The sequence below is a fragment of the Erinaceus europaeus genome, chromosome 9, assembly GCF_950295315.1.
Source record: "Erinaceus europaeus chromosome 9, mEriEur2.1, whole genome shotgun sequence".
In the NCBI taxonomy this organism is placed as follows: Eukaryota; Metazoa; Chordata; class Mammalia; order Eulipotyphla; family Erinaceidae; genus Erinaceus; species Erinaceus europaeus.
This window is the reverse complement of record NC_080170.1, coordinates 77,824,303-77,885,250: the sequence shown is the minus strand read 5'-3', so window position 1 is coordinate 77,885,250 and position 60,948 is coordinate 77,824,303. Positions and strand designations below refer to the sequence as shown.

The window sequence follows — 60,948 nt, the reverse complement described above, 5'->3', positions numbered from 1 at the left end:
GATGGGGTGACCTGATAGTGTCTAAAAAGTCATCCTTAAAGTATGCAAGTCTATTAGCCTTATGCATCTTTTGCAGTCCTTGCTTTGATGAGGTTAGCTTTGGAGTGAGTGAGTGAACTGTAATAGGAAGTAGGTGAGGAGGGTATCTAAGTCTAAGTAGACACTATTTCATTAGGAACTTTATACTGACTCACTGCAGACTATTGTGTATTTTTGCTTTCAGGTATATATTTTTCCCTAATTTATGGATACATGTGAACATATGCTCTATCTCACGGGACCTGGTCTATATCTAGGTTTTGGGATTTTGTTAGGAAATGAACCTCCTGGAATGGAATTAGAGAATCCTATGAAAGGAAAGATCTCACCTAAGTCATGAGGGTGAAAGGTTGACATTCCATGCCTGACATCTCTGGACACAGTCTGAAGTGAAGCATGGTGAGGTGGTTGATTAGGTTGTGATCAGCAGATGCAATATCATTTGGTATGAATTGAGAGAAGCCTGCAGGAAAGTGAGCCCCACCCCAGAGGTTCCAGGACTGGGGGAAATATAGGCTGTATAGAGGAAGTGTGAGGTTCCTGCTGTCTTAGGGTTTAAGAAGACAATAGATAGTTATTGCTATAGTCACATTATTTGTCAATTGGGTTAACTTTGAAGAATTCCTTTGTTAGGATTTGCTGTATCATACACAACATCACCATAATTTATGTCCTTTGACATTATTGGTATATAGCTGTGCCACCTGTTGCTTCTGTTCTCTCTGGTCTAAGCTTTTAAGAGAGTCAACATGGGAGCTGGGTGGTAGCAGAGTGGGCTAAGAACACATGGTACAAAGTGCAAGGACCCGAGTAAGAATCCCGGTTCGAGCCCCCCGCTCCCCACCTGCAGGGGAGTCGCTTCACAGGCAGTGAAGCAGGTCTGCAGGTGTCTATCTTTCTCTCCCCCTCTGTCTTCCCTTCCTCTTTCCATTCCTCTCTGTCCTATCAAACAATGACAGCATCAATAACAACAACAATAATAACTACAACAATAAAACAAGGGCAACAAAAGGGGAAATAAATAATAAAAAAAGAGAGTCAACATATCAAAGTCAGCTTGTGTATTAAAAAGACTCAGTCTGTAATTTAAAGGGTTTGAGATATTCAAACAATTTTCCTCTCTCATTAATTAAATAGTGATTTATATGACTACAAATTGATAGGAGTGTACATAAACACCATCCCCACCACCAAAAAGACTGTGTCCCATCACACCCCTCCCACCTCCCCCCCAACTCGTGAAACCTCAACCCAGGGTTTTTATTTTGGTGCCCTACCTCAAATTCAGTCAAATGCTGCTTTGAATTTCTCTTTGTTATTTTTTCTCAACTTCTGTTTATGAGTGGGATTATTTGATACTCGTCTTTATCTTTCTGACTTAGCTGACTTAACATAATTCCTTCTAGCTCCATCCGAGATGGGTCAGAGAAGGTGGGTTCATTGTTCTTGATAGCTGCATCGTATTCCATTGTGTATATATACTACAACTTTCTCAGCCACTCATCTGTTGTTGGGCACCTGGATTGCATCCAGGTTTTAGCTATTATGAATTGTGCTGCTATGAACACAGGTGTACACATTTCTTTTTGGTTGGGTGTTATGGAGTCCTTGGGGTATATCCCTAGGAGAGGGATTACTGGGTCATATGGAAGGTCCATGTCCAAGGCTTTGTGAGAGTTCTCCAGACTGCTCTCCAAAGAGGCTGGACCAGTTTAGATTACCACTAGCAGTACAGAAGTTTCCTCTGTCCCCACAGCCTCTCCAGCATTTGTTGCTGCTGTCCTTTTTGATGTGTGCCATTCTCACAGGTGTGAGATGGTATCTCAATGTTGTCTTTATTTGCATTTCTCTGATAATAAGTGACCTGGACCAATTTTAAATGTGTTTGTTAGCCTTTTGGATCTCTTCTGTAGTGAATGTTCTCTTGTGTCTTATTGATTCTCTGCTTTGTTGATCTGCCTAAGTGTGAGAGTGGGGTATTAAAATTTCCCACTATTATTGTATTACTATTGATACATTTTGTAGTTATTACAGTAGGTGTCTGATGTATTTTGATGGGCCTTCATTGGGTGCATAGATGTTAATAATTGTTAAATTGAACTGGGTATTCTGTATTTTATTTGGCAATCTTAATGCTGAAGTATTGCTAGCTTCAATAAAAATTAGTGAATAAGTAGATGAATGAATAAATCAACATCATACCAACAAGTGGAGAAAAACTGCAAAAAAAAAAAAAAACAACTATGAGCTTTCCATGTAAAGTTATGGCTAACAATCATAAAACAATCACAATAACATTAAAACTATGTCCAATTAACTTTCTACCTTATAAAACCTTACATTCTGCATGTAACCTGTGAGATAGCTCACTTGGAGGGTCCCTGCTTTGCCAAGGACAAAACTCAAAATCAAAACCTCCCCCAATCATGCTGAGGGTAGCTTTGGTTCTGTGGTCTTTCTCTCTCTCCCTGTGTCCCTCTGTATCTGTTCTTCCATTTTTTTTCATTGTTGTTGTTATTGTTGTTGGATAGGACAGAAATAGGAAGGGAAGACAAGAGAGGGGAGAGAAAGATAGATACCTGCAGACCTGCTTCACCGCTTGTGAAGTGTCTGCTCCTCCCCCCGCAAGTGGGGATCCAGGGGCTCAAACCAGGATCCTTGTGCCATCCTTGCCCTTTGAATTATGTGCACTTAACCCAGTGGGCTACTGCTCCCCCCTTTTAATGAACCATTTTTTATTATCTTTTTATTTGCTTATTGGATAGAGACCACCATAAATTGAGAGGAAGGGGGAGACAGAGAGGGAGAGAGACAGAGAAACGCTTGCAACACTGCTCTACCACTTGTGAAGCTTTACCCCTGCAGGTGGGGGCCGGGGGCTCGAACTGGGATCCTTATGTCAGTCCTTGCACTTTGCGCCACGTGCGTTTAACCTGCTGCGCTACCACCTGACCCCTACAATTATATATCTTAATTTCACACATTTATGATTTCATATGTTTGCCTAATTGTTTATTAGTATGTACCAGTTGTACAAGAAAATTGACATCAGATGGCATGTGGGATTTAGTCATTCTGAAGCCCAATCATCTCTGTATCTTCCATTTAAAATTGCCAAAAGTGTGCTTTTACTCCAGCCGAACCCTGGGGTTTTGGGTAAAGTCATTCACTTTGATTAAACCATCAGGGCCAATTCTGTTTAAGGAAAAAAAATACACACATATATATTTAATACATTTAACAATGAATCTTATTGACAGTAGTATAAACAACTCATTCCACATTAATTTTATTGTGGTTCCTGCCCTTATCATCCTAGTTTAACTATTTTGACTTACCACCCTTTGTTGACTACCATAGCTTGTCACTCCCATCTCCCATCTTTTACTTTCTCCTGGTCAAACCTGAGCTCCAGGGCCACATGAAGGATTTGTTAAGATTTATACCTAGGTCCAACTCCAGAGCTTCACATTCCATAGGTTCATGGTGCAATTAAAGAAACTGCATTTCTAATATGCTCCAGGATGATTCAGCTGCTGCCGGTCTCTAAAGAAGTCACTGCCCTATACTGTTCTCCCTTTTTCCTTTCCTCACTTATTTCTGAATATTATTTCCTTTTATTTTTAGATGATAATATTGAGTAATATCTCAAAAACATAGATTAATGTCTCTCTTCTCGGAGCAATATAATGTAGTAACCTCACTATATCTTGGCCTGCTAGATTCGTTTTCTTTATTCTTTCCCCTCTGACTGGTAAAAGTTTACTTACACTTCCTGTTCAATGTAGTTCAGCATTCTGCTAACATGCGATGCAGAGATCTCCCCGTCCACTTCTGCAATATATGTGTAGAGAAACTGGAAGGTGCTAAAAGGAATCCGGGGAGGTCCACCATCATGATCAGAGGATAAAACTTCACATACGATCTTGAGAGTTTTGGCAATGGTCTATAAAGTCATAAAGTTAGATGAGTAGACAGTATTCCAGATTAGATTCCTAAAAGCAGTTTAGATACAAGAAAGTAAACAAAATAATATTCTAATGAAATAAAGTTGGAATGATAATAGTGTTCTGGAAATTTTATTTTGTTTTACTTATTTATTTTTGTCTCCAGGGTTATTGCTGGGGTTTGATGCCTACACTACGAATCCACTGCTCCTGAAGGCTATTTTCTTCCCCTTTTGTTGTCCTTGTTGTTTATCATTGCTCTTGTGATTGCTGATGCTGTTGTTGGAAATTTTATTTTTTAACCTTTATTATTTTTACTTTTTACTATCTTTATTTATTAATAGAGACAGCCAGAAATTGAAAGGGAAGGGGGAGATAGAGAAGAAGACAGACAAAGAGACATCTGCATCCCTGCTTCATCAGTTGCAAAGCTTTCCCCTTGCAAGTGGGGAACAGGGGCTCAAACCTAGGTCCCTGTACATTGTAACATGTGTGCTCAATCAGATGTGCCACCGCTTGGTCCCTGTTCTGGAAATTTTATGCCCAAATTCATATTATTTTCTGTCTTTGTGGCAGGAATGTTAAGGAATTGTTTCTAAATTGTCAAATAATTTAGAATATTTGTTACTTTAATCAGAATAACTTCACTAAAGGAGGACAGTTTGATTTTACATTCTATAAAAATTAGTATTATTACTTATGCTTATTGCTCTCCAATGTTCTTTCTATTAATTTATTTTTTATATAATTTTATTTTATCTTAGTGAGTTAGACAAAGAGAGACAGAGACAGAGTCACTGGAGTACTTCTCAGCTCTGGCTTATGGTGGTGTTGGGAATTTAATCTGGGACCTCAGAGTCTCAGGCATGAGAGTCTTCTGCATAACCATTAGGCTGTCTCCCCAGCCTCCAGTGTTCTTTCTACAGGGCTGCAATAATTACTTCAGTTTATAAACTCCAGCAAGATATTTAGAGCAATGCAAGAGAGTAAAGCAGAAGTTTTAAGAGAAGAGTAATGTCCCTGGGAAGATAAGAGTTCTAGATGCAGGAAAAGTGATACTGAACATCAAGGTAACTTAAAACCAGTTCCTTTATAACATGTGGATCTGTCTAACTAGAACCATATAGTACTTTATATGACATAACTCTATAATCTTATTGTTTCTAGGGAAAAATTAATAGATGAGCACCAAAAGTTTTAATGGGAAGACTGCTATAAAAATATTCCATATAAGGGAACTTGAAGATTAAAGGATCATGTTCAGAAGTGAGGTTTTGGCTATATGTGTTTTAAAAAAAAACTTAACCTTTGCATACATTTCACAAGTGAAAACAATGTGAAATGATAGGACAAAAGAAATAAATGATTCAAAGGAAGATTATTTAGCTCTGAATTAGCAAAGATCAGTGAAAAATTTGTATTGACTGGTGAAAGGGGTAAATAAACAAACATTTGCTATATCTACCCAAATGACTAGCCAGTATTAGTTTTCCTCTATAGTTGCTATTTTCCTTTCTACTTTCCTCCTCCTCCATTCTAATGGATAGCTAAATAATGTTTATTTATCTGTGGTGTGTTACACAGGACTGAAAGCTTTTACTTGATGACAAATGATGTAAATGTTAATTACATCCATTGATAGTTCATTTTAGTTGATTTACTACTTAATGTTGACTCCTGATTTTTACACCCACTAACATTTTATGAAACAGAAATTCCAATGTATGTACATTTTAAAATGACAAACCATATCACATCAAAGAAATTTTGGCTTTGCAGCATATTTTTTTAATATTTACTTATTTATTCCTTTTTGTTGCCCTTGTTGTTTTATTGTTATAGTTACTGATGTTGTTGTTGTTAGGACAGAGAGAAATGGAGAGAGGAGGGGAAGACAGAGAGGGGGAAAGAAAGATAGGTACCTGCAGACCTGCTTCACTGCCTGTGAAGCGACTCCCCTGCAGGTGGGGAGCCAGGGGCTCACTGGGATCCTGTGCTTTGCACCGTGTGCACTTAACTAGCTGCACTACAGTCCAACTCCCTCAGCAGACTTCTTTGATTTACTCTTTTCTGCCCTTGGGAGTCTTCTCCTAAAAATAATTGTGAAGCACTGTAGGAGGCAATATGCCAGGCACTTCCACAAAAGAAGGTAAGAGGAACATACAGGAGGCTGTCAGTGGGGTGAGCAGACATGCACAAGAGAGAAGGCAGAAAGACTGGTTTTGACTAGAGTTTAAAACAATCACTGAACTTCATAATTTCTGTGCATAGCTTATCCTCTCTGTTTCTCTCTTAAAAGGCAAATGAATGGGGACTAGTGATGGACACAACTGGTAGAGCACTCATACTCCATATGCAAAAACTTGGGTTCAAGCCCTCTGCCCCCACCTGCAGGGGGTAAGCTTCACAAATGGTAGGCCAGTGCTGAAGGTTTCTCTCTTTTCTCTCTTCATGTGTCTCTATTTTTCTCTACGTCTATCAGTAGAAAAAGAAAAAAAAATAGCTACATGGACAAGTGGTAGAATTGTTGTGGGGGCACTAAGCCCCAGCAATAATCCTGGTAGAAAAAAGGAAAATTTTTAATGAACAAACACCAAAATACAACTACTATATTCCCTTAGTGTTTTAATTCTATTCTCCTCTTCCTGTAGTCTCTTCTAAATTAGGGTGCTGTGAGGTGAGGAAATCCCTTATGTGGCTACTCTAAAGACTAGGGTTTCCCCTTTCCTTGGACATTAAACTGATATCTTGAAGAGTACAGAGGAGAAATCTGAGAAACTGAGTAATTTACCTTAAAGCTGTTTCAGTTATTGCATCAAACCACATATAATGTCTAGATTATTTTCTTACTCTACTACCCTTTGTGAATGGGACTGATTAAGAAGATAAGCATTTGCAGGTGGTGCAAAGCACAAGGACCGCATAAGGATCCCGGCTCCCCACCTGCAGGGTAGTCGCTTCACAAACAGTGAAACAGGTCTGGAGGTATCTTTCTTTCCCACCTCTCTGTCTTCCCCTCCTCTCTCCACTTCTTTCTCTCCTATCCAACAATGATGATATCAGTAACAACAATAATAACTATAACAATAAAACAACAAGGGCAACAAAAGAGAATAAATAAATATTTTAAAAAGATGAGTATCAACTACAAATAAAATACTTTCTTTTTTGTTTAAATACTTCTGAATGTGGTGTGAATAAATTTGACCCTGTGAAAATGTAATAAACTATATCAAGTTTTTCCCCAATACTTTTTTTGAAGTCACAGAAGTGTGACATTTGCTGGTTGGAAACTCATTTGCCTCTGATACATTTACCTCTTCCTTTTGAAAGAAAGTAAGTTATTCATTATATAATGTTAGTAAAAGACATTAATAAGGACAACAACAAAACCACAAAAGAAAAGATTCATCTCCAAAGAAATGATTGCTATAATGAAAGTCACAGGGGAAAGTCACAGGAAAAGTAGAATTATAGTATTCCTGGTGTTTTTCCCCAGAAACAAAAGTGTCAAAAATGCATTCCAGGCATATTTGAGAAGAACAAAATCATGTTTGGATATGCTGAATGATTCAAAACTACCTTTTCAAACTATCTGATTTTGGCAGAGGCAATAATTGTCTCATTAACTTTTAAACTGCATATATTCAAGGATTTAAAAAATAAGTTCCAGATTAATTTCATTTAAGTTATGATAACAGCTTTTAACAAGACTGAGTCCACATATAGGATGAGCTCATTATGATATAATTTTCTTTAACACAGGAAAGTGATTTTTCCAATTGTAAACCAAATCCAATTTGGAAATGCATGAATTTGTATGAACATCCTGCATCCATGATGATGTCACAACTATAAGTCTAGAAATAGCTTCATCTCTCCTTACTTGCTCTCTTACCTATGATTTTTATATTCAATTATGCTTATCAAATAGTTTTCTATAAGACTTCACTTCATCTTAAAAGTATTGGTATATCTTTTATGCATCCAAGAATAAGTGATTCTTATTCTATAGCTGGGTATTGGTTATCTCCAGGAATATAAATGAAGACATTGGAGTGATCACAGATATAAATGTGAGTGCAGTGATTGAAATTCATATAATATCCCAACGTGATATTTTAGTCCACCTCTCCCCAGAGATCAATGATATATTTTTCCCTTATCTCCCTTCTTAACCCCTACTTCTGGCTGATGAACAGATAAATGATCTTAACTCTGACAGAAGGTCAAGTAGACAAGAACAGGCATGCATGCTGATCATTAGTGCAGGAGAGCTTACTGTGGAAGTAGATGTGTTGTCTTTCAGGTCTAGAGAAAGATTTTCCCAAAAATGGCTGACATCATTAAAGCTAACTTACTACTCCAAGAGAGCTGCAAGCAAGGGCTAAAAACTTCAGCCACTCAATCTCCTCTGCGAAGCGGCCTACATTCATCACACTGTTAAAGAGATCTGTTGGGAGACTCAGCACCTTCCACATCTGGGCCAACTCATCTGCATGGATGATCAGTCGGCCACCAACCTGCAGTGCAGAAGACAGACACAAGAAAGAATGAGAAAATGCCCGAAGAAACACCTGCTCAGGCATGCCCCCCACACACATATTTCTCAGCACACAATAAGGGGTGGTGTAAACAAATGGAGGACTCAACTTGGCAATTCTCTTTGCAAGAAGAGATAAATTCTCACCTTAGTGAAAAGTATCCTGAAATAAAATTTAATCCTCTACTTCAAAATTACAGGGAAATAACATCTACATTGAATTTTAATTTGGGATATGCTTTTATTTTCTGTGGTTTTATTTCTATGCTAGCCCCTTCTATAAGACAGGCAGGATGGCCTGAAATGAAACCACTTCTCAGTAGTGAAACGTGGCCTAGGTGTTAAGTCTCTTCTAGTAAATCCCCTCATGTATCCCTTAGTATTTCTCAAAAACAAAACAAAACAAGACAGATGTGGGTCTGTGGTCTGAATGCCTATACTGTTTGGTCCTAGGTACCTTAAATCTCTGCCGTGTCCACCTTACAAGGTGTTTGGTGATTGAAAGGAAAAAGGAACAAATAACCAGTTATTAGTTATGTGCTAAGGGTATACAAAAACTAAGTGTTACTATATCATCCCTGACCCTCTGACTACTGAAATGCTAAGCCTCTGGGACTATCAAAGTTGACTAAATAACTCTTGAAATATCCCAGACCTTTCTATTCTGGATATTAAAGCCAGGTATGGTGGTGCTAAACCATTTGTCCTAGAAACTGGTAAAACTACAAGCTTCCTCAAGCCAAGTTCTCTTCATCCACTTACTGGGGAGCTTCCAGGATGATGTAGCTGTGAAGAGAGTTAAGAGTTCTCTCTCAAAACTAGGCTATGTCAGCACCTGGGTTAGCTCAAGAACTTATATAATATGTCATTCCCAAAAATGTTATTGGTATTATGTTATAATCTTGATTGGTCAGGGTGACATTGTAAAAGGATCCCTATTATGTGGAGAGAAGTGATTAAAAGTACAGTGAGCCCCTCGACATTCTGATAGCTTTAGGGAAATCTGGAATGACCATACTGACTGGATGAGAGATGGTGGGCTTTTGTCAGCACCCACCCATCCTTGACACTGTCCCAACATTCCTTCCATGCTTCAGTATAGCCCTTACCCGAGAATGCAGGATCTTTAACAGCTCAGGTGTAAGCTCTGCCCAGTTAGACAAAGTAACTCGCTCAGACCGCTCTCTCACTGGAGGGATCTCTCCACGGGACATGGCCCCAAAATACCTAAAAGAAAGTAAGTCAGGAGATTAGGTGAAGCATCTAGTACTTCAGTGCCTCTGGTTGATTTTGAAATAAAAAAAGGGAAGGGGATGGAGGGAAGAACATTGATTGACTAAGGGACTTTTTATATGACAGGTACTGCTCATAGTTCCATTATATACAGAAAAAGCCTGAAGGTGTTACTTTCCACTTGTCGTATAAAGGACACTTAGGGAATGCAAAGATCTGTTTATCTTTAAGGATGAAGAATAGCAAAAAAAAAAAAAGAGTGGTATGGAATGCTCTGAAATATATTGGATGTGAAGTAGTTTACTTGTTTAAAGCCACTCCCCCCTGTTTTATATATAGTCTTGTGAACACAAATATATGGACATTCCTAGTATGTGCTTGTGTATTTGTGTAATCCTAGTACCTACAGTACCTTTACCGCCCCCCCCCCTCCGCCACACACCTCAGTGTAAAGGTAGTACAAAGTAAAATAGCTATTAATATACTAAAAGTTGATACTAAGTAGTGGATGAGGGTATGTAGTCTTGGAAAAAGCAGTTGAAATAATGTAAAGAAACTTACAACAGACAGTGGAGTAGATGGAAGTACTGTAAGGATGAGACAGGAAGCTTTTGACTGGAGGCAGTGAAGCTCGAGGCTTCAAGGGGAAAGGGAAAGAACGTTGGCAGGGCACTAAGAGGAGGCTTAGTAGTAAAGTCAAAGGGTTTGAGACATTCTTCTATGTGGTGTGTGAAGTAGAATCCTCTCTATCTTTATTCAAAGACTTTGCTAAGTCTGCCTGCCCATGAATGCTTTGTGGCGTCAACTTAGCTTTGGTACAAGTCTTGTCACAGGACAGGAAGATGAAAGGATTTAAAAAAATTTTTTTATATTTACTTATTTATTCCCTTTTGTTGCCCTTGTTTTATCGTTGTTGTTATTGATGTCGTCGTTCGATAGAACAGAGAGAAATGGAGAGAGGAGGGGAAGACAGAGAGGGGGAGAGAAAGATAGACACCTGCAGACCTGCTTCACAGCTTGTGAAGCAACTCTCTTGCAGGTGGGAAGGGGGCCTCGAATCAGGATCCTTAAGCCGGTCCTTGCGCTTTGCACCACCTACGCTTAACCTGCTGCGCTACCGCCCCACTCCCAAGATGAAAGGATTTTTCGTTTGTTTGTTTTTCAGCTTGGTGTCTTTCTCAGTCAAGAACTTGACTATCTCTGGATCACAAATCTCTGCTCTAGTGTATTTATTTAAAATACTTATTCATTTATTCCCTTTTGTTGCCCTTGTTTTATTGTTGTACTTATTGATGTCGTCATTGTTGGATAGGACAGAGAGAAATGGAGAGAGGAGGGGAAGACAGAAAGGGGGAGAGAGACACCTGCAGACCTGCTTCACCGCCTGTGAAGCGACTCCCCTGCAGTTGGGGAGCCAGGGGCTGGAACTGGGATCCTTACGCTGGTCCTTGCACTTTGTGCCATGTGTGCTTAACCTGCTGCGATGCTGCCTGACTCCCTTTTATTTATTTATTTTATCACTTTCTCCAGATCCAGGCAATATGAAAAAAAAATACAAAAGAAGTTTTGTAAATATCCTTTTTTTTTTTTTTTTGGTAAAAGTTCAAAAGCAATATAATGATAAGACATACATTGCCTGTTTTTAAGACAGAGCATTACAGAGCTAAAATTACCAGGACTATAACATATTTCCCAGGCTTTTCTGGGAGGTGATAGTATGACAGGCAGAAGTTGTACTTCAGGACAACTTCAACAACATGCATAAGCAAACTCCACAGATAGGAAAATTCTGTTGGGGATAGAGTGACAATGGGACAGATGATTTCTCATTTGGCAGAAGTGATTGCTGAAAGAATGAAACTCAGTTGCAGTATCTTTGGACTTTTTCAATGGAATTGATTGGAGAATATGCAAACAAAACTATATGATGGATCAAGTGCTCTCTCGGTTATTTATCTCTGTCTTCAGTGTATAATTTCATGGTTATTCATATGTATTTCCAATTTGCACTGTACTACACATATATCAACCACAAGACAAATTAGTTTCTGACCTTATGATGCCTGGTAGGTGGTTTCTACATTGACAGCAGTAAGTGGGAAAATTTTTGCTTATGATAAATGCACACTTTGTCATGGAAATATTTTGTGAAGTTTTACCATCTAAAATGCTACAGGTTTGTATGTCACAAAACCATTTGAAAAGACTTTTTCTTGAGGCCAGGTGGTGGCATACCTGGTTGAATGCACACATTACAGTGCTCAAGGACCCAGGTTCAAGTTCCTGGTCCCCACCTGCAGGGGGAAAGCTTCACAAATGGTGAGGCAATGCTGCAGGTGTCTCTCTGCCCCTCTCCCTCTCTATTACCCCTTCCCTCTTGACTTCTGGCTGTTTCTATCAAACAAAAGAAAGATAATTTTTAAAAAAAAGAGCTTTTCTTGTCTGAAGAGGCTGGAGAGTTCTCTTAAGTCATGCTCTCCTTTATCATTATAGTTAAACTACTGATTCTTCACAGAAATCTAGAAAATTTATAGCACATGACACAATATGGGAACAGGTAGGTTATAACCATAGAATGTTTTCTCCTATAAATGTCAGGAGCAATACCAGGAAATGTCATTTTTCTTACTATAAAACAGCAGCACAATAACTAATAAAATGGGGTTTTAAACTACTGCATATTATAAAACAAAGTCTGTCTGAGTATTCCAAAAGAAATTAGTCTTCTGATGGTTAAAGTGCAATCTTAGAAGTGATATACAATCTAGAAAAAAAAGTATACAGGGCTCATTAGTAGCAAAGCAACCCCATTTATGTCTCTCCTTATGAACATACTGACAGCTTCTCCTTCTGTGTGTAAAGCTTACTCCCAGCCCACTCAGGAGCAGAGATTTAGTAAGGTTATTTTTATTTATATTTTGGCAGCTATAACAAAGGGTTTATCATTTTAAGATGAAATAAATTTATAATTTCACACTTCTAAGGGTGTAACAAGCTTTAAACATTTTTTTCCAGACTCTACCAAAGTTCCTGTAGATTTCTCAAAAGGCTCCTTTTAAATGACATTTGTGACTTCTTTATGTGTGTCTCCTCAGTGCATCTTCTCAATCTCATGCTGAAGTCCTTCTCCATTTGTATGGCCACCAGTGCTCCCCAGTCTTTCTTACTCCTGCCATTCCCACTGAAACACCACTAGCCAAGGTCATGGTCAAACTGTACAAATAATCACAGATGGTCCAGCAGGTCTAGTTAACTCCCTCCCCCTGGCTCAAACAAGCTTCTGCCCCCCCAATTTTCAAGAAGGCATGTTCTTCTAAGAAGCAATTTCACAGCTGAGAGACTTTCTGTGTAAAGCTCCTATAGTTCGGGGTAACAGCTATTATTATGTAAGCTCCTTCGATTGACTAGCCTCTGGAGGTCTCTCAAGACTCCCCAGAAACAGAGCACTTGTGAAGCAGTTTCCAGGGAGTCAGGCTCCTCATCACTGTTTTCATCTCCTTTCTCCAGAATGCAATATGTGCTATGCAGACATCTTTATGTTGGGGGTACAAGTCAGTTCAAATAAACCCCCAAGAAAATATTTCCCCTAACGATAGGATAGGATATGAGCTTTAACAGTAGTGAAGGAACTGTCTCATCAACGGAGTAAATTTAGGAGAGAACCAGCTAGAACTGATCCTACACAACGTAGCCGGTGGGCTCATGGCATGGCTCCTCCAGGTGCACTGCTGCCATCTACTGGTGTGATGGGAGAACGAGGTCCTGTCTAAACAAATGAGTGTTCGGAATCCTTCCTATCCAGTGAGGCTGGGAACCTAGTGGAGAGAGCGTGTGCTCTTGGAATGTGGACATCAAACTCTGCTGATAGTGCTACTACATTTTGACTGTTGTTGTGGCATCCCACTGCGCAGTGTGGTTCGCTTGGGGGAGAGTACCCCATTTTCACCCAGTTTGTGGATTTTAAAGTACCAAAGTAATGCAAAAGTTGAACTTCAGAAAAGATTTCTGCTGATCAGTGCCTTGCAGCCATAGTAAACTCCTTAGAGTTTCGCAAGTTGTCTTATCCATCTCCGCCCCCACCTCCACCTCCACCTCCACTGCAGTAGGACCAAGCACTGGAGGTGAAAAATGAGTACTTACTCTGCAGCCCATTGAATGAGATCCTGTGGCTGGGTTCGAATGGCGGCTTTGGTAAATTGCTTCAGCAATTCGGGCAGCTCCGGGGGGATGCATATCTGCTTATCCGTCTGAGGCATTGATTGGTTGTCCTATTGATAGAGGGGGAAAATGTAAATCTCTGAATAAAAAATGATAATACAGTTGCCCTGGAAGGTGATACAGTGGCTAAAGCTTTATGGGCCTCCCTTTTCATTGGTAATATTGCAAGTGCCCAAGTGGTGCTCAGGTTCTGTCTCTCTCCCACTTACTCTCACTCATATAAATAAATAGATAAATACAAAATATTAAATGACAATATACACATATCCTAGTCAGATCACTCAGTTTCATATGACTAGCTGGGCAGTAGGCAGGCAGATGCAGTCCATTACTACATAAACCCAAGACTTTTGTTGTAAATAATTCCGTCCTTTACATTACACACACACACACACACACACACACACACACACACACACACACACACACCTTATTCATTTAAAAAGTAGCCAACAAGAAGCAAGCAAAAATATTCCCAAATGTTGTCATCTTTAAACTCTGAATGTCTATTTACAAAATTCTTTTAATGTAAATATATTCTACTTAAAATGGAATCATACAAGATAATTTATTTACTCAACATCATATCACAAATATTTTTTATTGAGAAGATTAATGTTTTACTGTGGATACAGTTGCTGGTACTTGCTTACACAACTCAATGATTGAATAGGGGTTTTTGAAAATTTTACTCTTTGAATTACCTATTATTAATTGACACTAGATTATTTCCAAGTAAAAATAGTCATTATTTAAACATCCATTTGAGGTCTCTCTTTTTACATCTACCTATATCTAATTATAAAAGAAAAAACTGCACATTTCACTTAAAAAGTTCTAGGAAACATTGAAACAAATCATGAAAAGCCATAGATGGTATACAACTTAATGCACAAATAAACAACCAATTAAAAGATTTTGTTGCGGGGGTAAAGGTGCACCTAGTTAATTGCACATATTATCAAGCTCAAGGACCCCGTTGGAGCAACTCTTCCCCACCTGCAGGGAGTCCGCCTCATAAGCAGTGAAGCAGATATGCAGGAGTCTCTCTTTCCCTCTTATCTACACGTCCCCTCTCAATATCTCTCTGTCATATCTAGTAAAAATTAAAAAGAAAGAAACAAAGAGAGAGAGAAAGAGAGAGAGAGAGAGAGAGGGAAAGGAAGAAAGGAAGAAAGGAAGAAAGGAAGAAAGAAAGAAAGAAAGAAAGAGAAAGAGGAAGGCGAGGGGCTGGGCGGTAGCGCACCAGGTTAAGTGCACATGGCGTGAAGCGCAAGGACCATCCTAAGAATCTGAGTTCGGGCCCTGGCTCCCCCACCTGCAGGGAGTCGCTTCACAGCAGTGACAAACGCTAGAAGAAGAAGTAAAGCAAGTCTGCAAGAGTCTATCTTTCTCTCCCCCTCTCTTCCCCATCTCTCTTGATTTCACTCTGTCCTATCCAACAACAACGACAGCAATAACAACAATAATAACGATAAACAAGGGCAACAAAAGGGAAAAATAGCCACCAGGCACAGTGGATTCATATATAGTTTAGACACCAAGCCCCAGCTATAACCCCGCAGGCAAAAAAAAAAAAAAAAAGATTTTGTTGATGCCAGGTAATGACACATTCGATTGAGCACACATTACAATGCTCAAAGATCTGGGCACAAGCTACTGGTCCCACCTGCAGAAGGGAAGCATCCTGAGCAGTGCTGCAGTCTTTTTTTCCTCTCTCTCTCTCTCCCTTTCCTTTCGATTCATCTCTGTCTCTATCCAATAAATAAATCAATAGATTTAAAAAGATTGCCTGTTTTCAATAAAGAAACAAGAAAGTTCCAAAAGCTCTTTTTGATTAGGGAAATTTGCCAATGCCAAGTAAATTGAATGACATAGACATCAGAGTGACTAGCAAATGATGAAGTTGGAGTTGACCTGGGCACTAATGTAGGTGGCAAGAACAATGATCAGATTTGGAGGGAAGAGATCTGGTTTTGGACTCATAATAAGTGAACAGATGACTTTTCCTCCAAACCCAAGCACTTCCAAGTTTCAAACACCCTCAGAATAGAAGACTAAGAGCGAATCTATCTACATGACAGAGGACAGAGACACAAAACCTATCTTCATTGCTGCTTCTTGATGGAAAAATTATGTATTCTGTTTGTGGCCACAAGTTAGATTTTAATTTTACATTTAATATTAGCAGCTTTGGGGGAAAGTTCTCTGACTTGTTTTGCTTTAGTTTTTTTATTATCTTTATTTGACAGATGTAGTCAGCATTCTAGAGGGAACTGAGGAGATACAAAGGGAGAGAGACAGAGACATCTGCAGCATTGCTTCATTTCTCTCAAAGCTTTCTCCCTGCAGGTGGGGACCAGGGGCTTGAACACTGCAATGTGTGCTCAACCAGGTGCACCTCCATCTACCCCCCATCTGACTTATTTTGTTCAGATCTATCTTCTACATGCTGTTTATAATAAATAATTCACTAAATGGTAATCATATCCCAAGATTCTCCCAAGATTTATACATAGTAGGAAACTATAAATTTTAATTAAATTTATTTATTTATTGGATAGACACAGCCAGAAATCTAGAGGAAAGGGGGTGATAGAGAGGGAGAGACAGAGAGATACCTGAAGCCCTGCTTCACCACTTGTGAAGCTTTCCTCCTGCAGGTGGGGACCAGGGGCTTGAACCAGGTCCTTGCACATTGTAACATGTGCACTCAACCAGGTTCACCACCACCCAGCCCCTCCTATTTTCTTTTCTTCTTTCTTTCTTTCTTTTCTTTCTTTCTTTCTTCCTTTCTTTCTTTCTTTCTTTCTTTCTTTCTTTCTTTCTTTTTCTTTCTCTCTCTCTTCCTTCCTTCCTTTATCTTTCTTTCTCTCTCTCTCTCTCTCTCTTTTATAGTTCTTAGCCTATTTTCTAAGAAATGGTACATCCAGAGTTTTAGCACTTTTTCATCCATTGTTAGTTGTCCTAATTTTCTCTTTTCTCCAGTGTGTTATGAATTCTGGCTGACTTAAAGTAATCTCCTTCTTTCCATGTTTTTGAACTCTTTACATTCTCCAAATTAATCTTGAGTCCATAACTATATCGTAAGCCTTCATAGAAAACTGAAGTATCATAAAATATTACTTGTAATAAACATTTCACCTTACTTTCATTCTCTTTTTCTACCATAGTTTTGCACCTATGTAATTTCGCTTCTCCCAGTGAACTTTCTTTTTTCCCAGATAGAGAGTGAGAGACAGAGAGGAAGAGATAAATAAACACCATAGTACTGCTCTACTACTCATTAAATTTCACTCTGTACATGGTGCTCCCATTTGTGTCTTGAACCCTGATCCTCCTCACACATGGTAAAATATGCTTTCTGCCAGGTGAGCTGTTTCCTGCCCCCCCTCACATTTTACCATCTCACCCCACCCTGCGTTTTATAGATCTCTGAAGCTGAGCTTTCCTCAAGTGTTCAAACAGACTGGGTTACAGGTGTGATATGAGTAACTGATGGTTGTAAACTGTGTTTATTCACACAAATTTACAGCCATTCACAAATTTACAACAGTTGAAATTATATTTGTATGCTGTTTGCTTCAGTCAATAAACTTTCAGATTTTAGTAATTACTGTTTTAGTGCTTCAGGTTTTATGCAGAACACCTGCTAACAGAGATGCTTGTATAGTATTGATACTTTCCCCTATAGTCATAATGATAAAGGTATCGTGGATAATATTGCTTAAATTGCAGTGTATTTATTTTCAGTGTTAGTCTTTTGGTTTCCCTATCCTACACACACACACACAAACATCCGCACACTAAATTTCAAGTGTTTATCTTCCTTGCACTGGGACCAAGGTTTGAGCCCCCAACCCCCATCTGTAGGGGTCGGGGGTAGCTTCACCACTGGAGGAGCAAGCTGCAGGTTTCTTTCTCTCCTTCTCTCACCCCATTTCTCTCTGCCTCTATCACAATTAAAAAAAGAAAAAACTGGACCATCAGGAATGGTGGATTTGTCTTGTAGTCATGGAGTCCCTGGAGGGGGAAAAAGGGTTTGCTTGCCTTAATTATTTTTTTTTTCTTTGTCTAAATCTCTTATTATTACTTTTTTTTGGCCTCTAGAGTTATTGCTGGGGGCTCGGTGCACCATAAATCCATTGCTCCTGGAGGCTGTTTTTTCCCCTTCTGTTGCCCTTGTTGCTGTGGATATTATTATTGTTGTCATAGCTATTGTTATTGTTGGATAGAACAGAGAGAAATGGAGAAAGGAAGAGAAGACAGGAGGAAAGAAAGACACCTGCAGACCTGCTTCACCACGTGTGAAGTGACCCCCTCCTGCAGGTGGAGAGCTGGCAGCTTGAACCAGGTCCTTGTGTTTCGCACCATGGGCGCTTAACCCACTGTGCCTGACCCCTAAATATCTTATTTTTATAGAAAAGTTACCAAATGGAAATTATGCCATATAAATGATGCCAGGGTTTTAATATAAAATGCTTATAATATAAAGGTAGTCTGGTAAAAGAGTGGCAAATAAAGTTTATTATTATTTTTTTTAATCTGAAAACCATTTTATGTTCTTTTTTAAAATTTATTTCTTTATTGGGGAATTAATGTTTTACATTCAACAGTATCATTTTATGTTCTTAAAAGTTTTTTTTTTTCTGGGAGTTGGGCGGTGGCGCAGTGGGTTAAGCGCACATGGCGCAAAGTGCAGGGATCGGCGTAAGGGTCCCGGTTAGAGCCCCCCCCTCCCCACCTGCAGGGGAGTCGCTTCACAGGCGGTGAAGCAGGTCTGCAGGTGTCTATCTTTCTCTCCCCTCTCTCTCTGTCTTCCCCTCCTCTCTCCATTTCTCTCTGTCCTATCCAACAACAAAAGCAATGTCAATAATGGCAATAATAACCACAACGAGGCTGCAACAACTAGGGCAACAAAAAGGGGGAAAAATGGCCTCCAGGAGCGGTGGATTCATGGTGCAGGCACCGAGCCCAGCAATAACCCTGGAGGAAAAAAAAAAAATTTTTTTTTCTTAAAAGTTATTGATGGATAGGGTATAGAGACTGTATAGAGACAGCCAGAAAGCAAGAGGGTTGGGAAGAAAGAGAGGGAGAGAGACAGAGAGATACCTGCAGCCCTGTTTCACCACTCATGAAGCTTTCCCCCTGCAGGTGGGGACCAGGGGCTCAAACCCAGGTCTTTTCACACTCTAATGTGTGCACTTAACCAGGTGTACCACCATCAGGCTCCTAACGTCTTTTTTTTTTTTTTTTTTTTTTTTGCATCACCTGTTTTGGAGCCCTAACACTATGTGGGAAATGCTATGGCATTTGAGGAAGTTCTAGTGCTATGGTATCTTTGCTCTCTCTGTGTTAGAAAGGTGGCCCAGAGAGATCAAAGTCCACCATGTGTCTTGGAGCCCTGCCTCCCCAGATCTCTGCCCCACTAAGGAATGAGTATGGATTGACCTGCCAACTCCCATGTTCAGCAGAGAAGCAATTACAGAAGCCAGACCTTCTGCACCCCACAATGATCCTGGGTCTATACTCCCAGAGGGATAAAGAATAGGAAGCTTTCAAGGGAGGATATTGGATATGGAGCTCTTGGGGTGGGCATTGTGTGGAAATGTACCCCTCCTATCCTATAGTCTTGTCAATATTTCCATTTTATAAATAAAAAAAAGTATGGGGCTGGGAGGTGGCACACCTGGTTGAGCATACATATTACCATGTGCAAGGACCTTGGTTTGAGTCCCATTCCCCACCTGCAGGGAAAATACTTTATAAGCGATGGAACAAGAACTTTGGGTGTCTTTCTCTCCCTTTTCTCTTTTTCCCCTTCTCTCAATTTCTCTCTATTCCATCAAATGAAATAGAGAGAAAGAAAGAGAAAAAAAAGAAAAAGTCAAAGTATGCATGCCTACTATCCTAAATCCTCAAAAATGTAATCATTGAGGAGTCCAAAGGACATGTTAACATAGGTTAGATCTATTATTATCTATCACTTTAAAAAATTAAAATGAAACAGATGAATGTTTACTTTTAAATGAAATAAATCATTTATGTGATAATACAAGTAACATATTTTAAAATGTTTTTTTTAATTTTTATTTACTTTTTAATATTTATTTTCCCTTTTGTTGCCCTTGTTTTATTACTATAGTTATTATTGTTGTTGTTATTGATGTCGTTGTTGGATAGGACAGAGAGAAATGGGGAGAGGAGGGGAAGACAGGGAGAGGGAGAGAAAGACACCTGCAGACCTGTTTCACCGCCTGTGAAGCAACTCCCCTGCAGGTGGGGAGCCGGGGCAAGTAACATATTTTTATGAAAAATTACTATCATTCAAAGAAGTTTTAAAAATCCCTTTGTTCTATCAAGGGAGGGGACTGGATACGGAGTTCTGGTGGTGGGAATTATATGGAGTCATACCCCTCTTATCTTATGGTCTTGTCAGTGTTTCCATTTTATAAATAAAAATTTTTAAAAATTCCTTTGTTGGGGCTGGGTGGTGGCACACCTGGTGATTGTACATCTCACCACGCCAAGGACCCAGATTCAAGCTTCCAGTCCCCATCTGCAGAGGGGAAGCTTCATGAGTTATGAAACAAGTACTGCAGATATTTCTATCTATCTCCTTCTCTGTCTCCTCACCCCTTTCAATTTATCTGTTCTATCAAATAAATAGATAAATATCTCCTTGTTGAGAAGAGTGGCACTTATGTACAATTTTTTAAAAATCTTCCAGAATCTACTTAAAAGAAGGTAGTTAGAACATCATTCAGTCTGCTGTGATATTACATATCATAAAACTTCTGGTAAAGTTTATTGTATATTCTTAAAAAAAAGAGTAAGAAAGAGGATAATAACTTAGTATTAATACAGAAATAATTTGAACTTCAAAGACTTTTACCCCACCCCCAGATTTTCAAGGATTCTTAGAAGTTTCTGAAACCACATAGGAAAATTAATGCTGTATGAAACTGTTGATAATTGTACTTAACAGCCACAATAATAGTTTATATCAGATTAGGTTGAATAATAATTAAAAGGTCATATAATTAAGAACTAAAGCCTAAATAGCGTTTACTCATTCTATCAACCTGCCTGAAAATGACTATATCTTGGACTAAAGATAAAAAGGAATCACATTATTATAAGGGGCATTGATGACTATCTACAAGCTAATTAATTGTACAATTTCCTTGTAGAATGATAAAACCACACGTTAGTTAAAAACTGTGTTCAGGGGCAAAGCCAAGATGGCAACCTGGAGACAACACCTGGTGTGAGCTCCAAAAAGCAGCAGTTTACAACCTGGGATTTTATGGAGAGGGTAAGATATCTGGGACATCTGTGAAAGGGTGAAAGGGGGGGGGTCAGGGTGACATCAAAAAAGAGTCCTATAACCCACTCTTGGGCTGGCAAACAGAGGCCAAAAGGACAAAGAAAGGAAAATCTTTGGCTTGACTATTTCTGAACTCACCTTCCCCCCAAAACCAGCCTCCATAGGCTGGCCAGCTGCTCCTAGCAGGCTTCCTGTGGAGCTATTTTCTTTACCAAGATTCCTGGCTCAGCAGGGATGTCATTCCAAGCCTTTTCCTTTTCCTTTCCTTTTTCTTTCTGAAGGGGGATGGAGTTCTAGTTGAGAGACAGAATACCTGACCAATCAGGGTCTCAGGCCTGCCTGTGAAAGACTAGCTGGATTTTTTTTTTTTTGATACTTCTTATAATTGGTCGTCTTTGCTTGGTTTAGTAAGGGGACCAGTTGCATGTAGCCAATCTGGAGCAGGCCAAGCTGCAGACTGACTGTTAGGGTTTTTAAACTATATTTTATTTTATTATTACTATTATTATATACACGTGTACCTTTTCCTCCTCTTCAGGTTGACCAAAATTAACTTTTGTTGCTTTTTCTATTGATAGGTGACTGGCTGTCTTATCCATGTGGGAGGAACTTGTTTCTCTCTCCCTCCTCCCTCTACCCTCCTTTTTCTCTCCTCCTAGCTAATTAAAAACAAACAGACAAACCCCTCTTTCCTTTCATTGCTCTTTTTTTCTTCTTCTTCTTCCTTCTTTTGCTTTCTAAATTCATTGACACTCATTTGTGAATTATTTTGTGGGAGAAATCTGACTCGGAGTGGACTGTGTGTGTGTGTGTGTGTGTGTGTGTGTGTGTGTCTAGCTCTCTTTTCTACTTTCCTTTTTCCTCTTGCTATCCTTAGAATTTATAGTGGGCAGTCAATTTGCATAATTGTCTATTTTTTATTTGCTTTTTTTCCCCTTTCTCTTCTTTTTTTTTTTTCCTTTTTTTCTTGGACTGGAGGTGTTGTTTGGCTAATTGGTATTGGTTGAACTGCATCAATCCTTTTTTCAGTTGCTATTATAATTTCTGAGGTTTGTGACTGCATTTATGAAAAAGAACAGAAAAACACAAACCACATCAATAAAAAAAAAAAAAAGGTTAAACCAAGAGCAAAAAGGGACCAGGTGGTGGCGCACCTGGTTGAATGCACATGTCACAATGCTCAAGGATCCAGGTTCAAGCCCCTGATCTCCAGCTGCAGGGGGAAAGCTTTGTGAGTGGTGAAGCAGTTTTGCAGGTTTCTCTCTGTCTCTCTCCCTCTCTATCACCCCTCCCTACTCAATTTCTGGCTGTCTTTATCCAATAAATAAATAAAGATAATTTTTAAAAAAATCAAGAGCAAATAAAACTGCTACCACAATTAATCAGGACAGGAGCCCAGAAGAAAATCCAAATCACTCAGAAGTAACCATAGATAAGAAAAGTATGCAAGCAATAATAAACCTAATAATCACAGAAATGAAGACAACTATGAAGGAAAGGACTATCAGAAATAGGGAAACAACAGATGAGACCCTCAAGGAAAATACTAGCTACCCTGAGGTAAGTAGAGAACTGAAAGCTGAAATAGCTGAGCTAAAAGGCCAATTAGCAGAACAAGCTAATACTATAACTGAACTGAAGAAGGAAGCTGAGGGAAGGGAAAGCAGATTAACAGAAGCAGAAAACAGAATTAGCCAAACAGAGGATGAGCTAGAGAAAATGAAGAAAGAGGTAAAAGAGCTAAAAAAGAGATTGAGAGACATAGAAAACAACAGCAGAGACATATGGGATGATCTCAAAAACTGTGTTCAGTTAATAATACTAGTTAGAATCCCTGATGATTAACATTTCTACAAGATACTAAGCCATGATCAAATTTCAAGATGCTCATGTGATTTTAACATAAACTGAATGGATTTTAAAGGACCTAAAAAGTAAGTTTATATCAAGTTAGAGCTGGATTGTTTAGGCCTTGCTCCATTTACTTTATTTTATAAAACAATGACAACACAATAGTAAGTCTTTCAATATCAGTCAGTGCAATGCACTCAAAACTTGTAGCATCTCTATTCTCTAGTTCTGTCTGCCCTGCTTCTGCAGTGATCTTCACCATTCCTCTACAACACAATTCTACTTACTTAATCTCCTGTGAATAACTTTCCCCTCAAGCCTGCATTTCATTACAATTACTGTCCTCACTCTCAGTGGGTGCACTCCTTTCCTGCCTGAGATGTCAGGATGAATTCAACACTACCAGCTAAATTTAATCTTTTCCACCTCTCTGGTTCCTTTTCTTTCTTGAAATAAGCACAAAATGGCTTTCTCTTTCAAATTACTTTTTATTTTTCACTTTGCTGGTTTTCCAATGGTCTAATTCTATTTTTCACTAAGTACCCTAGTTACTTACATGATCCTTCCTCCTTTGACCTCTTATGAAAATTCCTTCTCAAGTGTATTGAAACTGCTTTCACAAATATTAAAATCACCAGCCTGACTATTAAATCTAGTAATTTTCCCCATAACATTTACTCTTGGCTTCTGCAATTGCATTCAAGAAGTTTATCACTCTCTCATAAAACACTTTGCTCAGCTGTATAATGCATTATACAAAAGCTTGTCATCACTCTGTGTTGTTCTATTTTCATTTCCATTGCTCACTTTTGTCTCCACCACCACTTTTCAGAAGTGTTTCCGAAGGCTCAGTCCCTGGCTGTTTATTTTATAATCAATATATTTCTTTTACAAGCGGTTTGCTTGTTTTTATGGGTTTTGTTAAACATCCCATGTTCTCCAAAGGAAGGCTTACTCTGCAATTGTTGGGTATAGTGCTTTATATGTGTCAAGAGTTTTAATCAAGTAGTTCAAACTTACACATTTATTTACATTTGCTTATTCTATCATTTACTGAGAGAAGTATATTAAAATGCCTAAGGTAGTTTTGTCTATTTTACTTTCAGTTTTGTCAGTTTTTGTGATAATTTTTTCCTTTGCTTTTATGTTTATTTATCAGAACCAGCTGATGCTTTGTACCTGAGTGATTCCACCACTGTTGGTGGAATTTATAATTTCAGAGAGAGACAGAGAGGGGAGGAGGAAGAGGAGGAGTAAGAGGAGAAGCATGAGGAGGAGGTTGGCACCACAATACCATTTTGCCATTAATGAATGAGTTTCCTCTAGTGCTATGCCTAGTACTCCAAATTGTGCTGGGGGCTTAAACCCAGGTCTCTGTGCATGTTAAAGTGTATGCTTTTACTAGGTGAGCTATCTCCCAGCCCCATTTTTCTTTTCTTTTACTTATTTAACATTGGTTTACAAAATTATAAGATTTTAGGAGCATAGTGTCACATCTACTTATATGTATACCATTACCCCAAAGAGATCCTTCTACATTTATTATTCTCTCCCCTCTTCATTCTCTTCAGCAATCATTATCATTTTCACAGAGTCTAAGACTGTTATCTTTTACAAGTTCATTTGTTTTAGTTATTTATATTCCACATGAGTTGAATTATCTGCAATTGTCTTTCATTTCTATATTTATTTCACTTAGCAGAATCACCTCCAGTTCCATCCATTTTTTTTGAAAGGCACAATGCTACAGTCTTCACGACACAGTAGTATTCCTTTGAGTATAAAGCTACCTGTCATTGGACATGTATGTCAATTCCATATTTTGACTACTAGCAGTCAATAGTGCTACTATGAACAGAGGGATGAATTTATTACTTCAAATTAGTGTTTTCATGCCTAGGAAAGTAAGATGTTTTCCTTTTTATTTGTTTAAGAATCATTTTCTGTAGGGGTTGAACCAATTTGTATTCCCACCAACAATGCATCAGAGTTCTTTTTCTCCATATCCTTATCAATTCTTGTTGTTTCCAATCTGTTTAGTATGTCTACAGGTGTGGGACCACTTTTTAAAATTAGGTTAAATTGAACTTCTTGATTCTGCTTCAATGTAAACTATCTTATGCTAACAACATCACCTCTTTATCATTCATAAATGAAGATGTTGAACTTAAATTCTAAACTGCAAGTTATATTAAGCTTCTCCCTTTTTTCTGAAAAGGACTATCTACTATTCTTGTGTATGTGTTTTTCTTTTTAATTTTATTTATTTTTATTATTGGATAGAGACAGAAATTAAGAATGGAGTGGGGATTGAGAGGGAGAGGGACAGAGACACACCTGCAACACTGCTTCACCACTTGTAAAGCTTTTTTCCTGCAGGTGCGAACCAGGGGCTTACCCAGGTGTACTTAACCAGGTGCACCACCACCTGGTCCCTATTTGTTTATTTTTGTGATGGACAGATTTTTTTTAAATGTCCATCAGGAAATGAAGAATGAAATAGAATGATGACATTAATATGTCCATGGTGTATTTGGGAGCTACTCTCTTCCCTGATCCAGCTTTCTAGTCCTTTTTCCAGCCATGACATCATCTCCCCAGACAATAACTTGGGTCCACCTGCATATCAGATGTTAGGCTCAGGCAAAAACTAGTAAAGTCGTGGGACCCTTGGAATATACCTAAAATATGCCTACTAGCTATTTCCAAAATGGAGACCCCAAATTTTCATCTGCAATATTCTTCCCTTTAGGTTCATGATTAGCCAACAATTTGTTCTACTTCTTTTCAGCCACCAGGTTCCAGATGCTACCATGATGCCAACCAGACTTCCCTGGAGAGATGACCCCACTAGTGTGTCCTGGAGCCCATTTCCTCAGAGCTCTGCCCCACTAGGGATAAAGAGAGACAGGCTGGGAGTATGGATCGACCTGTCAACTCCCATGTTCAGCAGGGAAGCAATTACAGAAGCCAGACCTTCCACCTTTTGTACCCCACAATGATCTTGGGTCCATACTACCAGAGAGATAAAGAATAGGAAAGCTATCAGGGGATGGAAGGGGATACAGAGTTCTGGTGGTGGGAATTGTGTGGAATTATACCCCTCTTATCCTATGGACTTGTCAGTGTTTCATATATATTAAATGTCCATAGTGTAGGAGATAAAGCATTTGAAAAAATAGAGTAAGTCTGACTTGGATGTAATTGCAGTAGGTTGACATGACTATAGCCTGGTTGAGAATTTATAACTGGAGATCTGAGAAGCATCAGTATAGAGCTCTGATTAAAGTCACAAAAATAGGCCTGTTCCAAACTGGAATATAGTAAGCTACAGAAGCTCAGTGCTCCTACTACAACAGCTAAAATAATCTAGAAAAAAATAACATGGTAAAGATATCAGAATTTTAGAAGCAATAAAGCCTGGAATAACTAAAATTCTAGGAGGGTACAAAGAACCTTTCCAAGGTAAGGTGATGCTCAAAAATAATTTTCTTCTCTGGGAACAACTGTCAGTTTTGCATGTAAATTGATTGTTGTCCTTGATCTTTGCAGAGCTACTTTACTGAGAAAGAGAAATAAGCAAGACAAGACAAACTAGGAATATGAGGCATCCCAAACATACAGGTTTATATAAAATATCTAACAGAATTTTAAAAATACTGAACATGCAAAGATAGAGGAAAATATGTATAGTAATCAAGAAAAAAAAGAAAAGAAGTATCAGAGTGGAGACCCACAAGAAGATTCAGCCATTGGAATTATCAGACATGGACTCTCGAACAACTAAATTAACTTTTAAAATCAAGGGGAAAATGCACTTATATAGAAAATATAGAATTTTTCTTATTTCTCCTTTCTTTTATCTCTTTTTTTCTTGTCTTTTTTTCTTTTTATTTTGTTTTGCAGGTTCATGTTATCAGTTCACTAGATTCCACAAATGAATGAAGCCATCTGGTAGTTGTTGAAGTCTTTCCTTATTTCACTAAGCATAATTACCTCCAGTTCTATCCATTTTGTCTCAAAGGACACAATATTGTCTTTGATTGTGCAGTACTATTCTATGGAGTATATTTCTTGTAATTTTTTTATTCAGTCATCTGTCAAAAGTCATTTAGGCTGCTTCCACTTTTTAGGTATTGTGGATAATGCAGCTATGAACATAGGGGAGCATATGTTCCTTTTTAGTGATTGTCTTTTTTCTTTTCTTTCTTTTTTTTTTTTTTTTTTTTCACCAGAGCACTAATCAGCTCTGGCTTATAGTGAGTGGGTGGTGGGGTTTGAGCCTCAGGCATGAGAGTCTCTTTGCATACCCATTCTGCTATCTACCCTACCCTATGTCTTTTAGATAAAAGCCTGAGTGGTGTTACTGGGGAACAAGAAATTCCATTTTTATTTGTTTAAGGACTCTCCATGCAGTCTGCCAAAGGGGTTGCACCAGTTTGCAATCCCACCAGTCCTGTAGCAGAGTCCCTTTTTCTCTACTACCTTGCCAATACTCATCATTTCCTGTTTTGTTGATGTTGATAATTCTCCTAGGTATGGGATGGAATCTCAATGTAGTTTTAATTTGCAGTTCTTTAATGATAAGTGAAGTGCAGCATTTCATATGTCTGTGGGTCATGTGAATCTCTTCTTTAGAAAACCATCTTTTTAGTTCTTTGGCCCTATTTTTTCTTTTGTTGAGCTGTCCAAGTTATTTACAGATGTTTGGTATCAGTCACTTGTCAGATGTGCAAATATCTTGTCGCACTTACTATTGCTATGTTATCCTTGTGTAGTTTACTGTCAATTTGTAGAAGCTTTTTATTTTGATGTAGTCCTATTTTTACTCTTGTTTTTCATTTTCTATGCCCCTGGGGCTGAGTCTCCAAATACATCTTTGATATGAAGATCCTGTAAAGTTTCACTGATGATTTCTTTATTTTATTTTATTTTTTAAGTTATTTATAAAATGGAAACACTGACAAGTCCATAGGATAAGAGGGGCACAATTCCACACATTTCCCACCACCAGATCTCCATATCCCATCCTTTCCCCTGATAGCTTTCTTATTATTTAACCCTCTGGGAGTATAGACTCAGGGTCATTATGGGGTGCAGAAGGTGGAAGGTCTGGCTTCCCCACTGAACATGGGCAGGTCGATCCATACTCCCAGCCTGTCTTTCTCATTCCCTAGCGGGGAAGGGCTCTGGGGAAGTGGGGCTCCAATGATTTCTTTTATAAATTTTAGTTTCTGGTCTAATATTCAGATTCACTTTGATCTGGATTTTTGTATATGGTGTTAAGTGGTAGTCTAGTTTCACTTTTTCTACATGTGGCTTTCCAATTTTCCCAGCACCATCTACTGAGTAGACCTTTTTTTTACCCCATTGAATTGTTTGGCCTTTTTGTTATATATTATAAGGTGGCTGTATATGTCTGGGCTCATTTCTGGGCTCTCAATTCTGCACCACTGATCTAAGTGTCCATCTTAATTCCAATACCAGACTGTTTTAATTATTTCTTTGTAGTATAAACTGAAATTGAGGAGCAGGATACCTCCATTCCCTATCCCACCCCCATTTTTCTCAGAAGTACTTTGGCTATGGTTTTGTTATGGTCCCACACAAATTTTTGGACAAGTTGTTTAATTTCCTTGAGAAATGTCATTGGGATCTTGATAGGTATTATATTGAAACTGTAGGTTGTTTTTGGTAGAATGGCCATTTTAATAATGTTTATCTTCCAGTCAAGGAACAAATAATGTTCTTCCATTTTTGTCTGTCCTCTGTTTCTTTTAACAATGTCCTATAGTTTTGTCTGCAAAAGTCCTTCGTGAGGTTCACCCTAGGTATTTTTTCTTTTTGGGTTCAATTGTAAATGGTATTGAGTCTTATTTCCCTTTCTTCTGACTCCTCATTTTTATTCAGAAATGCCACAGGTCTGTGTGTATTGATTTTGTGTCCTGCTACTTTACTGAACTTATTTCCAGTAGTTTTTTGGTGACATCTTTGGGGATCTCTAGATATATTATGTCATGAGCAAAGAGTGATAGTGTGATTTCTTCCTTTCCAATACATATACCTTTAATATCTCTTTCTTGTCTGATAGTAGTGGTGAGGACCTGAAAGACTATACTGATACTAGTGGTGTAGTGGACATCCTTTAGTTCCTAAAATGGGGAACATTTTCATCTTTTCCCCACTAAGAATGAAGTTAGCTGTGGGTTTGTCATATATGAGCCTTACTGAGGAATTTTCCTTCTGTTCCTAATTTTTCAAGAGTCTTTTTCATAAGTGGATAATGGATATTGTCAAATGCATTTTTGGCACCAATTGACATGACCATGTGATTTTTTAAAAAAATATTTATTTATTCCCTTTTGTTGCCCTTGTTGTTTTATTGTTATAGTTATTGTTGTTGTTGTTGGATAGGACAGAGAGAAATGGAGAGAGGAGGGGAAGACAGAGAGGGGGAGAGAAAGACAGACAACTGCAGACCTGCTTCACCGTCTGTGAAGCGACTCCCCTGCAGGTGGGAAGCCGGGGGCTCGAACCGGGATACTTACACCGGTCCTTGTGCTTGGCGCCAAGTGCGTTTAACCTGCTGTGCTACCGCCTGACTCCCAGACCATGTGATTTTTATGTTTCTTTTCGTTAATATAGTGGATTACATTGATTGACTTGTGGATGTTGAACCATTCCTATTTCCCAGGGATGCATCCTATTTGGCCTTAATGAATTATTCTCTTGATATATTGCTGGAGTTAGTTTGCCAAAATTCTGTTGAGGATTTGTACATCAATGTTCATCAGGGATATAAAGCCATAGTTTTCTTTTTTGTCCTTTCCTGCTTTGGGGATAAGAGTGATGTTAGCCTTAAAGAACATATTTGGCAATGACTCCTTCTTCCAGTTGGAAGATTTTGAGAATTAGTGTTAGTTCTTTGAAAGTCTTACAGAAAACATCAGTAGAGCCACCTAACCTGGACTTTATTCTTGGGAAGATTTTTTATTACTCATTCAATTTCTGTACTAGTAATAGGTTTTTTCAAGCTATCTACTTCCTCTTGGTTTAAACTTGACTCAAGGAATGCATCCACTTAATGTAAACTGTCAATTTTATTTGCATAGAGATGTTCACAATAGTCACATTTAATTCTTTGTATCTTCCCATCATAGGTTATAATTTTAAAAAAGTTATTCATTTATTCGCTTTTGTTGCCCTTGTTTTATTATTGTAGTTATTTTTGTTGTTGTTATGGATGTCATCATTGGACAAAATCCAACACCCATTTATGCTCAAAACTCTACAAAAAATGGGAGTAGACAGGAAATTCCTCAAGATAGTGGAATCTATATATAGCAAACCTACAGCCAACATCATACTCAATGGACAGAAGCTGAAAACATTCCCCCTCAGATCAGGGGCTAGAAAGGGCTGTCCACTGTCACCATTACTCTTCAACATAGTATTGGAAGTTCTTGCCATAGCAATCAGACAAGAGAAAGAAATCAAAGGAATACAGATTGGAAGGGAAGAAGTCAAGCTCTCACTGTTTGCAGATGAATGATAGTATACATAGAAAAACCTAAAGAATCCAGCAGAAAACTACTGGAAGTTATTAGGCAATATAGCAAGGTATCAGGCTACAAAATCAATGTACAAAAATCAGTCATATTTCTTTATGCAAACACTAAATCTAAAGAAGAAGACATCCAGAAATCAGTCCATTTACTGTTTCAGCAAAATCAATAAAATACCTAGGAATAAAGTTGACCAAAGAAGTGAAAGACTTGTATACTGAAAACTATGAGTCACTACTCAAGGAAATAGACACTGATACCAAGAAATGGAAAGACATCCCATGCTCATGGATTGGAAGAATAAATATCATCAAAATGAATATTCTCCCCAGAACCATATACAAATTTAATGCAATACCCATCAAAGGTCCACCAAGCTTCTTTAAGAGAATAGAACAAACACTACAATCATTTATCTGGAACCTGAAAACACCTAGAATTGCCAAAACCATCTTGAGGAAAAGAAACAGAAATGGAGGCATCACACTCCCAGACCTTAAACTATATTATAAAGCCATCATCATCAAAATAGCATGGTACTGGAACAAAAATAGGCACACAGACCAGAGGAACAGAATTGAAAACCCAGAAATAAATCCCCACACCTATGGACATCTTTCATAAGGGGGTCCAAAGGATTAAATGGAAGGAGGAGGCTCACTTCAATAAATGGTGCTGGGAAAACTGGGTTGTAACATGCAGAAGAATGAAATTGAACCACTTTATCTCGCCAGAAACAAAAATCAACTCCAAATGGATCAAAGACCTGGATGTCAGACCAGAAACAATCAAATACTTAGAGGAAAACATTGGTAAAACACTTTCCCACCTACACCTTAAGGACATCTTTGATAAATCAAACCCAATTTCAAGGAAGACTAAAGCAGAAACAAACCAATGGGACTACATCAAATTGAAAAGCTTCTGCAGAAAGAGCTCAGCAAACTTAGCACCAAAAAAGCAAATGACCCCATCCAAAAATGGGCAGAGGATATGAACAAAACATTCACTTCAGAGGAGATCCAAAAGGCTAACAAACATATGAAAAACTGCTCTAGGTCACTGATTGTCAGAGAAATGCAAATTAAGACAATACTAAGATACCACCTCACTCCTGTAAAAATGGCATACATCAAAAAGAACAGCAACAACAAATGCTGGAGAGGTTGTGGGGACAGAGGAACCCTTTTACATTGCTGGTGGGAATGTAAATTGGTACAGCCTCTGTGGAGAGCAGTCTGGAAAACTCTCAGAAGGCTAGACATGGACCTTCCATATGATCCAGTAATTACTCTCCTGGGATTATACCCCAAGGACTACATAACACCCAACCAAAAAGAGGTGTGTACTCCTATGTTCATAGCAGCACAATTCATAATAGCTAAAACCTGGAAGTAACCCAGGTGCCCAATAACAGATGAGTGGCTGAGAAAGCTGTGGTATATATACACAATGGAATACCATGCAGCTATAAATAACAATGAACCTACCTTCTCTGACCCATATTGGACAGAGCTAGAAGGAATTATGTTAAGTGAGCTAAGTCAGAAAGATAAAGATGAGTATGGGATGATCCCACTCATCAACAGAAGTTGAGGAAGAAGATCTGAAAGGGAAACTAAAAGCAGGACCTGACCAAACTGTAAGTAGGGCACCAAAGTAAAAACCCTGTGGTGAGGGGTAGACATGCAGCTTCCTGGGCCAGTGGGGGGTGGGAATGGGTGGGAGGGATGGGTCATATTCTTTTGGTGGTGGGATTGGTGTTTATATACACTCCTAGTAAAATGTAGTCATATAAATCACTAGTTAATATGAGAGGGGGAAAATTAATTGTATGTCTTGAAGTTTTTTAAAACACAGACTGAATATTTTTAATATATAGGCTGTGTATTTGATATGCAGACTCTCTCAAAAGCCTAGATCAAGTAGATCAGAAGCAACCAATAGCACAGCTATATACAAGATACTGGGTACTGTACAGCAAACCCTAACAAAAGGACTTTTCAAAGTTAACCCAATTACCAAATAATGTGATGATAACATTAACTATCGATTGTCTTTTTGAACCCTAAGACAGCAGGAACCTCACATCTCCACTATGGAGCCTCTGCTTCACCCAGTCCTGGAACCATTGGATAGGGCCCACTTTCCCGTATGCCTCTCCCAATCCATATCAAATAATATTGCATCTGCCGATCACAACCTAACCAATGCAATGATTGCCACCTCAACATGCTTCACTTCAGACTGTGTCCAGAAACTTCACATGTGGAATGACAACCCTTCAGCTTCATTACTCGGGTGAGACCTTTCCTTTCATAGTAATCTCTAATTCCATCTCAGGTGGTTCACTTTCTAACAAAGTCCCAAAACCTAGATATACACCAGTTTATGTGAGAGAGAGCATATGTTCACACGTATCCGTAAACTACTGCAAAATATATACCTGAAAGTAGAAGTACACTAGAGTTTGCAGTGAGTACCCCCCCCCCAACACTTCCTCTCCACTATTCCAAGCTTTGGGTCCATGATTGCTCAACAATTTGTTTGGCTTCTTATGTTAACTCTCTTTTCAGTCACCAGGTTCCAGATGTCATCAGGATGCCGACCAGGATTCCCTGGACTGAAGACCCCACCAATGTGTCCTGGAGCTCAGCTTCCCCAGAGACCCACCCTACTAGGGAAAGAGAGAGGCAGACTGCGAGTATGGACTGACCAGTCAATGCCTATGTTCAGCAGGGAAGCAACTACAGAAGCCAGACCTTCTACCTTCTGCAACCCACAATGATCCTGGGTCCATGCTCCCAGAGGGATAGAGAATGGGAAAGCTATCAGGGGAGGGGGTGGGATATGAAGATTGGGTGGTGGGAATTGTGTGGAGTTGTACCCCTCCTACCCTATGGATTTGTTAATTTATCCTTACTTAAATAAAAACAAATAAATAAATAAAAATTATTTATTCTCTTTTGTTGCCCTTGTTTTATTATTGTAGTTATTTTTTTTGTTGTTACGGTTGTCGTCGTTTCTGGGTAGGACAGAGAGAAATGGAGAGAGGAGGGGAAGACAGAGAGGGGGAGAGAAAGAGAGACACCTGCAGACCTACTTCTCTGTCTGTGAAATGACTCCCCTGCAGGTGGGGAGCTGGGGGCTCGAACCAGGATCCTTACACGAGTCCTTGCACTTTGCGCCACCTGCGCTTAACCCCCTGTGCTACCAGCCGACTCCCTAGGTTATAATTTTATCATAGCTTTCCTTCTCTCCCTGCCCCTACCCCCCAGTAGTTAATCTATTTTACTTATCTGCTCAAAAAACAAGCTCATGAATTAATTAATCTTTTGAATTGTCTTTCTGGTCTCTAATTTTTTCTCTGATTTTGAGTATTTCTTTCCCTCTGTTGACTTTTGGGTCCCTTTGTTCCTCTTCTTTTTCTAATTGGTTCAATTGTGATGTTAGCTTACTTGAAATCTTCACTATTTCTATATTGTTTTAAATTTTCTTCTTAGGATAGTTTATGCCACATCCCACAGGGTCTGGTAGTTGGTCTCTTCATTTTCATTGTTCTCCAGGTAATTTTTATGCTTTCTTTTGACTTCCTCAGTGACCCAGATGTTCTTCAGTAGCATATTGTTTAGTCTCTATATTTTGGGTGGTTTTCTTATCTTTTTTACTTTCTTTGTTTCTTTTTTATCTTTTCTTGTCTTTTTGTGGTTGATTTCTAACCTCACGGTTAGAAAAGATACTTTTTATGATTTCAATAGTCACTTATTTACTAACGCTTTATTTGTGTCCCAATACAGTCAATTTTTGAGAGTGTTCCATGCATTTGAAAAAAATGAATACAGGTGGCTGAGCGGTAGTGCAGCAAGTTAAGCACACATGGCGCAAAGTGCAAGGACTGGCTTAAGGATCCTGGTTTGAGTCCCCGGCTTCCTACCTGCATGGGGAGTTGCTTTACAGGCAGTGAAGCAGGTCTGCAGGTGTCTCTCTTTCTCTCCCCCTCTCTGTCTTCCCCTCCTCTCTTGATTTCTTTCTGTCCTATCCAATAACAACATCAGTCATACTAATAATAACAAGGGCAACAAGATTGGGGTTGGGGAATGGTTTCCAGGAGCAGTGGATTCATAATTCAGGCACTGAGCCCTAGCAATAACCCTGGAGGCAAAGAAATGAATACAGAATTCCTACCCAGAAATAGCACATAAGAAAAAAAGATAGTCTGGAAAACAAACACATTATCTAAAGTTAAGAATTTATTGCTGACTGTGGGACACAGAGCAAATCTATGGGGTTTACAGTTAATATTTATATACTTTTCCCATATTTGGGAGATACTCCCATCCTTGATCCAGCTTTCTAGTTCTTTTTTCCTACTATGACACCCTTTCCCCAGACAATAACTTAGATCATCTATATGTTAAATGTCAAGCTCAGACAAAAACTAGTAAGTTCATAGGCCCCTTGGAATATACCTAAAGTAGACCTACTAGCTTTTTCCAAAATGGAAAAAGATTTTCCAAATCTTCATCTGCAATATCCTTGTCCTTAGGTTCATGATTAATCAACTATTTGTTCTGCTTTATATCTTAACTCTTTTTCAGCCAACAGGTTCCAGATGCTACCATGATGCCAACTGTACTTCCCTGGGCTGACAACCCCACCAGTGTGTACTGAAGCCCCACCTCACTAGTCCCTACCCTACTAGGGAAAGAGAGAGAGAGGGTTGGAGTATGGATCAACCTGTCAATTCCCATGTTCAGCCAGGAAGAAATTACAGAAGCCAGACCTTTCACCTTCTGCACCCTATAATGATCCTGGGTCCATACTCTCAAAGGGACAAAGAATAGGAAAGCTTTCAAGGGAGGGTATTGGATACGGAGTTCTGGTGGTGGGAATTGTGTGGAAATGTACCCCTCTTATCCTTTGGTCTTGTCAATACTTCCATTTTATAAATAAATAAATAAATAATTTTTTTTCTTTTTTTAAAATGTTATATTTTCTTTTAAATATTTATTTTATTTATTTATTCCCTTTTGTTGCCCTTGTTGTTTTATTGTTGTAGTTATTATTGTTGTTGTCATTGTTGGATAGGACAGAGAGAAATGGAGAGAGGAGGGGAAGACAGAGAGGAGGAGAGAAAGATAGACACCTGCAGACCTGCTTCACCGCCTGTGAAGAGACTCCCCTGCAGGTGGGGAGCTGGGGTTCGAACCAGGATCCTTACACGAGTCCTTGTGCTTTGCGCCACCTGTGCTTAACCCGCTGCGCTATAGCCCGACTCCCAAAATAAATAAATTGTAAACGGAATTTATTCAACTTGTTTAACAGCAGCCTGGATGGGAGACATGATTAGTGAACTGAAAGACAGATCTGGGAGTCACGTGGTAGCGCAGTGGGTTAAGTGCAGGTGGCGCAAAGTGCAACGACCCATCTAAGGATCCCAGTTTGAGCCCCCAGCTCCCCACCTGCAGGGGAATCGCTTCACAGGCGGTGAAGCAGGTCTGCAGGTGTCTATATTTCTCTCCCCCTCTGTCTTCCTCTCTTTTCTCCATCTCTCTCTGTCCTATCCAACAATGACAACAACAATAATAACTACACAATAAAAAAGGGGCAACAAAAGGGAATAAATAAACATTTAAAAAAAGACAGATCTATAGAAAATATCCAGATGGAATCACAGAAAATGGAGGGGGAAATGGAACAAACAAACCAAAATATAGAGTCTTACTATGGGGAGAGAGAATATTTGAATATATGGAGAGATTAATGCTCAGAATTTTCAAAATTGTGAAAACTGTTAGTTCACAGGTCCAAGAATCTCAGCAATCTCCAAATCAGATAAATAAAGAATATTGCATCTGGATGTTTCATAATAGATCAAACTAAAGTCGTAGATAAATTGCAAAAATAATGGGTGCATGGTGGCACACTCGGTTAAGTGCACATATTACCATGCTCAAGGACCAGGGTTGGAGCCCCCATTTCCCACCTGCAGTGGGGACACTTCTCCAGCCTGTCTGCAGGTGTCAATCTTGGGGGCGAGGCAGTGGTGCAGCCAGTTAAGCGCATGTATTACTAAGTGCAAGGACCCATGCAAGGAATCCAGGTATAAGCCCCTGGGTCCCCACCTACAGAGAGGGGACACTTCACAGAGGTGAAGCAGTTCTGCAGGTCTCTCTCTTTCTCTCTCTCTCTCACTCTCTCTCTCTCCCTCTCTCCCTCTCCCCCTTTTCTCTCAATTTCTCTGTGTCTTATCCAATAAAATTGAAAAAATATGGCCTCCAGGAGCAATGGGTTCAAAGTGTTGGCATTGAGCCCCAGCAATAAGAAAAACCACCTCTCCAGAGCCCTGCCCCACTAGGGAAAAACATCCCCTGATCATGGATTGGAAGAATAAATATTAAAATGACAATTTTGCCAAAAGCAGTCTATAGATTCAATGCAATCCCTATTAAAATTCCAATAACATACTTCAAGGAAATTGAACAGATTATTTGAAATTCGTGTGGAATTTTAGAAAACCATGAATAACAAAAGAACTCTTGGGAGCCGGGTGGTAGTGCAGCAAGTTAAGTGCACATGGCGCAAAGCACAAGGACCAGCATAAGGATCCCAGTTCAAGCAGACAGCTCCCCACCTGCAGGGGGGTTGCTTCATAAGCAGGAAGCAGGTCTGCAGGAATTTATCTTTTTCTCCTCCTCTCTGCCTTCCCCTCCTCTCTTGATTTCTCTCTGTCCTATCCAACAACAATACCAATAATAACAATAAATACGAGGGCAACAAAAATGGGATAAAATGGCCTCCAGGAGCAGTGGATTCGTAGTGCGGTCACCAAGCCCCAGCTATAACCCCGGAAGTGGGGGGATCAGGGAAAGAAGAAGAAGAACTCTTAAGGAAAAAGAAAAAAAAAAAAACGGAGGCATCACAATACCCAATTTTAGATTATACTACAAAAAGAAAAAGAACAACCCAATAAAAAAAAAAGTGGGCGGAAGATATGAATAGACAGTTCTTTAAAGACCCACAGACATGTGGAAATGCTCTAATTCACTCCTAGTTGCTAGGTTTTCTGTTTTTGTTGTTGTTATTGCTGACATTGTTGTTGGTTAAGACAGAGAGAAATGGAGAGAGGAGAGGAGGGGAAGACAGAGAGAGGGGGAAAGAAAGATAGACACCAGCAGACCTGCTTCACTGCCTGTGAAGCAAACTCCCTGCAGGTGGGGAGCCAAGTGCTCAAACTGGGACCCTTAAGCAGGTCCTTGCGTTTCCTGCCATATGCACTTAGTACACTGCACTGCCACCGACCGCCCCTCAATTTCTCTCTGTCCTATCCAATAAAATGGGGGGGGGGGGTAAGCCACCAGGAGCAGTGACTTCATAGTGCCAGCATTGAGCCCCAGCAATAACCCTGGAGACAAAAAGAAGAAGGACAAGGAGAAGAAGAGAAGGAGAAGGAGAGGTAAAAGAAGTGAGCAAGGTCAGCAAACTTAGCACCAAAAAAGCAAATGACCCCATCCAAAAATGGGCAGAGGATATGAACAAAACATTCACTTCAGAGGAGATCCAAAAGGCTAACAAACATATGAAAAACTGCTCTAGGTCACTGATTGTCAGAGAAATGCAAATTAAGACAACACTAAGATACCACCTCACTCCTGTAAGAATGGCATACATCAAAAAGGACAGCAGCAACAAATGCTGGAGAGGTTGTGGGGACAGAGGAACCCTTTTACATTGCTGGTGGGAATGTAAATTGGTACAGCCTCTGTGGAGAGCAGTCTGGAAAACTCTCAGAAGGCTAGACATGGACCTTCCATATGATCCAGTAATTCCTCTCCTGGGATTATACCCCAAGGACTACATAACACCCAACCAAAAAGAGGTGTGTACTCCTATGTTCATAGCAGCACAATTCATAATAGCTAAAACCTGGAAGTAACCCAGGTGCCCAATAACAGATGAGTGGCTGAGAAAGCTGTGGTATATATACACAATGGAATACTATGCAGCTATCAAGAACAATGAACCCACCTTCTCTGACCCATCGTGGACGGAGCTAGAAGGTATTATGTTAAGTGAGCTAAGTCAGAAAGATAAAGATGAGTATGGGATGATCCCACTCATCAACAGAAGTTGAGTAAGAAGATCTGAAAGGGAAACTAAAAGCAGGACCTGACCAAATTGTAAGTAGGGCACCAAAGTAATAACCCTGAGGTAAGGAGGTAGACATGCAGCTTCCTGGGCCAGTGGGGGGTGGGAGTGGGTGGGAGGGATGGGTCACAGTCTTTTGGTGGTGGGAATGGTGTGTTTATGTACACTTCTAGTAAAATGTAGTCATATACATCACTAGTTAATTAATACGAGAGGGGGAAAATTAATTGTATGTCTTGAAGTTTTTCAAAACACAAACTGAATCTTTTCTCAATATATACAGTGTAATTGATATGCAGACTCTCTCAAAAGCCTAGACCAAGTAGATCAGAAGCAACCAATAGCACAGCTATATACAAGATACTGGGTACTGTACAGCAAACCCTAACAAAAGGACTTTTCAAAGTTAACCCAATTACCAAATAATGTGATGATAACATTAACTATCGATTGTCTTTTTGAACCCTAAGACAGCAGGAACCTCACATCTCCACTATGGAGCCTCTACTTCCCCCAGTCCTGGAACCATTGGATAGGGCCCACTTTCCCATATGCCTCTCCCAATCCATATCAAATAATATTGCATCTGCTGATCACAACCTAACCAACACAACGATTGCCACCTCAACATGCTTCACTTCAGACTGTGTCCAGAGACTTCACATATGGAATGACAACCCTTCAGCTTCATTACTCGGGTGAGACCTTTCCTTTCATAGTAATCTCTAATTCCATCTCAGGTGGTTCACTTTCTAACAAAGTCCCAAAACCTAGATATACACCAGTTTATGTGAGAGAGAGCATATGTTCACACGTATCCGTAAACTACTGCAAAATATATACCTGAAAGTAGAAGTACACTAGAGTTTGCAGTGAGTACCCCCCCCCCAACACTTCCTCTCCACTATTCCAAGCTTTGGGTCCATGATTGCTCAACAATTTGTTTGGCTTCGTATGTTAACTCTCTTTTCAGTCACCTGGTTCCAGATGTCATCAGGATGCCGACCAGGATTCCCTGGACTGAAGACCCCACCAATGTGTCCTGGAGCTCAGCTTCCCCAGAGACCCACCCTACTAGGGAAAGAGAGAGGCAGACTGAGAGTATGGACAGACCAGTCAATGCCCATGTTCAGCGGGGACGCAATTACAGAAGCCAGACCTTCTACCTTCTGCAACCCACAATGACCCTGGGTCCATGCTCCCAGAGAGATAGCGAATGGGAAAGCTATCAGGGGATGGGTTGGGATATGGAGAATGGGTGGTGGGAATTGTGTGGAATTGTACCCCTCCTACCCTATGGTTTTGTTAATTAATACTTTCTTAAATAAAAAAAAGTAAAAAAATAAAAAAAAGTGAGCAAGGGGCAAGGGAAGGATATGTAGAAGAATCTCTTTGATGTAATGGCACTGAAACATTGGTAGTGGAAGTGGTAAATCTTATCCACAGATATGTAGGAGTGACACCATACTTCTAAAATCTTATAATATTGTAAACCAACATTAAATCAAATAAAATTTGTATTAAAAAAGAAATTTAATCTATTTTGTTGCTCTCTCCACAATATACATACTGTCTCTTTCTGAATAAGGCAATTATAAATCAGGTATATTCTTTTGTATATTCATTTATTCATTGAGGTTTATTCATTTTCTAATGCTATATAAATATACCCATATATCACTGAAATACCCTGGATATTCCCATTTGATTCATGAAAAATAAATTTTTGATTTTTTCCCCCTTTTTGTTGCTCTTGTTGTTGTAGCCTCGCTGTGGTCATTATTATTGCCATTGTTGATGTTGTTCGTTGTTGGATAGGACAGAGAGAAATGGAGAGAGGAGGGGAAGACAGAGAGGGAGAGAGAAAGACAGACACCTGCAAACCTGCTTCTCAGCCTGTGAAGCGACTCCCCTGCAGGTGGGGAGCCGGGGGCTCGAACCGGTATCCTTACGCAGGTCCCTGCGCTTTGCGCCATGTGCGCTTAACCCACTGTGCCACCGCCCGACCCCCAAATTTTTGGTACTTTGAAGTGGAACAAACTTTTTTTTTGGTCAGAGGACATCCTATTTTTTCCTCTAAAAGTATGGTTATCTTTAACCATGGTTCCTTACAGCAATAAAGAATAGAAGGGCTTCTAACATCAACTGACTTAAAAATGTCATTACACAATTATTTCATGTGATATTTACAATACCTATGGGTATGTAGACTCTAATGTCAAATCACTTTCCAATACTAGGAAATTGAGGCTTAATTTTCCCAGATAAATTGTTTTAAACACTCACATTATCACATCATTCTGAAGAACCTCAGCCTTCCCACACCAATTTTCTCAGGGAAACATAGAGGAGAGGAGGGAGGCTGGTAAAGAACCTGGTTAAGTGCACACATCACCATACACATGGACCCGGGTTCAAGCCCCTGGCCCCCACCTATAGAGGAAAAGTTTCAAGAGTGGTGAAGAAGTTGTGTGGTTATCTCTCTTTTTCCTCTTCTATCTTCCCTTTAATTTTGATTTCTGTCTCTGTCCAATAAAACAAAAAATAAAATATATAAAATATTCATAGTAAAATAAAATAAGAGAGGAAAGACACCACAGGTACAACTCCACTATTCATGGAGCTTGCCCAACTGGTGCCAGAAGCTCTATGGTGAGTTATTGTTCTGTGGGACTCCTCTCAGTAATTTAGAGAGGCAGAGGCCAGAGGGGGCGAAAATAACCACAGCACTGAAGGGTTCCTTCAGTGCAGTGGGGTCCAGCCTTGAACCTGGATTCCACACATGGCAAAGCAGCATAGTGACCAGGTGAGCTATTTCACTGGCCTAGAAAGAGAACCAGGAGATCAATCTGGAATATACAATGCCATGGAATTGAACTTGGGACCTCGTGCTTCTAAGCCCATTACATTGACCATCACACTACCTCCTAGGTAGCTATGCCTTCTTTTACCTGTGATTCCTGTATACTTTGCCTTTTTAAATCCTACAAAGCAATCCTCCATTATGCCAAGCTTATGTTAGTTTACATTTTTTCTACATACTGACTTAGTTAAATTTGTCATATGATTCCTTTCTCTTTGTTAGACTCAGTCATTGGCTGACAGCTGTGTAAATGAGCTGAAGGAAGTTAAGTAAAGCTTTACACAGGAAATCTGTTTAGGAGAAATAGGTGGCTCTTTTGGCAACAACCCTTGAGAACATCCGATTAACCTTGAAAAGCAGCTATGATGGAGAGTGGTAGAAGAGACAGGAGCTAGAGGACTTGGTGGCCACTGGGGTAGTAGGGTGAGAATAACTTGCTAATTTTCAAATCATTGTAGAAATAGAGAGGATTCAAATATGGGCAAGTCAAATTCTCCTCCTATATTCTCATTTACTGTCAGAAGTTCAACATATTTCTGAATCACAGAGACTTAGAACCACAGACTCTTTTCCTTTGGACAATTTTAATCATTTGTTCTTATTTAATAGAAATAGCCTATTTTATCTAAATATCCTATGAGTCCAATTTTTTTGTGAAGTTTTTTTTTCCATCATTAAAGTCCTCCATGTGGCAGGACTTCCTCAATAATACATTACAAGCCCCCCTTAAAAAAGTCCAATAAATTTGTTGTTTTGTGAGATTCCATACATGCCAGTGTAGAAGGGTCTACACATTTGCTGAATGCTGAAGGATATAGGTTTTAACTCTAGATTTCCTGATGTGCTTTCTCATTTGGATTTATTGGTGTGAGTTAGATAACATTAGTGAAACTAAAGGTTTCATCAGTTACATAGAAGAAAGAATACAGAAAACAGAATTTCAGAGGCAGTTTCTATGGGTAGGTGTTAGATCTTAGAGCTGGTCATGTTTGAGTTTGCAATAGGAGGTGGTGGGTTTGGGACTTGAAATTACCTTTTTCGTAAGTTCTTCCTTCAGAGTTCAACCTAGTTTTCCTGACCCATCATCCCTGTTACACCTTGTTATAGTACCTGGGAAATACCTGGCTCTAATTTTTACATTATTTGTGTGCTTCTTTTATTAACCTTCCCCTATAGAGAATAAACTTGAGGACAGGAGAGGTCAGTTTCTGTTTACTGCAGAATCCCATTATGGCCAATGCTCAATAGACTTGGAAAGTGGTTTATGAAGTACTAGTAATGGCCTTTGGTTCTTACACCTTTGCCCCCCACCCCACCATTCCATAAGTATTGTTACATCCATGTAATAATTGAAAAAGTAGAGGTTTGATTAATTAGTGGGGAGTTCTGGCTCCAGATTCTGCTGTGTTACAAATCATTGTCCTTTGATTAAGTAATCATAAAACAGTAGTTCTGGGCACAAAATACACACATTTTGGCTTGAGAACAATAATCCCCTAGGGCAATGTTCTCTTTAAACTCACAGCTCCTTATTTCTGCTCTGTGAGTTGGCAGATGTTCAGAATCCAGGGGGACCCACAGGACAAAACTCATCGCCTCAGATCCTCCCAGAGGACGTTGGGTACCCTCGGGGCGTCCCCTGCTCTTCCCTCCTCCCTCCTCTCTTCCAAGGTTGCTACCTGAGGTTCGCTCCCAAGGGAGTTGTCTAGCACCAGGTGAAACCTTGCGCCTGGCCAAGGGCAAGAGGTGTGGGGAGCGATCCTGCGCCTCGCACGGTGTCGTCGACAGGGGGAACGCAGAGGGCCCTGTGAAGGGGAGGCCCACACTAGCCTAGGCCGCGAGGGACCAAAGAGGTAGGGCGGGACCCGGCTTTGTTAGCGCTTGGCCTTCTCCTGGCAACCCCCGATGCTGGCAGGGTGCCTTAGTAACCACTGCCCAGGAACCTTCCAGCCACGTCACAGAGCTTCCCGCCCTGCCCGCCCCCACCCTATCAATCACCCCTTGAGAGAAGTAGCGCTATCATCATCTGTTTAATTAATTAATTAATTTGTAAATGTGGGAAAGAACACCGGGGGGGGGTCCAATAATTCATCCAAATTCACAGCTAGCAAGTGCTAGAGTTAAGACTTGAATCTTTGCTGTGTGGTTCCTGACTTCTTTTGTTTTTATTTTTATTTTCTTATATTTATCCCTTTTGTTGCCCTTGTTGTAGTTATTATTGTTGTTGTTGATGTCATTGTTGTTGGATAGGACGGAGAGAAATGGAGAGAAGAGGGGGAGACAGAGAGGGGGAGAGAAAGATAGACACCTGCAGACCTGCTTCACCGCTTGTGAAGCCACCCCCCTGCAGGTGGGGAGCCAGAGGCTCCAACCGGGATCCTTATGCCGGTCCTTGCAATTTACGCCATGTGCTTAACCCGCTGTGCTACCACCCTACTCCCAGTTCCTGACTTCTTACTCTTCTATATATTTAAGAATGGAGGGTGGAACTAAGATGGGAAGGAACAACTGAAGATACCTGAGCTAATAGGGAAAGATGGAAAATATTCATCTTGTAGAATGACATCACAGTTCCTCTGGAGGGAAGTATTTATCATTTATTTTATTTTTACTAGTTATTTATAAGATTATAAAATAATTGGGAGATAGTTGCTCACTACCACCACCAAAGTTTTGTGGCCTCATCCACCCTACCAACCACCATAACTCTTCCAGGTTATTAGAGGTAAGGTGGTTATTTTTTTCTTCTTCATCATCTTCATCCCCTTCATTATCTACACATATGAATAAAACCTGGTAGTTGTCTTACTTCCTTACTTCAGCATAATCACCTCTAGTTCCATCCATTTTCTCCTGAAGACCACAATAATCTAGTAGTAGTAGCACACTGTTGAGTCCCAAACTTCTTTATCCAGTCATTTATTGATGGGCACTTAGGTTGATTCTATGTCTTGGCTATTGTGAATAATGGAGTTATGAACATGGGGCTGCATATGTCATATGTCTCTTTGAAATAGTATTTCTTTTTTTTTTTAAGAATATATTTATTTATTCATGAGAAAGATAAGAGGAGAGAAAGAACCAGACATCACTCTGGTACATGTGCTGCCAGGGATTAAACTTGTGACCTCATGGTTGAAAATTCAATGCTTTGTCCACTGCACCACCTCCCAGACCATTGAAATAGTATTTTCATGCCTTCTGGATAAATGTTCAAGAGTCTTACTATCTTTTAGAAGGAAGAAGCAGGCTCATAAACTTAGAATAACTTACCTATAGTCAAACAGCAGGTCTTAGAATAACTTACCTATAGTCAAACAGCAAGGTCAAATTTGACTCCAGAACTTCTGATTTCGAGATTTTTCTTTTCTAAGTTTCAAAAAACAAAAGCATCACCCTTTCCTTAACTTCTCCCCTTGTCATTGCATACCCATTATTTTTACTTTTTATTTATAAAAAGGAAACTGGCTAAACCATAGGATAAGAGGGGTACAACGCCACACAATTCCCGCCACCAGATCTCTGTATCCCATCCCCTCCCCTGATAGCTTTCCTATTCTTTAACCCTCTGGGGAATATGGACCCAACAGTATTGTGGGTTGCAGAAGGTGGAAGGTCTGGCTTCTGAAATTGCTTTCCCACTGAACATGGGCGTTGACAGATCGATCCATACTCCCAGTCTGTCTCTCTCTTTCCATAGTGGAGAAGGGCTCTGGGGAAGCAGAGCTCCAGGACACATTGGTGGGGTTATCTGTCCAGGGAAGTCTGATCAGTATCATGCTAGCATCTGGAACCTGGTGGGTTGACAATAGAGTTAACATACAAAGCCTAACAAATTGTTGAACAATTATGGACCTAACGGCTGCAATAGTGCAGATGAAGAGATGGGGGGGTCCTCCATTTTTAAGATAGCTAGTGGCAAACGCTAGAAGAAGAAGATAGCTAGTAGGTATATTTTAGTTATATTCCAAAGGGCCTGTGGCTATACTAGTGTGTTTTGTTTTTCTTTTTGGACCTGAGTCTGAAATCAGATATGCCAGTGTATCCAAGTTATTGTCTGAGGAGATGATGTCATGGTTGGGAAAAGGACCAGAAAGCTGGATCAGGGAAGAGAGTAGCTCCCTAATATGAGAAAGGTGTATAAATATTGTTGATAGTAAACTCCATCAATTTGATGTGATCTGGGGCCCATATTTAGCTTAGGAGCCTATGTGACCTCTGCATGCCTGTAGATCTGAGCTCACATTCTGTGGTCATAAGTAGGAATGTTCCAAGGTGCCCCAATATCAGGACCCATCTTCCTCAGGTGTAGCATAGTGTATATTGTCTAGCCTCCCTTTGGAAATGGAACATTCTCTACCATTGTTGATCCAAGTTGAGGGCAAGTCCTATGGAGGCCCACAAAGGGGTCTATTGTGTTGTTCCTGGTAGAAATGACCAGTAACAATGGAGAGAGGGATCTATTCAAGGTCTAGGCCCATCATGTCTGTTTGGGAATCTCAGGACTCACCAATTAGGGGTCCCCAGCTGATGGGGTGGCCTGATAGCGACTAAAGAGTCATTCTTTTTTTTTTTAAAAAAATTTATTTATTTATTTATTCCCTTTTTTTCTCCCTTGTTGTTTTGTTGTTGTAATTATTATTATTGTCTGTCTTCATTGCTGTATAGGATAGAGATAAATGGAAAGAGGAGGGGAAGACAGAGAGGGGGAGAGAAAGATAGACACCTGCAGACCTGCTTCATTGCTTGTGAAGCAACTCCCATGCAGGTGGGGAGGCAGGGGCTCGAACCAGTATCTTTAAGCTGGTTCTTGCACTTTGCGCCACATGCGCTTAACCCACTGCGCTACCGCCTGACTCCCTAAAGTGTCATTCTTAAAGTATGCCAATTTCTTAGCCTTATTCAGCTTTTGCAGTCCTTGCTTTGATGAGGTTAGCTTTGGAGTGAGTGAAAGAACTGTAATAGGAAGTAGGTGAGGAGGGTATCTAAGTCTAAGTAGACACTATTTCTTTAGGAACTTTAAACTGACTCACTGCAGACTGTTGTGTATTTTTGCTTTCAGGTATATATTTTTCCCTAATTTATGGATACATGTGAACATATGCTCTATCTCACGGGACCTGGTCTATATCTAGGTTTTGGGATTTTGTTAGGAAGTGAACCTCCTGGAATGGAATTAGAGAATCCTATGAAAGGAAAGATCTCACCCAAGTCATGAGGGTGAAAGGTTGACATTCCATGCCTGACGTCTCTGGACACAGTCTGAAGTGAAGCATGGTGAGGTGGTACTCATTGTGTTGATTAGGTTGGGATCAGTGGATGCAATATCATTTGGTATGAATTGAGAGAAGCATGCAGGAAAGTGAGCCCCACCCCAGAGGTTCCAGGACTGGGGGAAATATAGGCTGCATAGAGGAGGTGTGAGGTTCCTGCTGTCTTAGGATTTAAGAAGACAATAGATAGTTATTGCTATAGTCACATTATTTGTCAATTGAGTTAACTTTGAAGAATCCCTTTGTTAGGATTTGCTGTATCATACACAACATCACCATAATTTATGTCCTTTGACATTATTGGTATATAGCTGTGCCACTGGTTGCTTTTGTTCTCCATGGTCTAAGCTTTTAAGAGAGTCAACATATCAAAGACTCATCCTATGTATTAAAAAGACTCAGTATGTGATTTGAAAGTTTGAGACATTCAGTCAGTTTTCCCCTCTCATATAACTTAGTGATTTATATGACTACAAATTGATAGGAATGTACATAAGCACCATTCCTACCACCAAAAGACTGTGTCCCATCCCATCTCCCCCCCCACACACACACCCTGTCGCCCTGTGAATCTGAACATCCATCCTCACCCTCAACCCAGGGTTTATACTTTGGTGCCCTAGTTGCATACCCATTTTTAAGATTCCCACTGCATCATCCAATTTTCCAATCCATTCACACAGTACTCTGAGTACTATGCTGTAGTCTAAATCAATGAATAAGTTTACCTAGGGACTTAGAAGGTTTCTCTATTTGTAAAATGAAAGCTGTTGTTTCTTCTTGAAGCAATTTCAATCATTAGTGAGCAAGTGGGAACTGGGCTTTTGGCCTTTATATGCAAAATGCTTTTCAGACCATTCTGGCATCCTTTATAAAGGGCCTTGTCTTATGGCATTTATCAAAATCTTGTTAGACCTTGCATATCTAGAGAATTCTGGGCGATCTGGGGACAACCATTTGTCCAGTGGAGATTTAAGGATGAAAGAAACCCAGCCACTGGCTGCCACCTGCTTTTCAGAATGCTTTGTGAAAGGGCCCCAGGTGTTGGCAGAGGCACTTGCCCAGTGGGGTATGTCTTAGGGCTAGAAACAAGCTGGAGCTTCTAGGGCCACAGGTACAACTTCCAGGAGAAAAAAAAATGTTACAGTCAATGGGTGGTCTGGGAGGTGGTGAAGTTGTAGAGTGTCAGATTTGCAAGTATAAAGTTCTGAGTTCAATCCCTACAGTCACATGTGCTAGCATGGCACCCTCACTCTCTCTTTTTTCATAAATAAAGAAATTACTCTTTAATAAAAAGAATTTTATAGTCATTGGGGTTTGTTTTGCATTTACATAAGGAAGGAAAGTGTTCTGGCCTTTTGCTTTTGCAAAAGTGATACAGAAGTACAGAAGAAAGATTCTTTTTTTAAGATAAGAGCGTAACCAAATACAGAGAATGATAAAAAAAATGGATTTTTTATTTTTAGTGTGACTTGTTAATATGTGAGAGGATTCTATAATGCCTAGTAATCAGCTATCTGTCTGCAGGAGGCCCAGGTAAATGACAGAGTGAAATTGTCCTTGACCTATCAGTCAGCTAATACAACAAAATATGACACCAATATGAATTTACAATGAAATGATAATGACAAAATTTCAGAAAGATTTTTCCTTCTCAGAGAGAAGCAGGGGCTGGGAGAAGAAGGACTACATAGATGTGATTGGTGATGGTCTAGTTCTTGGTGTGAGTGGTGTGTTGTTAGTGGGCATTCACTATGCCTTAGAACTTACATATACTTAAAAAATATGTTTCAGGAAGCCAGGTGGTGGAGTACCTGGTTAAACTCATATAATGTCATGTATGAGGACCCACATTTGAGCCTCTGCTACCCACCTGCAGGTGGGGAAGCAGTGACAGCAGTGAAGTAAGTCTCTCTCTTTTTCACCATCTCTACCTCATCCTCCCCTCTTTTATTTATTTTCCCCTTTTGTTGCCCTTACTGTTTTTCATTGTTGTTGTAGTTATTATTGTTGAAGCTGTTAGATAGGACAGAGAGAAATGGAGAGAGAAGAGGAAGACAGAGAGGGAGAGAGAAAGATAAACAACTTCTTCATCGCTTGTGAAGTGCCTTCTCTGCAGGTGGAGAGCTGGGGGCTCGAACCGGGATCCTTACACTGGTCCTTGTGCTTTGCGCCACATGCGCTTAAACCGCTGCGCTACCGCTGGACTCTCTCCTCTTCCCCTCTTAATTTCTCTCTTATGAAATAAAAAAAGAAAGAAAAAAAGGAAAAAATAACCACCAGGATTGACGGATTTGACATACAAGCACTGATAACCCTGGTAGCAATAAATAAATAAATAAGTAAAGAGCTTACCCGGCTGCAAACTTTCATGTGATTCCCTCAGAAGAACTAAATCTACCAGTACTTTGATTTTGGACTTTCCAGTGTCCATAATTATGATAAATTCCTGTCATTTAGGTCACCCAACACATGACATTTTATTATAGCAGCTTACAATTCTGCACCTAATTCCAGAGTAGGGTTTCCCTCCATGCTAGGAAGCAGTTATCCAACATATCTGATTTTGTCTGCAATTCAATTCAGTTCTGACACTATCTGAAGAGAGCATCAGATTCTATCACCACTACCCCCCTACACACACACACACACACACACACACACACACACACACACACACACGACCATTTTCTGCTTTAAATGCCAGTCACAAGCCCAGGTTGTCACTTTCTGGAGTGACTTCTGTGAATCAGACATTTCTAGGCCCTCTCCTTAGGTTTGATTCACTTGTTAAAGTAGCCTATAGAATTCAGGAAGTCAGCTCATTCATTAGATTATCCGTGTTTTACAAAGGAAGCTTCAAAGGATATGAACCAACAGCCAGAGGAAAAGATGTATAGGACAAAGTTAGACAAAGTTGCTTCTGTTTCCATTGGTTTTAAAAATCAACTCAGAGGCACATGGATACATCTGTCTTATCACCTGAAAGTTTTCTGAATCTTGTCTTCCTGGGGTTTTAGGGAGGCATCATTACATAGGCACAATTGATTAAATCAGTGCACACCTTTGTTGATATTCAATCTCCGGCAACTCTCCACAGGTGGGACATAAACTTCTAACTCCCTAATTACATGGATGGTTTTCTCCATTTGGTTTCTCCAGGCAACAACCCAAAGCTTAAAAGTCACCTATTATCATAACAAAAGACACCTTAATCATTTTCTTCAATTAGAAATTCAAAGGGTTTTAGGAACATTTTGCCAGAAACTAGGGATATATATATATATATATATATATATATATATATATATATATATATATATAACTAGTATATATATATATATATATATATATAACTAGTTATATATATATAACTATATATATATATATAACTATATATATATATATAACTATATATATATATATAACTATATATATATATATATAACTAGTTATATATATATATAACTATATATATATAACTATATATATAGTTATATATATATAACTATATATATATATATATATAACTAGTTATATATATATATATATATAACTAGGGATATATATATATATATATATATATATATATATATATATATACAGTTGTTGGTATGTGTGTAAAAGTTTGCAGTTTTCCGCAAAACACTCTCATCCCCAGCCTGAGTCCTCCTCCACCATCATGTACCAGGACCTGAAAGTCCCTTCCACACCTGTTGTAATTTAACTTAAAAAGAGTTTTGGGAAGCTATGGTACATAAAAGGATTCACAGCAGGGAGCTAGGAATGGGTTTAAACAATACAAGGCTTATTAGGGTAAAACAGGTAAAAGGTAAAATAAGCAGTTATCAACTGAGGTAAAAGTTGCTCGTGGCCGTAGAGGGGTCTAAAAGTTTATGGGTAAGCTGAGTCACACGTGTTCAGTTCCCAGGAGAAGTAGCCATGGCGGATAGCTGGAGCACCTCCACCGAGATGCTTCTGACCAGAAGAAGCAGCACCCAAAAAAGTGACCTGTTCCAAGTCCGTGCCTTTTATACATTCCTTTCTCTGTATGTCCTGCCTCAGGCTGACATAATTAATATGCTAATAGTCCCAAACTCCTGTTGGGGTCATACACCCCCAGAGTCCTTTACTTTAGTGCAATACACCAAACACAGTCCAAGTTTTGCTTTGTGTTTCCCTTTTCGTTCTTTTTTATTTTTATTAATTTGTTCTTTTATTTGTAAAATAGAAAGTATCGACAAAACCACAGAAAAGAGGGGTGAAATTCCACATATTTCCCACCACCAGAGCTCCATATCCCACTCCCTTCATTGGAAGCTTTCCTATTCTTTATCTCTCTGGGAGCATGGACCCAGGGTCATTATGGGGTACAGAAGGAGAGAGGCCTGGCTTCTGTAATTGCTTCTCCGATGGACATGGACATTGACAGGTTGATCCATACTCCCAGCCTGTCCCTGTCTTTCCCTACTGGAGAAAGGGCTCTGGAGAGGTGGGGTTCCAGGCTACATTGGTGAAATAGTTTATCCGGGTGAGTCAAGTTAACATCGTGGTAGCATCTGCAACTTGGTGTTTGGAATGTGTATTACTTTGCTTCCTCCTTTCTTATGGGACTCAGTTCAGTAGTTCTTGTAAGGTGGGGTTGATTGTGGCAAATTCCTTTAGTTCTTGAATATTTGAGAAAACCTTTATTTCTCCCTCATATTTGAAGGATACAATATTCATGGCTGGAATTCTCTCTCCTTTAGAACTTTGAATATGCCATTCCACTCTCTCCTGGCATCTAGAGTTGTAAAGATAAATCTGATGAAAGTCTTATAGCTCTGCCTTTGTATGTAACTTCTTTCCTTTCCCTAGCAGCCAGCAAAATCTTTTCCTTGCCATTGAATTTTGATAGTTTTACAATAATGTGCTTTGGCGTTGGCCTTTTTGTATTTGTAAATCTGGGTGATAGCTCTGCCTCTTGGGTGAGAATGTTCTGATGGTTTCCTAAATGAGGGAAGAAGTTCTCAGCTAAAATTGCTCTAAAAATGTACTCTGGTTATTTGGCCTTGTCCTCCTCTTCAGATATACCTATCACTCTTATATTTGATCTTTTGATGGCGTCTGCAATTTCACAGAGAGTTGTTTCAGCCTTTCTAAACCATTCCTCTCCCTCATCTTTGAATTGAAAGAGTGGTCTGGCTATATCTTCTGGACTGTAATTATTTCTTCTGAATGTGTGGATCTATTTGCTAAGCCTTCTACCTGGGCATGGGTTGCAGTTAGGGTGTCTTTTACATCCTGGAGTTCTGGCTGAATTTCTTCTTTCAAGAACTTAGTGATGTCTGATATAAGTTTATCTCTCATGTGTTTTAATTCCATAGAAACATGCATTTTAATTCTTTCTTAAATTCTTGGAGATCCCTTATAATGAACTCTGTGTAGTTTGTCTCTGAGAGTCTCTCTAGATCTGTAATTCCCTGGATTTCCTCTGTTTCATTTCTGTCTGGCTGATATGGCATAGTTGGCTGTTCTATTTTTCTGCTTGTGCATTTTTTATGCTGGTTATTGATGGCCAGCAGGTGGTGTTATTATCATCTCTAGGTTTTTCTTGCTTGTATGATCTGTGGGGGGGGGTAGGTGGGGGGGTTGTTTGGGGCTGTCACAAATGACCTGTTTTATGTTGTGTCCTTGCTTTGAATTCAGAAGGCTAGAGCTCCCCTGAGTCAAAGACTGAGAGGTTTTAAGCCCCTGTCTCCTCTTCTGGCACTAGAAGCAATGTTACTTGCTTGCTAAGCTTAAAGTGAAATAGCCAAAATGGCACAGCTCAGCACTCACACAGCCCAAAGCTCTGATTTGACTTTGCTGTTGAAGAACCGTGCCCTCACCCCGTTCTACTCCAACCACACATGAGCACCCACCTGAGGCTGCAGAACTTTCAGCTGTAGATGATGACTTCATTTGGGTCCCTTGTATTTATTTATTGTTTTGGGAGGAGAGGTGATTTGGTCTCAGTTATTCCATGGCCATGCCTCCCAGAAGTCCCTGTCTGTTCTTATTTCTCTACTTCTGTCTATAAGTGGGATCATTCCATAGTCATCCTTTACTTTCTGGCTAATCTCACTTAACATGATTCCTTCATGCTCCATCCAAAATGAGATGAAGGTGAATTCATGATTCTTAATAGCTAAGTGGTATTCCATTGTGCATATCTATGTTTCTTTTTTTCTTTTTTTTCATTATTGGGGAGATTAATGGTCAACAGTAAAATACAGTAGTTTGTACATTTCTCAGTTTTCCACATAATAACCTAACCCCCTTCCCCCCCAACCCCCTCAGGTCCTCCTCTTTCCATCATGTTCCAGAATCTGTGTATATTTTTATTATTAATCACAACACCACACAATCCAAAGGGAGAAAAACACCGGTTCCTCCTTTCAATGATACCTTAATGTTAGTGTATTCCTGAATTTACCCTTAGACTTTTCTGTCTGTACTCACTTTCCTCCCTCCCCCTGCCCTTTTTTTAAAAAATTTTGTATTACCTTTATTTATTTATTGGATAAAGACAGCCAGAAATCGAGCGGAAAGGGGGGAGATAGAGAGGAAGAGAGGCAGTGAGACACCTGCAGCACTGCTTCACCACTCACAAAGCTTCCCCATGCAGGTGGGGATTGGAGACTCAAGCCTGGGTCCTTGTGCATTGTAACATGTGCGTTCAACCAGGTGCACCCCCACCACCACCACCCCCACCCTTTTTAAGTTCACCCAGTTACATGTTTTTATTTTTCAAGATGTATTTATTTTATGATTGTGTGTAGTAGAGAAAGAGTGGGAGGGAGAAAGAGAGAGAGAGGAAACAAATTCAGGTGTGGTCATATGCATTGTTGGGGATCAATAGCAGAAGTCCACACTTGTTCAACTAACTAGGCCACTTCTCTGGTCATGTAGTTGATTCTAGGTTTTAGAGTCTCAATTTATTTGTTATTATTACTATTTATTTTTTTGTCAAGTCTAGTCCTCTTTGTGCACAATTTCACTGTTTCCATGACAGCTTTTTTTTTTTTCACTCAGAGACACAGTAGCACCAGAGGTCCCTCAGTGTCATGAAACACATGTGGTGCCAGTGGCTTGAACCAGGGCTAAGCACATGGTAAGAAGACACACAGCCTGCTCAAGGAATTCTCTCTGGCCCTCAAATTAAATTTTCAGCCCTAAATTTCACACTAGAAATTATTTATTTTTGCTCCAAGGGATTTTTCTTTTTTAAAATAGTGGTTTAATAACAATTAACAAAATTATAAGGTAATGAAATTAATAAATTAATAAAATTATAAGGTAATAGGGGTACAATTTCACACAGGTACCACCACTAGAGTTCCATGTCCCATTGGATGCTTCCTTTTTTTTAAAATAATGATCAACAAGACCTTAGAATAAAAAGGGGTGCAATTTATACCACCAGAGTTCCACATCCTATCCTCCTATCCTCTCCATTGGAAGATTTCCTTTTTTTTTTTTTTTTTGCCTTTAGGCAGAGTAGTTTGACCCAATCTCCTTTTGGAGAGTGTGGCAGTTCCTACCATTGATACTCTACAGTATGGGTGAGGTCCTGCAGAGGCCCACAAGAGAGCTTAGGATGATGTTTCTGATGGAAGTGACCAGTGATGGTGGAGAAAGGGATCCATTAGAGGTCTAGGCCCATCATATCTATGTGGGAATCCAGGTGCTCCTTGTTTAGAGCCCCAGATGATGGGATGGCTCCCAGGATTTTCTGAGGCTTTTTGCCTACTCCATTCTAACATTCCCAGCATATCCTTTGTTTTTCTAAGTCCAGATAGGTTGTAAGAGGGAGAAAGGAAGAGAGAGACAGAGAAGGACAGACATCACAATACTGATGTACTACTCTTAAGGAAACCCCTTTGCATGGTGATCTCATATAGTGATGGTTCAAACCCAGGTCTTCAAGGAAGGTAGAGTGAGCTCTACAAGGTGAGGTGTTTCCCAGACCCTCTTGCCATTCTCTTTAACTGCTTTTTCTTTCACAAATTATGTCTAATCAGAACAAATATTGTTGACTCTGTTTTCAAAAGATGTCCAGAATCTGAGCACAATTACTCTACCTCCTCAGCCTGGTTTGAGTAACTGTCCTCTCCTATTCTGGTCACTGAAATGGCTTCCTAACTTTTCTCTTTATTTCTTTCTTCACTTCTCTATATTCTAGTCTCAACACAGTTGCCACAATGAGCCTTTGAAAAAATGTTTTTACTCAAGTTGCTTCTCTGTTCAGAACCCTTAATGTCTCCTATCTTACTCACCTGTTGTTCACATGCACAATGCAGGCAAGAGCCCAAAGCTACCTCCCCAGTCCTTACTTCAGAAAAATATTTATATAGTACAAGTGAAGAGTCTCTCTCTCTCTCTCTTTCTCTCTCTCTCTCTCTCTGTGTGTGTGTGTGTGTGTGTGTGTAGTTAATGGTTTGCAGTACATTTATGGACTCATGGGTACAATTTCATATCTTTTTCTGACAGATGTCTATAGAACAATATTACTCCCAGCTTAGGTCCTCTTCCACCATTATGTACTAGGACCTCAATTTCATTTCCATTGCCTCTTCTTCTCTCCTTCCCCAGAGTTTGGTTCAATACACCCTATCCAGTCCAAATTTTGCTTTGTGTTTTCCCTTTCTGTGCTTGTTTCTTAAGTTTCACCTATAAGTGAGATCTTCCAGTATTTTTCCTCTCTTTGACATATTTTACTTAGCATGGTTCCCTCGAGTTCCATCCAAGATGAACCAAAGGAAATGTGTTTATCAGTTTTAGCAGTTGAGCAGTATTCCATTGTGTATATTATGCCACAACTTTCTTAGCCACTCTCTTTTGTATGCATATGGGTTGCTTTCCAGTTTTGATTATTGTTAATTGTGCTGCTATGAACATAGGTACACATAGATCTCTGATTATGATTATATCCCATTTATTTATTTTAACTTTCATTAAACATTAATTTTTAGTTTTGGGATAAAAACAAAAATTGAGAAGGAAGGGGAGAGATAAAGAAGGAGAAAGAGACATCTATAGCACTGCATCACCACTCAGGAAGTTTCCCCACTGCAGGTAAGGTCCAGAGGTTTGTACCCCAGTCCTTGTATATGATGACATGTGCGCCTTACCATGTACGCCACTACCAGCCCCAGACTCTGACTACTTTCATACCCCAAATCCACATGCAAGCTTTTTTTTCCCCCTGTACTAAAAGGATGAATAAGATGATCAGATAGAAATAGTAGGCATTCTGATGCAAATCTACCTTGATGATTTCATGGGAGGGTTTAAAAAATATGAAGCTTTCCTTCTGGAGGCAAGGATACCGAGCAGCAGCAGCTGTGTATTTCTCCTCTCCTCTCCTGGGTCAACTAGGAATACCAAAAGAGATCAACTGGGACCACAAGAAGACAGGACTAGAACAACTTCACAAAGCCACAAAATCACTGGTGAGTGCAAATACATGTGTTTCATGGACAGAGAGGAGCCTAGGGAAAGACTAAGTGGCAGGTAACATTTCGGCAGTTTACCAGTTGGGACACCACTTCCAGTCTGTTTCACCAACAAAAAGACATCTGGAGGGAGGAGAGGTCTCTCCTAACTGCCCCAAAGCAACTGTGAGTCTCCATTGCTATTGTCCTCAGAAGCTGGAACAGCAGTGGAGAAGCCCTGTGCTGACACCAAGGGACAGAGAACTAACCAGGAAACTCAGGAGAAGATCTATACCTCTGTGGCCTAGCAGTGGGGCTGTGAGAGTCTCTTTGCTTAACCACTGGATTATCTATGCCCTGCCCAGCTTTATCAGGAGTGAAGGATTAAGCTAAGAAGCTTACTTATAGTTTAAAAGACCTCAGGTTTCCATAGCCTACAGGGAAGAAAAAGAACAAAAGAGGCTTTTAAGCCACTGTGCTCCAACATTAAGTATTAAAATAATATTGAAACAACTGTCAATTTACACAACTGTGAACCCTTCAAGTACCTTACTTAGACACAATCCAGTCCAGGCAAAAGTGATAAGTAATTTGAAAAGTACTGAGAGAGGGACCTCATAACATGCTATATAGAATGGTTAAACCAACAAGAAGAAATATTGGAGAAATGAACCAGGACAAGACTCCAGCTAAAACCCCCCAAAGCTTGAAGCACAAAAGAATGAGGTCAACATACAAACACTAGTTAATAATCACAGGAGTGAGTAAAGAGTTTGAAAGAATTGTCATCAGAAATGTAGAAACAACAAATGAGACTCCAGAAAAAAACACTAATTATCACAAGGTTATTAGAGAACTGGAAGCTGAAATAGCAGAGCTAAGAACACAGCTAGCTGAACAAACTAAAACTGTATCAGAACAGGGTAACAAAATAGCTGAGGTACAGAAAACAGCAGAGGGGAGAGAGAATAGAATAAATGAGGCTGAAGACAGAATTAGCAAGATCGAGGATGAATTAGAGACAACTAAAAAAGAAGTAAGAGATCTCAAAAATTGATTAAGAGATACTCAAAGGGAGTCAGGCGGTAGCACAGCGGGTTAGGCATATTTGGCATGAAGTGAAAGGACCGGTTGAGGATCTCGGTTTGAGCCCCTGGCTCCCCACCTGCAGGGGAGTCCCTTCACAGGCGGTAAAGCAGGTCTGCAGGTGTCTATCTTTCTCTCCTCATCTCTGTCTGCCCCTCCTCTCCCCATTTCTCTCTGTCCTATCCAACAATGATGACATCAATAACAACAATTATAATAACTACAACAATAAAGCATCAAGGGAAACAAAAAGGAAAATAAGTGAATAAATATTAAAAAAATAGAGGTACTCAAAACAATAACAGAGACCTATGGGATGATTTCAAAAGAAATAATGTACGCATTATTGGCTTATCAGAGGAAGAAAGAGAGGGAGGCGAAGAAAGCATTCTCCAGGACATAGTAGCTGAGAACTTCTCTAGTCTAGACAACATCAAGGACATTAAGGTTCAAGAATCCCAGAGGGCCCCAAAGAGAATTAACCCAGATTTAAAGACACCAAGACACATCATATTTAGAATGGAAAGGAATAAGGATAAAGAAAAAATCCTGAAGGCTGCAAGAGAAAAAAAAAAGAGTCTCCTTCAGAGGAAAACCCCTAAGATTAGAAGCAGACTTCTCCACACAAACACTACAGGCCAGAAGAGAATGGCAATATACCTATCGAGTACTCAATAAGAAAGGCTTTCAACCAAGACTACTGTATCCTGCTAGACTGTCACTCAGACTAGATGGAGGCATAAAAACCTTCTCAGACAAGCAACAGTGAAAGAATCAACTATTGCTGGGGCTACGTGGAGTGGCTCCAACCAGGTGGAGGGTAAGCTCCGACCCTCCCTCACCAGCTCCAGTGACTGTGTGAATTAGAAAGAGGCATTGGGAGATATTCTGGTACAAACATCTGTTTATTTGAAGATGGGTACAGGATTTTATACTGAGTTAAACAAAGAACATTTTTCACATATGTCAGAAATTACAGGTTTCTTAGAGGTCAGCTTGCCCCCATGGTAGGGGGTTGGTATGACAAGAATTGATGAGATACATAAAGGTCAAGATAATTAGTCTCCATGATGCAGGCAAGTTAATTATCTAAAGGTATTTGAGAAAAGCATAGGGGTTAAACCAGTAACATGAGGTAGAGAAGGAGAAAAACAAAGCTTGATGTAAATCAAAGATATGAAAGGACACAAGGAAATAGAATATGGGGTCTCACTGCCAGGTACTGGCAGGGGTTTATGATAGAGTGTTTTCTCCTATATGATCAAAAGGTGAAGTTATAGTGAATGTGTGAACTTTGAATGACTATCGTGAACTTTGAGTGAAACCTCAAGCAGGCAGCCATTTGGCCTGCTAGCAGGGGGAAATAAGTGTGAGAGTCTTGTAGGATTTCTGTGAGATTAAGAGACTAACAAGGAGAAACTGAGTCTGGGAGACTTTTCCCTCTTGGCTTATCTTTATAAGGAGAAAGGCTAACAAGTGGTGTGTCTTTCCAGACCTCCATCCAAGGATGGGAGAGTTCCCCTAAGCTCTACCAAGCTTTCAAATAGTCCCACAAACTATCACCAAGCCTGCCCTGAAAGAAGTTCTCAAAGGTCTCCTATAAACAGTCAGACCACCATAAATAGGCCATATATCAGAACACTCTAAAATTCTACAAGAATGACGTTAAAATATCTTCAATCTTTGATATTAATAAATGTCAATGGGCTGAATTCACCTGTTAAAAGGCACAGAGTAGGAAGATGGATCAGAAAACACAACCCAACAATATGCTGTCTACAGAAAACCCACCTAACTCAACAAGACAAACACAGACTCAAAGTGAAAGGATGGAAAACTATCATACAAATAAATGGCCCACAAAAAAGGGCAGGAACAGCTATTCTCATATCTGACACTATAGCCTTTAAAATCAATAAAATTTAAAAAGATAGGGTGGACATTAATACTCAGAGGATCAGTCAATCAATAATTGTTAACAATTATTAACATTTATGCACCCAATGAGAAGCCATCTAAATATGTCAAACATCTACTGAAAGGGCTACAGGAGTATATTAACAGCAACACGTTCATAGTAGAGGACTTCAACACCCCACTCTCTCAACTTGACAAATCATCCAGGCAGAAAATCAATAAAGAAATAAGGGAGCTAAATAAGGAGATAGATTAACTAGAACTATTGGACATTTTCAGAGTCATTCATCCCAAGAAACTGGGATTCACATTCTACTCAAGTCCACATGGGTAATTCTCAATGATAGACCATATGTTAGGCCACAAAAACAGCATCAACAAATTCAAGAGCACTGAAATCATCCTAAGCATCTTTGCAGACCATAGTGGAATTAAACTAACACTTAACAATCAACAAAAGATTAGTAATAGTCCCAAAATGTGGAAGCTCAACAGCACACTACTTAACAACTACTGGGTCAAAGAGATAATAAAGCAAGAAATCAAAATGTTTCAAGAGTTCAATGAAAATGAAAACACAAGCTATCAAAATATTTGGGACACAGCTAAGGCAGTACTGAGAGGAAAGTTCATAGCCATATAAGCATACATTAGGAAACAAGAAAAAGCACAAATAAACAGCCTGATTGCACATCTTAAAGACCTAGAAGAAGAAGAACAAAGGAACTGTAAAGCAACCAGATGGACAGAAATAACTAGAGTTAGGGCAGAAATAAATAACATTGAAAATAAGAAAAACATACAAAAGATCAATGAAAGTAAATGTTGGTTCTTCAAATAGTGAACAAAATCGACAAACCTTTAGCCAGACTAAGAAACAAGAAAGGGATAAGACCCAAATAAACTGAATTATAAATGAAAGAGGAGTTATAACAACAGACACTGCAGATGTTCAACATATCATGTGAGGCTTCTATGAACCACTCTATGGTACGAAGCTAGAGAACTGGGAAGAAACAGATGATTTCCTAGATACCTACAAACTTCCAAAATTAAGTAAAGAGGAACTAGATAACATGAACAGACAGACCCATCACTGCTAATGAAATTGAAGCAGTTATCAAAAACCTTCCCAAGAATAAAAGTCCTGGACCAGATGGTTTTACAAATGAATTCTACAAAACCTTCGAAGAAGAACTAATACCTCTCCTTAAGAAGACTTCCAGAAGATTGAAAGATTGAAATAAATGGCCCACAAAAAAGGGCAGGAACAGCTATTCTCATATCTGACACTATAGCCTTTAAAATCAATAAAATTTAAAAAGATAGGGTGGACATTAATACTGAGAGGATCAGTCAATCAATAATTGTTAACAATTATTAACATTTATGCACCCAATGAGAAGCCAACATCATTTTGATCCAAAAGCAGACAGGGACACAACAAAAAACAAAACTACAGACCAATATCTCTGAG

The 60,948-nt window shown here is 39.5% G+C and overlaps 1 protein-coding gene across 1 annotated transcript; it reads right to left on the bottom strand.

Moving 5' to 3' along the window:
• Positions 1 to 3,038: 3,038 nt before the first annotated feature.
• On the bottom strand, positions 3,039 to 43,602 carry ROPN1 (rhophilin associated tail protein 1). Its single transcript, XM_060196997.1, has 6 exons — positions 43,417 to 43,602; positions 13,903 to 14,030; positions 9,639 to 9,756; positions 8,348 to 8,509; positions 3,810 to 3,985; positions 3,039 to 3,234 (listed from the first exon to the last, which is right to left on the bottom strand). The coding sequence occupies exons 2-6, from the start codon at positions 14,016 to 14,018 to the stop codon at positions 3,168 to 3,170; spliced, it is 639 nt and encodes a 212-aa protein (XP_060052980.1). The 5' UTR covers positions 14,019 to 14,030; positions 43,417 to 43,602; the 3' UTR covers positions 3,039 to 3,167.
• Positions 43,603 to 60,948: the final 17,346 nt, after the last annotated feature.

Bases quoted from the DNA above. Each gene is read 5' to 3' on its own strand.
- ROPN1 (XM_060196997.1), bottom strand. From the start codon at position 14,018: ATGCCTCAGACGGATAAGCAGATATGCATCCCCCCGGAGCTGCCCGAA. The intron at 8,510-9,638 runs GTAAGGGCTATA...TCTGCACTGCAG, and splicing joins TAAAGATCCTGCATTCTCGG to GTTGGTGGCCGACTGATCAT. The intron at 3,235-3,809 runs GTAAGTAAACTT...TTCCTTAAACAG, and splicing joins AACTACATTGAACAGGAAGT to AATTGGCCCTGATGGTTTAA.